Genomic DNA, 61138 nt, shown 5'->3' with positions numbered 1-61138 from the left:
TAAAGCATCATAACATAGGACTTTCATTTATCTATGGTCTCTCTGCTGCTCCTCTCTCATTTCTCTCTGCTTTCACAGAATCAAAGAATCAGACAGTGCAGAAGAGGCCCTTCGGCCCATCAAGTATGCACTGACATACGAAAAACACCTGACCTCCCACCTAATCCCATTTACCAGCACTTGGTCCATTACCTTGAATGTTATAGAATCATAGAAACCCTACAGTGCAGAAGGAGGCCATTCGGCCCATCGAGTCTGCACCGACCACAATCCCACCCAGGCCCTACCTATCCCCACATATTTACCCGCTAATCCCGCTAACCTACGCATCCCAGGACTCTAAGGGGCAATTTTTAACCTGGCCAATCAACCTAACCCGCACATCTTCGGACTGTGGGAGGAAACCGGAGCACCCGGAGGAAACCCACGCAGACACGAGGAGAATGTGCAAACTCCACACAGACAGTGACCCGAGCCGGGAATCAAACCCGGGACCCTTGAGCTGTGAAGCAGCAGTGCTAACCACTGTGCTACCGTGCCGCCCTTATGATTATGATGTGCCAGGTGCTTATCCAGGTACTTTTTAAAGGATGTGAGGCAACTCGCCTCTACCACCCTCCCAGGCAGCACATTCCAGACCGTTACCACCCTCAGCATAAAAAGGTTTTTCCTCATATCCCCATAAACCTTCTGCCTCTCACCTTGAACCGATGTCCTCTGGTGACTGACTGATCAACTAAGGGAATAGCTGCTCCTTATCCATTCTGTCCATGTCCCTCATGATCTTGTACAGCTCGATCAGGTCGCCCCTCAGTCTTCTCTGCTTCAATAAAAACAACCCAAGCCTGCCCAACTTCTTCCTATAATGTGGCAACCAGAACCTGCACACAGTACTCAAGCTGTGGCCTTAACAAACTCCGACCATTCATTGAATACTTCCTTGTCAAATTACTCCTTCCAAAGTGTATCACCTCACACTTTTCAGGGTTAAATTCTACCTGCCACTTACCTGCCCGTTTGACATTCCATCTGTATCTTCTTGTAGTCCATGATACTCAGCCTCAAGGTTAATCACCCATCCAATCTTTGTGTCATCCGCAAACTTACTAATCCTACTGCTCATATAGTCATCTATGATGAATAATAGGGGACCCAACTCAGATCCCTGCGGTACACCACTGGACACTGGCTTCCAATCACCTGGTGTTGTTAAACTTCTTACTGTGTTTTCCAATCACTAAAGCAGCCTGCTGTCAATACCATCTCACCCCTACAACTGAGCCAATTTTGAATCCACCTTATCAAATTACCCTGTATCCCATGTGCATTTACCTTCTTGACAAATCTCCCATGTGGGACCTTGTCAAAGGCTTTGCTGAAGTCCATGTAAGCTACATTGACTGCACTACCCTCGTCTCACACCTGGTCACCTCAAAAGATTTAATTAAATTTGTTAGGCATGACCTCCCTCTGACAAAGCCATGCTGACTATCCCTGATCAAGACTTGCTCCTCCAAGTGGAGATAGACGCTCTCCTTCAGAAGTTTCTCCAACAGTTTCCCTACCACTGACATGAGACTCACTGCTCTGTAGTTCCCTACAACCTTTCTTAAATAGCAGAACCACATTAGCTGTTCTCCAGTCACTTGGATCCTCCTCTGTGAGAAGTCTCACAACACCAGGTTAAAGTCCAACAGGTTTATTTGGTAGCACAAGCTTTCGGAGTGTCGATCCTTCTTCAGGTGAGTGAGGAGTTGTGTTCACAAACAGGGCACATATAGACACAAGCTCAATTTACAAGATAATGGTTGGAATGCGAGTCTTTACAGGTAATCAAGCCTTAAAGATACAGACAATGTGAGTGGAGAGAGGGTTAAGCACAGGTTAAAGAGGTGTGTATTGTCTCCAGCCAGGACAGTTAGTGAGATTTTGCAAGCCCAGGCAAGTCGTGGGGGTTAGAGATAGTGTGACATGAACCCAAGATCCCGATTGAGGCTGTCCTCATATTTCCGGAACTTGGCTATCAGTTTCTGCTCAGCAATTCTGCGTTGTCAAGTCACCTGGATCCTCCTCCATTCTATGCAACTCCAACAGTCCAGCTATGCTAAATTGCCCCTTAGAGTTAGGGGGACTAGCTAGTGTAAATGCATGGGGTATGGGGATAGGGCCTGGGTGGGATTGTGGTCGGTGCAGACTTGATGGGCCGAATGGCCTCCTTCTGCACTGTAGGATTCTATGATTCTATGGGATTAGGGCTTGGGTGGGATTGTGGTTGGAGCAGACTCGATGTGCTGAATAGACTCCTTCTGCATTGTAGGATTCTATGACTTCCCTGCTTTTGTAATCTTTGCCTCAGTTGATGAAGTCCCATTTGCCTTTCTCACCACCCCACTAACATACCCTTCTGCCTTCAGAGAGCAACAGACAAACACACCAAGATCCCCTTGTTCTACAAAACTCCCTAGTGCCATGCCATTCATTGAATACTTTCTTGTCAATTACTCCCTCCAAAGTGTATCACCTCACACTTTCCAGGATTAAATTTCATCTGCCAGTTATCTGCCCATTTGACCATTCCGTCCATATCTTCTTGTAGCCCAAGGGTACTCAGCCTCACTGTTAACCACCAGTCCAATCTTTGTGTCATCCGCAAACCTACCCTCCACATAGTCATCAATGTCATTTATATAAATGATGAATAATGGGGGGCCCAACACAGATCCCTGTGGTACGCCACTGGACACTGGCTTCCAGTCACTAAAGCAGCCTTCTGTCATCACGCTCTGTCTCCTACAACTGAGACAATTTTCATAGGAATCATGGAATATCGACAGTGCAGAAGGAAGCCATTCAGCCCATCAAGCCTGCGCCGACAACAATCCCAGCTAGGCCCTACCCCATAACCCCACCCTACTAATTCTCCTGACACTAAGGTCAATTTAGCATGGCCAATCAACATAATCTGTACATCTTTAGAGTGTATAGGGAGGAAACTGGAGCACCCAGAGGAAACCCATGCAGACCTGGGGAGGGGATTTTTTCAGTAACTTCATTGTAGTGTTAATGTAAGTCTACTTGTGACTAATAAATAAACTTTTTTTAAAAATTCCACACAGACAGTGACCCGAGGCCAGAATTGAACCTGGGTCCCTGGAGCTGTGAGGCAGCAGTGCTAACCACTGTGCCACCATGCCACCCTCTGACCCACCAAGCCTGCACCAGCACCATGACGCCTTTCTAAACTAAAGACCTTTTGCCTCTACGTGGTCCGTATCCTTCTATTCCCTGCCTATTCTTGTATCTGTCACAATGCCTCTTAAATGTTGCTATTGTATCTGCTTCTACAACCTCCTCTGACAGTGCATTCCAAGTCCTTATCGTTCTCTGTGTAAAAAACATTTACCTCCCACATCTCCATTTAACTTCTTTAGATTCTCTGCTATTCCTCGCCAGACTCTTTTTTACTTTGTTCTGGCTATCCTTCCCTTTCTCTGCCAGCTATTTCTACCTGGCTCTCCCCATCTCTCCCTCCTTCTCCCTGATATCCATCCCTCTTTCTTTCTCCCTCTAGGCTAGCTCTCTCTCACCCTCTACTGTCTTTCTCCCCTTCTGCTCCCTCCCTCTCTTCTCTCTCTCTCTTCTCTCTCTCTCTCTCTCCCTCTTTGCTATCTTTCCTCTCTGTACCCTCTACATCTCTGATTTCAAACCATTTCTTCTCTCTGTCCTCCTCTCTCTCTCGCCCTCTTTCTCCTTCTCCCTCTTTCCATCTTTGCTGTCTCTTCCCCTTCATTGCTTCTGTCTCTGCTGTTTCTGGCTGGTTATCTCTCTTTCTTGCTCACTTTCTCCTCCTTCCTGTTTTTTCTTTGAGGTCTTTCCAGCTTCAACATTGCTCCTCCCTTTCTGTGCATCCTCCTCCTCCTCCCTGAGCTCACACCTCCACTGTAAAGAGGCTGTGAAAGAGGGGGGTTGTTCCAATTGCTTGGCTGATTGGTCGCATATTGAACATGCCTGTGCTACTCAATCAGAACCTTAGACTTGCACACAGACCCTGCCAGGATCTGAATTCCATAACAGTGCGGTCAGCACTGTTCTGCTTTCTGTTAAGCATAATGAATGTCTCTTGAGATTGCGTTGTGAGCTAAGTTCAGATCGCTTGGAATCTAAAGTTAGCACAGGGCAGCTAAATATAGCTCTGATAGCCAGAAATTACAACCAAATGAGATTTGCTTTCTCACTGCCCCGAGGAAGAAGACAATTTTGTTTTGCTGGGAACAGGCCTCAGTTCGGTGTGTAATTGGTGAAATAAACAGGAAGTTTTAGTCAGTATGTGAGCCTTGACGTCAGATGTTAAAGCATCAAACTTATTGACCACAGGCTGCTTGAGCAGGAGCGCGCAGTGAGATCCGACACACACACACAGCGAGAAGCAGACAGAGAGACAGGGAGAGCTGTCAACTTCCCTCCCACAGCCACTACTCAATGACACCACCTATGTGGTCCGAGCTGACCAGCTGAGTAGTGAGAGGGCAGAGCAAACAGCAAGCTTTGAAAAGTATCGTCAGGCTGTCTCCAAAGCTGAACGAGTGAGGTGAGTCGCTGTTAAGCAGCAAAAAGTTTGTGCTGAGTATTACAACATGTTGAGACTGTGGCCTGCTCAGGTGGGTGCAGCCTGTTCAGTAAGGGTGTGGTGACAGAACAGCGATCAGGATCACTATCTCTGAAAGTTAACTCAATACCTGACACATTTATCATAAAGGCGCACACAACCTATGTGCTTGACATTTCACCACTTATTTCTCACTCTGCGTATTGGATGAAATGATGCACCCCACTGCTACTATACAATTCCTGGATACGCTCAGTGTCAACCCCTGTACAGATACTGAACACAGTGGATAAAAGGGAATGATTCACACTCACCTGGTACTAGAGTTTGTGAGAAGGTGAGGTTGAGGAATAAGAAAATTAGGAACAGAAGGAGGCCTTAAGCCCTTTGAACCTGTTCTGCCATTCAATGGCTGACTTGCATCTTAACACCATCCGGCCGTCATATTTCCATTAACAATCTATCGATATACAGTTAGTGATTGATGGCACCTACTGCTTTTTATGGGAGATGTTTCACATTTCTGCTACCCTTCTCTGTGATGAACTGTTTTCTAGTTTCCCTCCTCAATGATCTACATCTGATTTTCAATTTGTCCTCTCCTATCAGCTCCAAAGTTCTCTATCAAGTTCATAGAATCATAGAATCCCTACAGTGCAGAAGGAGGCCATTTGGCCCATCGAGTCTGCACCGACCACAATCCCACCCAGGCCCTACCCCCACATATTTTACCCGCTAATCCCTCTAACCTACGCATCTCAGGACTCTAAGGGGCAATTTTTAACCTGGCCAATCAACCTAACCCGCACATCTTTGGACTGTGGGAGGAAACCGGAGCACCCGGAGGAAACCCACACAAACACGAGGAGAATGTGCAAACTCCACACAGACAGTGACCCGAGTCGGGAATCGAACCTGGGACCCTGGAGCTGTGAAGCAGCAATGCTAACCACTGTGCTACCGTGCCGCGAAATCCTTAAAAAGCTCAATCAAATCACCTAAATAATCCTGAGAACAAAAGCCTTGTTTATGTAAACTTCATTCATAATCTAATTGTCTGAGTCCAGGTACAATGCAGTGATCCACAGATTATACATTATATTTCTCATTCTGAAGGTGTAGTGTACAGAATTTCTCGCAGTAATCCAGATGCGCTCTGATTCGGGTTTACTACAGCTCCTCTCGCAGTATCCAGATGTGCTCTGATTCGGGTTTACTACAGCTCCTCTCGCAGTATCCAGATGTGCTCTGATTAAGGTTTATTACAGACCCTCTCGCAGTAATCCAGATGTGCTCTGAGGGGGGGGGTTTGTATAGACCCTCTCACAGTACTCCAGATGTGGTCTGAGTGGAGTTTTTGTACAGAACCTCTCGAGATACTCCAGATTTGATTTGATTTATTATTGTCACATGCATTAGTATACAGTGAAAAGTAGTTTCTTGCGCGCTATACAGACAAAGCATACACTACATAGAGAAGGAAAGGAGAAGGTGCAGAATGTAGTGTTTCAGTCATAGCTAGGATGTAGAGAAATAATACAAGCTAGATCCATGCAAAAGTCTGATGACAGCAGGAAAGAAGCTGTTCTTGAGTAGGTTGGGACATGACCTCAGACTTCGAAGGGCCTGTTTTGTGCTGTAGTTTTTCTATGTTTCTTTCTATGTTTCTGTATCTTTTTCTTGACAGAAGAAGGTGGAAGAGAATATGTCTGGGGTGTGTGAGGTCCTTGAATATGCTGGCTGCTTTTGCGAGGCAATGGGAGCCTGGTTTGCGTGATGGACTGGGCTTCGTTCATGACCCTTTGTAGCCTTTTGTGGTCTTAGGCAGAGCAGGAGCCATACCAAGTTGTGATACAACCAGAAAGAATGCTTTCTATGATGCATCTGTAAAAGTTGGTGAGAGTCAGAATGGATATGCCAAATTTCCTTAGCCTCCTGAGAAAGTAGAGGCATTGGTGGGCTTTCTTAACTGTAGCATTGGCATGGAGGGACCAGGACAGGTTGTTGGTGATCTGGACACCTAAAAACTTGAAGCTCTCGACCATTTCCATTTCGTCCCCATAGATGTAGACAGGGGCATGTCCTCCGTTATGCTTCCTGAAGTTGATGACTATCTCCTTCGTTTGGTTGACGTTAAGGGAGAGATTATTGTCATCACACCAATTCACCAGATTCTCTATCTCTTTTGTATTCCATCTCATCATTGTTTGAGCTCCAACCCACTACAGTGGTGTCATCAGCAAACCTGAAAATCGAGTTGGAGGAGAATTTGGCCACACAATCATAGGTGCATAAGGACAATAGTAAGGGGCTGAGGACACAGCCTTGTGGGGCACCAATATTGAGGATAGAATCATAGAAGCCCTACAATGCAGAAGGAAGCCATTTGGCCCATCGAGTCTGCACTGACAACAATCCCACCCAGGCCCTTTCCCCGTAACTCCCTATATTTACCCCGCTAATCCCTCCACCTATGCATCTCCGGACACTAAGGATCAATTTAGCATGGCCAATCAACCTAACTCGCACATCTTTGGACCATGGGAGGAAATCAGAGCAACCGGAGGAAACCCATGCAGACATGGGGAGAATTTGCAAACTCCACACAGACAGTGACCCAAGCAGGGAACCGAACCATGGTTCCTGGAGCTGTGAGGCAGCAGTGCTAACCAATGTGCCACCGTGGAGGAGGTGTTGTTGCCTATCCTTACTGATTGCGGTCTGTGGGTTAGGAAGTCTGGGATCCAGTTGCAGAGGGAAGAGCCAAGCCCCAGACCACAGAGTATGGAGATGAGTTTCGTAGGAATAATGGTGTTGCTCTGACTACAGTTTTGTATAGAACCTCTCATAGTACTCCAGATGTGCTCTGACTAGAGTTTGTATAGAAACCCTTGCAGTACTCTAGATGAGGTCTGAATGGGGTTTTTATACAGAACCCCTCACTGTACTCCAGATGTGCTTTGACCAGAGTTTGTATAGAAACTGTTGTAGTACTCCAGATGTGGTTTGAATGGGGTTTGTACAGAACCTGTCGCAGTACTCCTGATGTGTTCTGAATGGGGTTTTGTACAAAACTTCTCGCAGTACTCCAGGCGTGGTCCAAGTGGGATTTTTATACAGAACACCTCGCAGTACTCCAGATATGGTCTGAATGGGGTTTTTATACAGAAGACCCTCGCAGTACTCCAGATGTGGTCCAAATGGGGTTTTATACAAAACCTCTTGCAGTACTCCAGATGTGGTCTGAGTGGGGTTTCTGTTCAGCTGAAGCAAATGTTCTCTTTTATGTTCGAACCCAGCAATTCTAAAGGGGAAACTCACATTTGATTAATTTTTTTCTCAACAACTAAATTTTAATGGTCATTGTATATGAATCACTAACTCTCTTGGGCTTGCCTGGTTGCCCATTCATGATCACAGAATCAGGGAATTACTGAATTGTTATGGCACAGAAGGAGACCATTTGGCCCATTGTGTCTGTACTGGATCTCCAAAGCAGCAACATGACTTTGTGCCATTCTCCTGCCTTTTCCCTGTACATTGTTTCTATTCAGATAATCATCTAATGCCTTCTTGAATAGCACGATTGAAGCTCCTTCCACCTCACTTCCAGGCAGTGCCATTCCAACCAGCCATTGTGCAAAAAAGTTCTTTATAACATCACATTTGCTTCTTTTACAAATCACTTTAAATCTGTGCCCTCTTGTTTTTGATCCTTTTACAAGCAGGAACAGTTTCTCCCTATCTGAGAAAATAGATAGGGAGCCCCATCATGATTTTGAACATTTCTATCAAATCTCCTCTTAGCCTTCTTCTCTCCAAGGAAACAGTCCCAACCTGTCTAATCTATCCTCATAACTGCAGTTTCTCATTCCTGGAACCATTCTTGTAACACACTCTCTCCAATGTGTTCACACTCTTCCTATAGTGTGGCACCCAGAATGACATACATATACTCCAGCTGAGATCTAACTAGTCTTTTGTATAAATTCAGCATAACCTCCATGCTCTTCTACTCCGTTCCCCTACTAAAAAGCCCAGAATACTGTATACTTATTAATTGCTGTCTCCACCAAGGGTGGCACGGTGGCACCGTGGTTAGCACAGCTGCCTCACAGCGCCAGGGACCTGGGGTTCGATTCCCAGCTTGAGTCACTGTCTGTGTGGCATGTGCACATTCTCCCCATGTTTCCTTTGGGTTTCCTCCGGGTGCTCCAGTTTACTCCCACAATCCAAAAAAAGACGTGCTGGTTAGGTGCATTGGCCATGCTAAATTCTCCATCAGTGTATCCGAACAGGTGCCAGAGTGTGGCAACTGGGGGATTTTCACAATGACTTCATTGCAGTGTTAATGTAAGCCTACTTGTGACAAATAAATAAACTTTAACCTGCCCTGTCACCTTCAATGATCTATGTACAGATACACCCAGATCCTTCTGCTCCTGCACCCACTATAGAAATTTACTGCTTATTTTATGTTGTCTCTCCATGTTCTTCCAACCAAAATGCATCACCTCAATTTCACCACATTGAACTTCATCTGTCCCCAATCTGCCCACTCCACCAATTTGTCTATTGTTCTACACTGCCGTCCTCACTGTTTACAATACTTCCAAGTTTTGTATCAGTTTTGTATCATTCGCAAACTTTGAAATTGTCCCCTGCACACCAAGGTCTAGATCGTTAATATATATCAGGAAAGGCTAAAGTCTCAATATCGATCCCTGGGGAACTCGACCACAATCCTACCTCCAGCCTGAAAAATATCCATTCACTATTACTCTTCGCTTCTATTACTCAGCCTATTTTGTATCCATGTTGTGACTGTCTCTTTTATTCCATGAGATATAACTTTCCTTGCAAGACTGTTGTGTGGCACTGTATCAAATGTCTTCTGAAAGTCCATGTACACGACATCAACAGTATTACCATCATCGACCCTTTCTGTTACCTCCTCAAAAAATTCCAGCAAGTTAGTTAAACACAACTTGCCCTTTAGAAATCCATGCTGGCTCTTCCTAATTAACCCACATTTTTCCACATGACTACTAATTCTATCCTGAATAATTGTTTCCAGAAGCTTCCTCATCACTGAAGTTAAACTGACAGTAACTGTTCAGTAATTGTTGGGGCTATCCTTACAACCTTTTTTGAACAAGGGTGCAACATTTCCAATCTCCAGTCCCCTGGCACCTTCCCTGAGTCGAGATAAGACTAAAAGATTATGGCCAGTGTCTCTGCAATTTCCATTCTCACTTCCTTCAGTATCATTGGATGTATTTCATCCAGTCCCATTGCCTTGTCAACTTTCAGAAGTCTATTCAACACTTCTCCTAATCAATTTGATGATTGAATAATACAGTTTTATTTACAGCTCTCTACACTTATCTAATAGTCATTAATATATGTAGTGAAATATTGAGCTCCTCGCACAAATCCTTGTGGGACAACATTAATCATTTCCTTCTAGATTGAGTAAAATCCCATTATCCCTGTTCTCGCTTCACAGCCACCTAACGAAGCTCTGAACCTGTTAATTTGCAATTCTATTATCTCTCGTTTTAGTGAACAGTCTTCTGTATGGAACCTTACTAAATGCCTTTTGAAAGTACATATAATCTACATCTGTACATTGTTTTGTCTACTAGTCATCAACAGCCTGCAGCACAGAGCAGGCTATCAACCCTTCTAGTTCATGCTGGTTCCCTATGGAACAATCCAATCAGTCCCTTCCCCCCACCCAGCCCATCTCCATATCTCTAAGCTTATTTCCCTCCAGTTCGATCCAATTTCCTTTTGAAATCATTCATCGTCTCCACTTCCACCCCTTCATGGGCAGCAAGTTACAGCTCATCACCACTCGCTGTGTAAAAATATTCTTCCTCACATTACCCCTAACCTTTCCGAAACCTTCAATCTGCGTCTCCCAGTCATTGTACCATCAGTCAATGGGAAAGGTTTTTCCTTGTTGACCTTCTCTAAGCCTGTCATCATCTTCTACCCCTCAATCTCCTTTACTCCAAGTAGAACAACCCCAGCTTCTCCAACCCTAACTTTGGAGCTAAAATCTCTCTACCCTGGACCCATTCTAGTAAAACTCCGCACCCTCTCAAGGACCCTCACATCCTTCCAAACTGTGGCGATTCGAAAACTGGACACAATCCCTCTCTACTTGGGGTCTAACCAGAGTTTAACCTCCCTGCTTTTGTACTCAATATCTCTGTTTATGAAACCCAAGATATCATATACTTTGCTTTTCTCTCTCTGTCCTGTCAGCTTCAAAAACAACTACTTTTGTTGCTTTCCTGATTTGGGCTCATTACAATGAATCCTTCCAGCTGAAACTTCTCAAGTTCAGTTATTATGGGTGTGCTGTTTTTTTTCCAAGTGCTGGCTCCGGTGAGGAAAACTGTGTGCACAAAGAACACAGCAACAGGCCCTTCGGCCCTCCAAGCCTGCACCAACCATGCTGCCCGTGTGAACTAAAACCCCCTAACCTTCCGGGGACCATAACACTCTATTCTCATCCTATTCACGTATTTGTCCAGACACCCCTTAAAAGTCACTATCGTATCTGCCTCCACCATCTCCCCCGGCAACGGGTTCCAGGCACCCACCACCCTCTGTAAAAAAAACTTGCCTCGTACATCAAAGGTAGGGTTCTGAAGAATGTGGAGGAACAGAGAGATCTTGGGGTCCATATCCACAGATCTCTAAAGGTTGCCACTCAAGTGGATAGAGCTGTGAAGAAGGCATATAGTGTGTTAGCTTTTATTAACAGGGGGTTGGAGTTTAAGAGCCGTGGGGTTATGCTGCAACTGTACAGGACCTTGGTGAGACCGCATTTGGAATATTGTGTGCAGTTCTGGTCACCTCACTATAAGAAGGATGTGGAAGCGCTGGAAAGAGTGCAGAGGAGATTTACCAGGATGCTGCCTGGTTTGGAGTGTCGGTCTTATGAGGAAAGGTTGAGGGAGCTGGGGCTGTTCTCTCTGGAGCGGAGGAGATTGAGGGGAGACTTAATAGAGGTTTATAAAATGATGAAGGGGATAGATCAAGTGAACGTTCAAAGACTATTTCCTCGCGTGGATGGAGCTATTACAAGGGGGCATAACTATAGGGTTCATGGTGGGAGATATAGGAAGGATATCAGAGGTAGGTTCTTCACGCAGAGAGTGGTTGGGGTGTGGAATGGACTGCCTGCAGTGATAGTGGAGTCAGACACTTTAGGATCATTTAAGCGGTTATTGGATAGGCACATGGAGCACACCAGGATGGTAGAGAGTGGGATAGCTTGATCTTGGTTTCAGATGAAGGTCGGCACAACATCGTGGGCCGAAGGGCCTGTTCTGTGCTGTACTGTTCTATGTTCTATGTTCAACTGTACAGGACCTTGGTGAGACCACATTTGGAATAGTGTGCACAGTTCTGGTCACCTCACTATATGAAGGATGTGGAAGCATTGGAAAGAGTGCAAAGGAGATTTACCAGGATGCTGCCTGATTTGGAGGGTAGGTCTTATGAGGAAAGGTTGAGGGAACGAGGGCTTTTCTCTTTGGAGCGGAGGAGGTTAAGAGGAGACTTGATAGAGGTTTATAAGATGATGAGGGGGATAGATAGAGTGAACGTTCAAAGACTATTTCCTCGGGTGAATGGAGCGGTAACGGGGGGGCATAACTTTAGGGTTCATGGTGGGAGATATAGGAAGGATGTCCGAGGTAGGTTTTTTACTCAGAGAGTGGTTGGGGTGTGGAATGGACTGCCTGCAGTGATAGTGGAGTCAGAAACTTTAGGAACATTTAAGAAGCTATTGGATAGGCACATGGAGTACTTCGGGATGATAGGGAGGAAATAGCTTGATCTGGGTTTCAGACAAAGCTCGGCATAACAACGTGGGCCGAAGGGCCTGTTCTGTGCTGTACTGTTCTATGTTCTATGTTCTATCTCCTTTAAATCTTGCCCTTCGCACCTTAAACTTATACCCCTAGTAATTAACTCTCCCACCTTGGGAAAAAGCTTCTGACTATCCACTCTGTCCATGCCCTTCATAATCTTGTAGACTTCTATCAGGTTACCCCTCAACCTCCGTCATTGCAGTGAGAACAAACCAATTTTCTCCAATCTCTCCTCATAGCTAATGCCCTCCATACCAGGCAGCATCCTCGTAAATCTTTTCTGTACCCTCTCCAAAGCCTCCACATTCTTCTGGTAATGTGGTGACCAGAATTGAACACTATATTCCAAGTACGGCCTAACTAAGGTTCTATAAAGCTGCAACATGACAATTTTTAAACTCAATGCCCCGGCCGATGAAGGCAAGCATGTCGTTATGCCTCTTTGACTACCTTCTCCACCTGCGTTGTCACTTTCAGTGACCTGTATACCCAGATCCCTCTGCCTATCACTACTCTTAAGGGTTCTGCCATTTACTGTATATTTCCCATCAGTATTAGACGTTCCAAAATGCATTACCTCACATTTGTCTGGATTAAACGCCATAGAAACATAGAAAAACTACAGCACAAAACAGGCCCTTCGGCCCCACAAGTTGTGCCGAACATATCCCCACCTTTTAGGCCTACCTATAACCCTCCATCCTATTAAGTCTCTTAAAAGACCCTATTGAGTTTGCCTCCACCACCACTGACGGCAGCCGATTCCACTCGCCCACCACCCTCTGTGTGAAAAACTTCCCCCTAACTTCCCCCCTGTACCTACCCCCCAGCACCTTAAACCTGTGTCCTCTCGTAGCAGACATTTCCACCCTGGGAAAAAGCCTCTGAGAGTCCACCCGATCTATGCCTCTCAACATCTTATATACCTCTATTAGGTCTCCTCTCATCCTACGTCTCTCCAAGGAGAAAAGATCGAGCTCCCTCAGCCTATCCTCATAAGGCATGCCACTCAATCCAGGCAACATCCTTGTAAATCTCCTCTGCACCCTTGCAATCTTTTCCACATCCTTCCTGTAATGAGGCGACCAGAACTGAGCACAGTACTCCAAGTGGGGTCTGACGAGGGTCTTATATAGCTGCGTCATTATCCCCGGACTCCTAAACTCAATCCCTCGATTGATAAAGGCCAGCACACCATACGCCTTCTTAACCACCTCCTCCACCTGCGGGGCCTATGGACCCCAAGGTCCTTCTGATCCTCCTGCGGGGCCTATGGACCCCAAGGTCCTTCTGATCCTCCACAGTACTAAGAGTCTTTCCCTTAATATTGTACTCCTTCATCCCATTTGACCTGCCAAAATGGACCACTACGCATTTATCTGGGTTGAAGTCCATCTGCCACTTCTCCGCTCAGTCCTGCATCCTATCTATGTCTCTCTGTAACTTCTGACATCCCTCCAGACTATCCACAACCCCACCAACGTTCGTGTCGTCGGCAAACTTACCAACCCATCCCACCACTTCCTCATCCAGGTCATTTATGAAAATGACAAACAGCAAGGGTCCCAGAACAGATCCATGGGGAACTCCACTGGTGACTGACCTCCATTTAGAAAAAGTCCCATCTATACCCACTGTCTGCCTCCTTTGGGCAAGCCAGTTCTGGATCCATAGGGCAGCAGCCCCTTGGATCCCATGCCCTCTCACTTTTTCTAGAAGCCTTGCATGGGGGACCTTATCGAACGCCTTGCTAAAATCCATATAAACCACATCTACCGCTTTCCCTTCGTCAATGTGTTTAGTCACATTTTCGAAGAACTCCACCAGGCTCGTAAGGCACGATCTGCCTTTGACAAAGCCATGCTGAGTATTCTTGAGCATACTAAACCTCTCTAAATGCTCATATATCCTGTCCCTCAGGATCTTCTCCATCAGCTTACCAACCACTGAGGTTAGACTCACTGGTCGATAATTACCTGGGCTATCCCTATTCCTCTTCTTGAAAATAGGAGCCACATCCGCAATCCTCCAATCCTCCGGCACCTCCCCCATCTCCAGCGACGACACAAAGATCATCGCCATCTGCCATCTCTCCGCCCAAGTCTCCAACCGATCAATATCCTGCTGTATCCTTCGACGGTCCTCATCCTGTCCGTAATTCCACCAACCTTTGTGTCATCCGCAAACTTGCTAATCAAACCAGTTACATTTTCCTCCAAATCATTTACAGTCGACTTTCTCATCATATTTATCAGCACTTAGAAAAAATAATGCCGATGTAGAGGTTTATAAAATGATGAAGGGGATAGATAGAGTGAAAGTTCAAAGACTATGTCCTCGGGTGGATGGAGCTATTACAAGGGGGCATAACTATAGGGTTCATGGTGGGAGATATAGGAAGGATATCAGAAGTAGGTTCTTTACGCAGAGAGTGGTTGAGGAGTGGAATGGACTGCCTGCAGTGACAGTGGAGTCAGACACTTTAGGAACATTTAAGCGGTTATTGGATAGGCACATGGAGCACACCAGGATGATAGGGAGTGGGATAGCTTGATCTTGGTTTCAGATAAAGCTCGGCACAACATCGTGGGCCGAAGGGCCTGTTCTGTGCTGTACTGTTCTATGTTCTATGTTCTATCTCACGTCATCACGCTGGCGAAGCAGACTCTGACATCATCGGATTTCCAGAAAAATAGCGTCCCAATCTCCAGCACTGATAATTAAAACACAGAACCCCCACTCCGTCCCCTCTCCACAGACACGGGGAATTCTCCCACGGATACAGGGAAACCCCCCTCCCCCACAGACACAGGAAACCCCTTCCTAATGGACACAAGAAACCCCTTCCCCCATAGACATAGGGACCCCCTCCCCCATGAACACAGGGATCCCCTCTCCCCTGGAACTGTCCAGAGGAAGCCAGATGCACTGCCAGAGCACTGTCAAATTACAGTCCTCTCCCCCTGGGAGCTGTACATCCCCAGCATGTCCTCTTTACAGGTTCACATTGCTCCAGAGCTGTTGTAAACACGGGGCGGCATGGTGGCAGAGTGGTTAGCATTACTGCCTCACAACGCCAGGGACCTGGGTTCGATTCCTGGCTTGGGTCACTGTCTGTGCGGAGTCTGCACGTCCTCCCCGTACCTGTGTGGGTTTCCTTCAGGTGCTCTGGTTTCACCCACAGACGGAAAGAACATGCTGGTTTGGTGCATTGGCCGTGCTAAATTCTCCCTCAGTGTACCCGAACAGGCGCCGCCGCGTGGCAACTAGGGGATTTTCACAGTAACTTCATTGTTAATGCAAGCCTACTTGTGACACTAATAAATAAACTTTAAACTTTAAGCCTTGCCGACACATTGCCATGTCCGCGAGGGGGGGGAGGGAGATCCGAAGGTGAGTGTGGGGGGTTGATACAGCAGAGAAGCCCATTAATAAGACTTAAATGTATTAACATGAACTTCCTCAGTGGGAACCTCATTACGTCAATGGAGGTGAGATTTTTGTTCGTGGCCTCTGGCAGGATTTTGAACTGCCAAAACTCCCGGCCTATCTATTTTATTACAGATTCTAATAACCTCCCCACAGCAGATTTTCGACTATTCACTGGAGTTGCACTAGGAATTTTCCAATCTAAAGGGACCATTCCTGAATCAGGAATGCTTTGAAAGGTTACAGCTAAACTATCTGTAGTTTTCTCATTTACTTATTTAAAAAGCCTGGGGTAGAATCACTTAGCTCCTGGGGATTTTCCAGTCTTTCGAGCTGGTATGTTTCTAATACACTTTTCTTGTATGAATTTATTTAGAATGTCAGGCACATTATCCTCTTCCTTCACTGTGCCCACTGACACAATGTTTATTCCACAAATCTGCCATTCCCTTTTATTAATTTGTCGTGATACCAATCTTCTTTACAACTGTCCACATTATCCTCACCAGCCTCTGGTAGTTTTGTAAAACTATTTTGTGTTCATCATAAAACATTATTCAAGTGTCTATTGGAATTTCCCTTTCACAGCTCTGACTAACTTCCTTTATTGCTGTTTTCAATGTCACTCACGCATCCCTGGATCTACAATATTCTTCACATTTGATTTGCTCTTTATTTAACTTTACATTATATCTCACTGTTTGCCAACAATCGCTATTTTATTTATTTACACAAAGAACAAGGAACAGTACAGCACAGTAACAGGCCCTTTGGCCCACCAAGCCTGCGCCAATCACTTTGTCCTAGCTCGACCAAGCGCTTGTATCCCTCTATTCCCCGCCTGTTCGTGTGTCTATCCAGATATGTCTTAAATGTCGCTAACGTATCTGCCTCAACCACCTCATTTGGCATTCCAGGCCCCCACTACCCTCTGTATAAAAAAACTTCCCGCGCACATCTCTACTGAACCTTTCCCCCCGTCTATTCGGTCGACCCTCAGTCTCCGTCTTTCCAGGGAGAACAATCCCAGTTTATTCAATCTCTCCTCATAGCTAATACCCTCCATAGCAGCCAACATCCTGGTAAACCTTTTCTGTACTCCCTCCAAAGCCACCACATCCTTTTGGTAGTGTGGCGACCAGAATTGGACCCAGTATTCCAAATGTGGCCCAACCAATGTTTTATATAACTGTAACATAGGCCGCAATTCTCCGATCCTGACACGCAACTTTTCCGGTGGGTCGGGGTGGGAGATGCGCGTCGCCAGTTTTGTTCCAGGATTTGCACATGCGCCAGGAATGCATGCGCACCTCCCAGAGCCAGCGAACAGTCGTGGGTCAGACCACGCTGGAAACTGGCGGGAAGGCAGGTAAGTAATTTGAATTTGTTTTTAATATGTTTGAAATGTCTTTTAAATGTAATCATCGGGAACTTACCGGTCCAGATTGAATCTCCCACCCCGCCAGGAGTACTTCATTCCGGCAGGGTTTAGAGTAGCTCCCCACATTCTGGGAGCTAGCGGGAGACCCCTGCCGGAATGAAGGGGGGCATTCCCCCAGGGGGTCGGGCGGTGGGGGGGCTGGTGCCCCCTGGGCATGGGCACCCTGGCAGTGCCAGCCTGTGCCCCTGGCACTGCCCAAGGGGCAAAGTGCCCATGCCCAGGGGGCACCTTAGCACTGCCCATCGAGCATCGGGCAGTGCCAAGGGGGCGGGGTCTATTGTGAATGGGGCCGGGGCAGTCGGTGGGGGTGGGGGGGTCTCGTTGCCACTCTGCATGGGGATCAGTCTTGGATGGAGGGAGGGCAACGATTGGGTGGTCTGCTGGGGGAGTCTGACCCTGGGAGGGGGTCAGCGGAGGGGGGGAGGGGTCTTCCGCGGTGAGGGGATCGCCACTGCTGGGGGGGTGGGGGGGGTGGGCTGGACATCGGGGTGGGGGGTCAGGGCTGGCCCGGGAATTGTTGTGGGGCTGCGATCGGGCCATGGGAGGGTGGCTGGAGGGTCCTGGGCTGGCCAGCGATCGAGCTGGCCAGCGAACGGGGAGTCTGACAGATCGGGACCACTGCACATGCGCAGAGTTCCAGAACTGTCAGACTTCAGCGTGAATAGGTCCCACGCCCTGGGCTTTTAATGAGATTCACGATTGGGACCTCTGCAGTGCACAGAGTGGGGAGATTCGGGTGAGAGGTTGAACTGACTAAACAGTCGGGATCTAGAACAGTTTTCCCGCCAATCCAGTGCTTTTGGGAGTATCGCGGCCATAATTTGCCAACTTTTATACTTCATGCCCTGGCCGATGAAGGCAAGCATGCCATATGCTTTCTTCACCACCTTTGCCACGTGTGCTTAAGGATATAGTCTTGTATCAGGCTCGGAGGAGAGGTAGGATTGAACTATATATGAGATGGTGTGTGTGTGAGATTGGGGAATATGGGAGATGGTTTGTTGGGGATTGGGGACATGGGAGATGGTGTGTGTGGGATTGGGAGATATGGGAGATGGTGTGTGTGGGATTGGGAGATATGGGAGATGGTGTGTGTGGGATTAAAGGATATGGGAGCTGGTGTGTGGGATTGAGGGACATGGGAGATGGTATGTGTATGGAATTGAGGGATATGGGAGATGGTATGTGTGGGATTGAGGGATATGGGACTTGGTGTGTGTGGGATTGAGGGATATGGGACTTGGTGTGTGTGGGATTGAGGGATATGGGAGATGGTTTGTGCGAGGGATTGAGTGTTCTAGGAGGCTGCTCGGATTGTCTGCAATGAGTTAGGATTGTTCTGGAGTGATCACACCCTATCACACTGTGGCCAGTTCAGTATGGCCTCCAATGATTTTCTGCTTTCTTCCTGCAGAAGCCACATTGGACAAGTTTCAAGGTGACTCAGAGACATTGTACTCTTCCAGTTAAGGCTCCTGAAGATCTCTCTGCAGCCTTGGGGTCAATCAGATAACTCATTGATTGCACCTTGTGAGCTGAACGTGGGTGCTGCCTGAGTGAGAGAAGCATTCTCTCCACCTGTATCCTGTCTGAGTGAGAGTCCGAGCATTCTCTCCGCTGTATCCTGCCTGAGTGAGAGTCCAAGCACTCTTTCCACCCATATCCTGTCTGAGTGTCTAAGCATTCTCTTTGCCTATTTGTGCCTACCTGAGAGTCCGAGCATTCTCTTCGCCTGCATCCTGTCTGTGTGGGAGTGTGAGCATTCTCTCTGCTTATTTATGTACCTGTATATGTGAGTGTGTGATCATTCTCTTTGCCTGTACAGTTGCCAGAGCTAGTGCTGTGTAACAATGCTGGAATATGTGAGATCATTCATTACAGCAACATGGGACTTGATTGTACTGAAGCATAATGAAGGGGTGTATAACTCTGTCTGCCTGGCTGTTCTCTTGATTCTGCCCCTGTTGCTCCTGATTCTTGCTGTGTGCCTCTGCTGTCATGGGTGTTGCTGTGGTCGGGGCTCTTGCTGCAAGTGCTGTCATAAGCAACAGGAGACAAGCAAGAATAAAAAATTAGATGACCTTTGGATTCCAAGCCAGCCACAGCCGATCATGATGGAGACTCTCTCAGTGCCAGTGTAAATCTACGTGCAGGATCTGGGTGTTACCGAACAGTTCGTTCATGGCCCCCTCCTTCCCTATTGGAAAACCGGACTTCAGACCAACGTGGAGTTTGACAACACCGTGACGACTGGAGGGACCACCCCACAGCTTGGTTGCTGACCCCTTGGAGACATTTATAAGTTTCCCACTTCTGTTTTACTGATTGTTGTGCGATTTACTCATTGGGTTTCAGGTGTCGCTACGTCACTCCTCATCATTCAGTCACAGCAGCAGCCGAGTGAGACACTTTCCAAAAGAATCCACATTCTGCACTATACTCACAACTGCTCTGGATCCCACATCAATCACATTGTTAAACTCTCTGCTGTCCTTGTCTCAACACAGCCCCTCATGTCAAATATAGCCGCTGTGACTCAGTCCTCCCTCCTTTATGACTTAAAATGTAAGGTTTTGCATCAATGTAAACTGTTTACAGCTGCACTGGGATGTCAGTTATACTGTGACTGTTGTTTCTGCATCTATATATGTATATACATTGTTTTGTGTACAATGTGACGAGTGCTTCTTGTGTGTGTCTGCAATATGACTAGTGCACAGTGCGACTGTAGTGTAAACTGTGACAGCAGTCTACACTGTGACTAGAGTACTGTAGGACTGGTTTACTGTGCAACAAGTGTGTACAAAGCATCTGTATTATACAATGTGACTCGTCTGCAGCGTGATCAGTGTGACTAGCATGTACAATGTTCTGTATTGTACAGTGTGACTCATATACAGCGTGACCAGTGTATAATGTGTCTAGTATGTACAATGAAAGTGTACATATACAATGTGACTGTATTGTACAATGTAACCAGTATGATGGAATTGTTGTGAAGTATGGAATTTAAAATTATGTAGTATTTCATGGTGCCAGTGCTGAAGGCAGTGAAGGGCCATTCAAACTTACCACAATTTCCCTGATGTTTTTAGAGGAAGTGCCTTAGATCATTTGCTAACTCGTAGAAATAATCAATGTTCTTCCAGAATTCGCCAGCTCCTTAATTCAATCCTTGGCTGAGTTTGTAAATGTTCATCTGGATATTGCACTGAATTAGAGCAAAGTGACTGACAAGCTAACAACAGAGAACCAGCACTTTGACCTGCTGCTTTAGAGCTTTAGCCCGATAATATATTTTTTTCTTCAAAGGTTCTCTATTTGAATGGTTAGATTCATGGAAGGATTAATGGTTCTACTTGAAGTTCATCATCGAATGCCTACATGAAAATTTATGGGGAGATGGTGGTGTAATTCCAAAGCTGAACTGGACTAGCCATATAAATACTGTGCGACCAGAGCTACCAGTCAACGGCTGGGGATCCTGTGGCGAGTAACTCACCTCCTGGCGCCCCAAAGCCTGACCACCATCTACAAGGCACAAGTCAGGAGTGTGATGGAATACTCTCCGCCTGCCTGGATGGGTGCAGCTTCAACAACACTCAAGAAGCTTGATACCATCCAGGACAAAGCAGCCCCGCTTGATTAGCGCCACTTCCACAACCATTCAATCCCTCCACCATTGCCACACAGTGGCATGTGTGCCATCTACAAGATGCACTGCGGGAACTCACCAAGGTTCCTTAGGCAGCACCTTCCAAACACACAACCACTGCCATCTAGAAGGACAAGGGCAGCAGACACATGGAGACACCACCACCTGGAAGTTTCCCTCCAAGCCACTCACCATCCTGACTTGGAAATATATCAGCGTTCTTTCACTGTTACTGGGTCAAAATCATGGAATTTCTTCCCTTACAGAAGTGTGGGTGTACCTACACCTCAAGGACTGCAGTGGTTCAAGAAAGCAGCTCACCACCACCTCCTCAAGGGGGAATTGGGGATGGGCAATAAATGCTGGCCTAGACCACGCTGCCCACATCCAATAAAATTAATAATTAAAAAAAGCAGGAATGTCACTGCACTTGTAATCCAGCAGCCCAGGCTCATGTTTTGGGGACAATGATTCAGATTTTTCTATGACAGCTGGTGGAATTTAAATTCCTTCAATAATCTGGAATATAGAGCTAGTCTCACTAATGGTGACCATGAAACTATCATTGATTGTTGTAAAAACCCATTTGGTTCACCACTCCCCTCTGGGGAGGAAATCTGCCCTCCTTATCTGGTCTGACCTATATGTGATTCCAGACCTACAGCAATGTGGTGGCTCTAACTGCCCCTCAGGTGCAATAAATGCCGGCCTTGCCAGCAATATCCACATCTCAGAATAAATGAGTAGACCATTTGAAATAGTCCTGATACCGGAAATGCTGGTGCAGCCACTGCACAATATCCATCAGGCACAAAGCCTTCATTAGCAGTCAGACTGTTCCAGATTACCCACCTCTTGTCTTTAACATGCAGTCGGTGCTAATACAGTGCAGGCCAGTGTGAGTGAGAACAAGCTATCAGAAACTTCCTGGGAGATGAATTTTAAGCTCAATCATAAATCACTCCCTCATCTACATAAGCTCCATGTGTCTGCAGCTAACATTAGGAGCTATTGCGAACAGGTATTGGCAGTTTTTTTCTGCATTTAGATTTTATATAGAGTATCTTCTATTTTCTTGAGATCAATACTGATATAAGTAAATATATTGAAGAAAAATATTAAAAGTTGCATCGATTAAGTTGTAGTTGAGCTTGTGAAAGGCCATTTCTATGAAATATATATTGAATAAATTACAAATGGACCAATCTTGTATCCAATGATGGATCTGTCACATCTCAGTCTGTCACACATCAAAATGAAGAATGGAATACAACAAGCTGTCACATGTGAATGTGTCTTAAATTGCAGTGGAGACAATGCTTAATACATTGTGGATTATAAAGAATCACATATAGCTACAGGATAAATTACATCAGCCAAGTTCTGAATATTTAGCATCCAAAGTCCTGGGCAAATAAGTTTCTGGGCACAGAGTCTCTCTCTATTCAGGGTCTGAGGTCTCTCTCTCTCGATTCAGAATCCGGGGTCTCTCTCTCTCTCGCTCTATCCAGGGTCCGGAGTCTCTCTGGATCTATCTATCTCTATTCAGGGTCCAGGGTCTCTCTCTCTCTCTATTCAAGGTCGGGGGGTTTTCTCTCTCTATTCGGATCTCTCTCTCTCAATTCCGGTTTATTTATTTATCTATTTGGTCTCTCGCTCTCTCCCTCTCATAAGAACTAGGAGCAGGAGTCGGCCATCTGGCCCCTCGAGCCTGCTCCACCATTCAATAAGGTCATGGCTGATCTTTTCGTGGACACAGCTCCACTTACCCGCCCGCTCACCAGATCTCTTAACTCCTTTACTGTTCAAAAATGTATCTATCCTTGTCTTAAAAACATTCAATGAGGTAGCCTCAACTGCTTCACTGGGCAGGGAATTCCACAGATTCACAACCCTGTGGGTGAAGACGTTCCTCCTCAACTCAGTCCTAAATCTGCTCCCCTTTATTTTGAGGCTATGCCCCCTAGTTCTGGTTTCACCCGCCACTGGAAACCTCTCTGCTTCTATCTTATCTATTCCCTTCATAATTTTGTACGTTTCGATAAGATTCCTCCCCCCCCCTCCCCCGCAATCTTCAAAAATCCAATGAGTATAGTCCCAATCTACTCAGTCTCTCCCTCTATTCAGGATCTGGCATCTCTCTCCCTCCCTTTTTAGGGTCTGGGGTCTCAATCTCCCTCTCTCTCTCTATATATATATGTATACAGGGTATGGGGTCTCTCTCTCCTATTTAGGTTCCAGGGTCTCTCTCTCTCTCTCTCTATATATATATATATATATATATTCAGGGTACGGTGCCCGTCTTATCACACACTTTCTCTCTCTCTCTATATATATATGTATATATTTATGTATTCAGGTTCTGGAGTCTCTCTCTATATTCAAGGTCCAGGGTTTCAGTCTCTCGCCCAATCCATCACACAAACCAGCCTCCCATTCCATTGACTCTGTCTACACTTCCCACTCCCTCGGCAAAGCAGCCAGAATAATTAAGGACCTCACACACCCCGGACATTCTCTCTTCCACCTTCTTCCATTGGGAAAAAGATACAAAAGTCTGTGGTCACGTACCAACCGACTCTAGAACAGCTTCTGCCCTGCTGCTGTCAGACCTTGCATTATCTTTCTCTACACTCCAGCTATGACTGTAACACTAAATTCTGCACTCTCTCGTTTCCTTCTCTATGAATGGTATGCTTGTCTGTCGAGCATGCAAGAAACAAAACTTTTCACTGTATGCTGATACATGTGAAAATAATAAATCAAATCCCTCAAATCCCTCTCCCTCTATTCAGGGTCTGGGTCTCTCTACATATATATGTATATACACACACACACATATATATATTTATTCAGATTGCGGAGTCTCGGCCTCTCTCTATTCAGGGTCCTGGGTCTCAGTCTCGCTCTCTATACATATATATTCAGGGTCCGAGATCTCGCTCTCTCTCTATTTAGGTTCCGGGGTCTCTCTCTCTCTCTCTATATATATATACACACATATATATACATATATATGTGTGTGTGTGTGTGTTTGTACCCCCCATATTCAGGGTCTGGGGTCTCTGTATATACACACACATGATGTGGAGATGCCGGCGTTGGACTGGGGTGAACACAGTAAGAAATCTCACAACACCAGGTTAAAGTCCAACAGGTTTATTTGGTAGCAAATACCATAAGCTTTCGGAGCGCTGCTCCTTCGTCAGATGGAGTGGAAGTGTGCTCTCAAACAATGCACAGCAACACAACATCAAGTTACAGAATACTGGTTGGAATGCGAATCCCTAAAACCAGCCAGGTCTTAAAGGTACAGACAATGTGGGTGGAGGGAGCATTAAACACAGGTTAAAGAGAAGTGTATTGTCTCCAGACAGAACAGCTATTCTGTCTGGAGACATGTGGTGAACCATCGTTGGTTCACCACTGGGGTTGTTATTGTATTACTGTTGGGCTAGGGTGTTGTTGTTATGGGGGTTGTACTATGTTGTTGGGATAGGGTGTTTACCTGTCCTGGGTGTTATCATGGCACACTCCAGTGGGGTCCCGCCTCCGGTGGCAGGGTATAAGACCCCCTGCTCCGGCAGGACCCCTTCAGTCTGAACGGGTGAATTTGTGTTAGTAGTTTCATTGTTAATGTATTAAAGCCTTCAGTTCTAAAGCCTTGTTTCCGGGTGCTCATTGAGGTGCATCAATTTAATACATTAACTGAGAATATGGAACAGATCCTAAAACCGGATCGTCTGACACTGGACCCACGTGCGGTCGGTGCAGCTAACACGTTCGAACATTGGTGGAAGTGCTTCGAGGACTACCTGGCAGCCTCGGTAGCTATCACTACAGACAGTGATAGACTCCAGGTCCTCCACGCAAGGGTAAGCGACACGATTTACCTAGCCATTCGTGCAGCTTCCACTTACCAGGGTGCCGTCGAGCTCCTAAAGAATAGGTACATTACGCCACCCAACGAGATTCACGCTCGTTATCTCCTCGCTACACGACGTCGGCAGTCGGGCGAGACCATAGAAGACTACGCCAATGAACTCCTGCAGCTTGCCAGGGGTTGTGACTGTAAGGATGTCTCCGTCGAGCAGTACATGCAAGACCTCGCCCGAGACGCGTTCGTAGCAGGGGTAGGGTCCTCGTACATCAGACTTAAATTATTAGAAAAGGGGAAACTCAACTTGACCCAGGCAATGGGGATGGCCGTGAGGTTGGAGGCGGCGTCAAAGAGCTTGGCGCTGTACCCCGAGGACCACGTGCAGTCAACGTGGTTGGAGCAAGCTCTGCTCCCTCCTCGCCCCGCGAACCCGCGCTCCCAGATCGATTCGACGACGGCGGCAGCTCCAGGTGGCCAGCGATGCTATTTTTGCGGTGGGGCCAAGCATCCACGGCAACAGTGTCCGGCAAGAACGGCAATCTGCAGCCAGTGCGGTAAAAAAGGCCACTACGGCAAAGTCTGCAGGTCCAAACCTAAAAACGGCAGTGCAGCTTGTAACCCTCCAGAACGGAGACCATCTCTTTCGGCGCTGCAGTACCCACGAGGTCCGACCACGTGCGATCTCAGGACGGCGCCATCGTGGCAGACAGAGGAGGAGGAAGACCACCAGGAGTCGCTGCGCTTGGAGCCCTCGGCCACATGCGATTCATGGGGGCGGCCATCATGGTCCACGACGACTAGGAGCGACCAGCAGGGGTCCTCAGCATCCACATCGGCAGCATGCAGCAGCGACCAGCAGGGGTCCTCAGCATCCACATCGGCAGCATGCAGTGACACCCAGGGGCCAACGGTGGCGTCGATCTCTCTGGATCAGACCAGGCATTACAGACTGGAACATTCCATGATGGAGGTAAAGGTTAGTGGCAGAACTGTAAATTGTCTGTTTGACAGTGGGAGCACCGAAAGTTTCATACACCCTGAAACTGCTAAAAGGTGTGGACTCCGGGTTCTCCCTGCCAAACAGACAATTTCCATGGCATCACAGTCCCGGTCTGTACCGATCCAAGGACAATGTATGGTAACTCTTGAGGTACAGGGCACAGTTTACGAGCAATACAGGCTCCTTGTGCTACCTCACCTTTGCGCGCCAATTCTCCTCGGACTAAACTTTATGGCCCACATGAGGAGTGTGATCCTACAGTACGGTGGGCCACTCCCTTCACTGGCAGTAGGGAACCAGCCGCAGCCTCCAAATTGCCCAAAGCGCCCCGCGTGCAATCTATCCACCCTGAAGATCACGACACCATCCCTTTTTAAAAATCTGGTACCTGGCTGCAAGCCCATCGCTACTAAAAGTAGGCGTTACAGCGCTGAGGACCGGATCTTTATTAGATCTGAGGTTCAGCGGCTCCTCAAGGAAGGGATCATACAGGCCAGTGCTAGTCCGTGGAGAGCGCAGGTCGTGGTAGTCAAAAGCGGGAACAAACCTCGGATGGTCATCGACTATAGTCAGACCATTAATAGATACACGCAGCTGGATGCGTATCCTCTCCCGCGCATTTCTGATATGGTCAATCAGATTGCGCAGTATCGAGTGTTTTCTACCATAGACCTTAAGTCCGCCTACCATCAACTCCCCATCCGCCCAGAGGACCGACAATATACGGCTTTTGAGGCGGATGGTCGTCTATACCAATTCCTCAGGGTTCCATTTGGTGTCACCAATGGGGTCTCGGTCTTCCAGCGTGCTATGGACCGAATGGTGGACCAGAACGGGTTGCGGGCTACCTTCCCGTACCTGGATAACGTCACCATCTGCAGCCATGACCAGCAGGACCACGACACGAATCTCCAACACTTTCTACGCACTGCATCTCGCCTGAATCTGACCTATAACAGGGAGAAGTGCGTATTCCGTACGCGTAGGTTAGCCATCCTCGGATACGTGGTGGAAAACGGGGTCATTGGCCCTGATCCAGACCGTATGCGCCCACTCACTGAACTTCCCTTGCCCGCTAGCACGAAAGCACTGAGGAGATGCCTCGGGTTCTTTTCGTATTATGCACAGTGGGTCCCCAACTACGCGGACAAAGCTCGTCCGCTCATTAAGTCCACGACCTTCCCACTTACGCCGGAGGCCCAATTGGCCTTCAAGGTTTTGAAAAGCGACATCTCGAAAGCCACGATGCACGCGGTGGATGAATCCATCCCTTTCCAGGTGGAGAGTGATGCATCGGACTTCGCCCTAGCCGCCACACTAAACCAGGCAGGCAGGCCCGTCGCGTTTTTTTCCCGCACCCTTCAAGGCCCAGAGATTCGGCACTCAGCGGTGGAAAAGGAGGCTCAGGCCATTGTGGAGGCAGTCAGACACTGGCGCCATTACCTGGCAGGTAAGCGGTTCACCCTGATCACGGATCAACGATCCGTGGCGTTTATGTTCAGTAACACGCAGAGGGGCAAGATCAAGAACGATAAGATCTTGCGGTGGAGAATTGAGCTCTCCACCTATAATTACGATATTATGTATCGTCCAGGGAAGCTCAATGAGCCCTCGGATGCCCTCTCGCGCGGAACATGCGCCATCATGCAGGAGGACCGCTTGAAGGCTCTCCACAATGATCTGTGTCATCCTGGAGTCACCAGACTCTACCACTTCATAAAAGCCCGCAACCTACCCTACTCGGTGGAGGAGGTCAGGTCAGTTACTAGAAGTTGTCGGATTTGCGCAGAATGCAAACCACACTTTTATCGACCAGACCGGGCACATTTGGTCAAGGCCACTCGCCCTTTTGAGAGGCTGAGTGTAGATTTTAAGGGCCCCCTTCCCTCAACGGATCGGAATGTCTATTTTCTTAACATAATAGACGAATTTTCCCGGTTTCCGTTTGTTTTCCCCTGTGCGGACACGTCGACTGCCACCGTCATCAAGGCATTCAGTGAGCTTTTTACCCTGTTCGGGTACCCCTGCTATATTCATAGCGACAGGGGCTCGTCGTTCATGAGCAACGACTTGAGGCAATTCCTGCTCTCATTCGGGATTGCCTCTAGTAGAACCACGAGCTACAACCCTAGGGGTAACGGACAGGTGGAAAGGGAGAATGCTACAGTCTGGAAGGCTGTCCTACTGGCACTGAAATCCAAGGGCCTTCCAGTCTCCCGGTGGCAGGAGGTCCTTCCAACTGCGCTCCATTCTATCCGCTCCCTCCTGTGTACGGCAACCAATGCTACTCCCCACGAGAGGATGTTCTCATTCCCTCGGAAGTCGTCCTCGGGGACCTCATTGCCAGCCTGGTTGACGTACCCAGGACCCGTCCTTCTGCGGCGCCATGTGAGGGCTCGCAAGTCCGACCCCTTGGTCGAACCGGTCCAACTCCTCCACGCCAACCCTCAGTATGCCTATGTGGCATATCCTGACGGGCGAGAGGACACTGTCTCCATTAGAGACCTGGCGCCCGCAGGGGACGTAGCAACTCCTGTCGCTCCTATTCCCCCAGTCACAGATCCACTACTCCTCATTACTTCCCCAGACGTGGCGCGGTCAGCACCGGGACCAGTGCATAACACTTTTACTCCCATGTACAGCTTGCCTGAGACTCGGAGATCGGCGCCACCATCATCACCACCACCACCACCACCAAACGTTCCAGGATCCCCTACACCATCGCCTCATCAGGGCCGGCCGGCCCGGGAGTCTTTGAGGGGACAGCCAGATGTTGTTTTGAGAGAGCCACCGCAAGCACCTGCTCCGGTTTCGCAACCGGCGTTGAGAAGATCGCAGCGTCGGTGTGGTCCTCCAGACCGTCTGGACTTGTGAATCCTGTTATTTTTTTTGTCATTGTCTGTTTTCATCCACCCCGCCACCTTTGGTTCCTAAAGGAGGGGTGAATGTGGTGAACCATCGTTGGTTCACCACTGGGGTTGTTATTGTATTACTGTTGGGCTAGGGTGTTGTTGTTATGGGGGTTGTACTATGTTGTTGGGATAGGGTGTTTACCTGTCCTGGGTGTTATCATGGCACACTCCAGTGGGGTCCCGCCTCCGGTGGCAGGGTATAAGACCCCCTGCTCCGGCAGGACCCCTTCAGTCTGAACGGGTGAATTTGTGTTAGTAGTTTCATTGTTAATGTATTAAAGCCTTCAGTTCTAAAGCCTTGTTTCCGGGTGCTCATTGAGGTGCATCAAGACAATAGCTGTTATATTATAGCACATTATAGCTGTCCTGTCTGGAGACAAGACACATCTCTTTAACCTGTGATTAATGCTCCCTCCACCCACATTGTCTGTACCTTTAAGACCTGGCTGGCTTTAGGGATTCGCATTCTAATCAGTATTCTGTAACTTGATTTTGTGTCTCTGTGCACTGTTTGAGAGCAGATTTCCATTCCATCTGACGAAGGGGCAGCGCTCCGAAAGCTTATGGTATTTGCTACCAAATAAACCTGTTGGACTTTCACCTGGTGTTGTGAGACTTCTTACTGTATACACACACACACATATATATATTCAGATCGCAGGGGCTTGGTCCCTCCCACTCTCTCTATTCAGGGTCCGGGGTTCCTTTCCCTCTGTATATACGTACATATATATATTCAGATTGCGGGGTCTCGGTCTCTCTCTGTCATGGCGGCTGGAAGTAGTTTCTGTGCCGGTGATTGCGAGGCCCCAGTCGCCGGGCTGGACTCGGCCTCTTCCCGGGGGGATGAGGCCCCAGTCGCCGGGCTGGACTCGGCCTCTTCCCGGGGGGATGAGGCCCCAGTCGCCGGGCTGGACTCTTCCCGGGGGGATGAGGCCCGGGTCGCCGGGCTGGACTCGGCCTCTCCGCGAGCCCGGGCTCCTGTCCCCGGGGTTCTGTATCTCGGTTTCATTCCCCCGGGGCTGAGGCCCAAACACCTACGGAATATGATGAGTGTTTTCGGGGAGGTGGGCAGAGTTTTCCTCCAGGAGGCTGACCAGCAGCACGGTGAGAGCGGGAACGAGAGACAGGCAATGCGGCCCTTCAGGCCCCTGCTAGCCCCTCTGTAGTCTGCGGTTTCCAGCACTGACTTTCATCTCCCCCCACATTATAGTCTCTCCACCCGGACACCTGCCCAAACCCCCTTCAGCCTGCTCTCTCTCTCCGTCGAGACATCTGTTCCAAACCACCCCCCTCCCGTCTCCCCCCCCCCCTCGCGTCTCCCCCCCCCCCCTCACGTCTCCCCCCCCCTGCGTCTCCCCCCCCCCTGCGTCTCCCCCCCCCCCCGCGTCTCCCCCCCCGCGTCTCCCCCCCCCGCGTCCCCCCCTCCCCCCCGCGTCCCCCCCTCCCCCCCGCGTCCCCCCCTCCCCCCCGCGTCCCCCCCTCCCCCCCGCGTCCCCCCCCCCCCCCCGCGTCCCCCCCCCCCCCCGCGTCCCCCCCTCCCCCCCGCGTCCCCCCCTCCCCCCCGCGTCCCCCCCTCCCCCCCGCGTCCCCCCCTCCCCCCCGCGTCCCCCCCTCCCCCCCGCGTCCCCCCCTCCCCCCCGCGTCCCCCCCTCCCCCCCGCGTCCCCCCCTCCCCCCCGCGTCCCCCCCTCCCCCCCGCGTCCCCCCCTCCCCCCCGCGTCTCCCCCCCCGCCGCGTCCCCCCCACCCCTGTCTCCCCCTGCCCCCTCCAACCCCCGTCTCCCCCCCTGACCCCTGTCTCCGCCCACCTGCGTCTCCCACCCCCGTCTCTCCCCCCGCCCCCCCTCCCGTCTCTCCCCCCGCCCCCCCCTCCCGTCTCTCCCCCCGCCCCCCCCTCCCGTCTCTCCCCCCGCCCCCCCCTCCCGTCTCTCCCCCCGCCCCCCCCGTCTCTCCCCCCGCCCCCCCCGTCTCTCCCCCCGTGCCTCCCGCGCTCCCCCGTCTCCCCCCACCCTCCCTTCCCTATCCCTTCTCCCCACCCCCCTTCCCCCGCCTCCTCTTCCTTCTCTTTTTGAACCACTGTTTATCGGGGGGATAGGCACAAGCTGAATACCCAGGACAGGGCTATGTGCGGGTGCAGTATGCGGTGACAGACTCGTTCCCTTGTATATTTCAGGTAGACGAGGATCCCGGGGCAAGAAAAAGACCAGGCGACGGGGGAAGAGCTTCATCGAGGGTTGGGTAGAGTTCCAGGACAAAGCCATAGCCAAAAGGGTGGCCACAAGTCTCCACAACACTCCAATTGGAACCCGCAAGCGTAGCCGCTTCCACGACGACTTGTGGAACATTAAGGTGAGCAAGAGGACTCTCAAAGTGGCAATAAGATAAAGAGTGGTTACTTTACTGGATTTTAATGCAGGTGTCCAGTGAAATGACTGTGGAATTTACAAACAGTTAATGAAACAAATCAACCATAAGCCAGTCTCAATTTTGGTGACCCACCAAAAGACTGAATTGTTGTAAAATCCCATCTTGGTTCACTAATAACTGAGTGACAAGAAACATTGCATCCTTACCTGGCCTGACCTCCATGCGACTCCAGACACACACCAATTTGTTTGACTCTTCCTTTTGAAATGGTCCAGCAAGTCAATGAGATCCAAGGCGGCTCACTGAACTAACTCCCACGAGGCCGGTGTCCCTTCACCAAATCCAGACTTATTTACAATAGTTAGTAATACTTGACAGCTACTTCCCAGTACAGAGTATACATAGAGTGCCTGTAACCTGGACACTCACGACGCAGCTACGTCCACAGTGTCCATTTGAGACTCTGAGATTCCAGTGACTGGAGTCGGAAAGCGGGAGCCATCAGGTTGTGGAATTTCTTCCGAGGCTTTTGATGTGCTGTGTATAGATCGTTCCAGCTTTTAAGTGGTCTATGTGTTTTTGTAGAATGGTATCTCCTCTGCAGATTTTGTACAAAACTGATCCTGCCCTCGAGTTGACTGTGCCTTGTAATCACACAGTTCCATTCTAATTTAATAACACTTTATCGCCCGCCTCTAGGTGTCTCTACTGGTTGGTGGTGGTGTGGGGGGATCCTGTGGGTAGCAAAACAGGCGCAAAGTTTCTCTACTGTCGTTCTTGTGTTTGATGAATTCACCCTGTGTACGTCCATCCAGTTTGAATGGGCATCTACCATTGAACACATGGATGGTCCGGCATAGTCGACGTGTAGCTGAGTCCATGGTCTTCCTGGCAATTCCCAAGGCTTTTTGCTACCAAATAAACCTGTTGGACTTTAACCTGGTGTTGCTAGACTTCTTACTGTGTTTACCCCAGTCCAACGCCGGCATCTCCACATCAATTCCCAAGGGTGCAGGGGAACTGCTGGTGACAGCTTCTGTCCTTGTTGGCATTGCCGACAGTGACCCATGAGCGCGGCTATGTCCGTATCCATGCCTGGCCACCATTTTTGTCATTCCTGGGTGGCTATGATGGGATGGCCGCCCTGACTCCTCAGGATAACAACTCTGGAGCCCCATAGGAGTATGCCATCTTCCACAATCAGCTGCTCTCACCGGCTCCAGTACGGAGGGAGTATGGGCTGTAATAGCCTTTTTGTTTCCCCAGTCAGTACGAGGCCTGGGTCTTTTAGAGTCCACAGCCAACTATTATTTGCTGCCATTGGTAGAGTTACCAAAAAGTTCATTGTCATCATCGGTCTCTTCCATTGGGGGTACCACCAATGGGGTGTTTGCTAACAGTAGCCGACTCGAGGCATCTGCGTTGCCTACTCGGCTCCTGGATGGTGTTCTAATCGTTAATTGTAAGTGGCCAGTAATAAAGCCCGCTGCTGGATTTGGGCCATAGCTATGGGTGGCACTGCCTTGTCCTCCCGAAGCAGTCCCAGGCTTGTGGTCCGTGATAAATGAATTTTCGCCCATGCAGGTACTAGTGGAATTTTTAAATTCCAAATATTACCACCCACCCTTTTTTATTGTGGGCGTATTTGCGTTCCACAATAGGCAAGGTCCTGGAAGCGTACGCAATTGGGCATTCCTCTCAGTTGAGCCACCTATATACCAATATCAGATGCCATGTGGGGAGACGCCGCAGGTCAGTAATAATTCTTTCCTGGGATCATAACGTGCCAGAATGTTAGCCGGGACAAGTTGTTTTACTTTACTGATCCTTTTTTAGTAGTTGGTGTAATGGGGCCAGGATGGAGGCAAGGTTGGGTATAAATTTCCCATAATAAGTTACCAACTCCAGAAAAGATTTTGGCTCCTGGATGGACGTGGGAGCCTTTGATCACTTGCATCTTGTCTTCGGAAGGTTTAGATCAGACTTGTCTACTCTGCAGCTGAGGGAGGTCTCTTGGGGGACCTGAAGTATACATTTCTTAGAATCATAGAATCACTATAGTACAGAAGGAGGCCATCCAGCCCATTAAGTCTGTACTGACCACAATCCCACCCAGGCCCTATTCCCGTAACCCCACACATTTACCCTGCTAATTTCCTGACACTAGGGTCAATTTAGCATGGCCAATCAACCTAACCCGCACATCTTTGGACTGTGGGAGGAAACTGGAGCACCCGGAGGAAACCCGTGCAAACATGGGGAGAAAGTGCAAACTCCACACAGACAGTGACCTAAATTGGGAATCGAACCCAGGTCCCTGGAGCTGTGAAGCAGCAGAGCCAACCACTGCCACCGTGCTGTCCACAGGTGCATGCCTGCCTTGGAAAAATCAGTTTAGAACTTCAAGGTTCCCTAGGTTCCTATTCATTTTTCTTGTTACGAGGACACCATCCAGATAAATAACTACCTGAGGTAGACCTTGTAAGATGTTCTCCATCATTCGTTAGAAAATTGCGCAGGATGACGATATCCCAAATGGCAATCTAGTGTTTTGGTAAAGGCCTTTTATGAGTGAATTGTTGAATATCCCTAATTGTAAGTACACGAGACTCATATCAAGTTTTGAAAACAAAAGTGCTCCTGCCAACTTCGCATAGAAAGTTAAAGTTTATTTATTCGTGTCACATGTAGGCTTACATTGACACTGCAATGAAGTTACTGTGAAAATCCCCTAATCGCCACACTCTGGCACCTGTTCAGGTACATTGAGGGAAAATTTAGCATGGTCAATGCACCTAACCTGCATGTCTTTCAGACTGAGAGAGGAAACTGGAGCACCCAGATGACACCCATGCAGACATGGGGAAAATGTGCAGACTCTGCACAGAGCGACTCAAACCGGGAAATGAACCCGGGTCCCTGGTGATGTGAGGCAGCAGTGCTCAGCACCGTGCCACCGAGCCGCCTACAAGCCCTTGATCCAAGGGATTGGTATTTAAACAGCTGCGAAGGAACGGTTTATGTTTGTTTAAAATCCCCGGACTGATCCATACAACTTCAAAATTGGTACGACCTGTGCAGCCCATTCCGCAAATTGGACTGGTTTGATGATCCCTTCATGTTCCAGTCTCTGGATTTCAGTTTCAACTTTTTCCCATAAAGTAAATGGTACTGAACGGGCCTTGCAAAACTGGAATTGCTTCCTATTCAACATGTCAGGTCACCTTGGCTCCTTTGATAGTCCCTAGACCTTCCTAGAAAACCTCAGGATATTTTAACAGGACTTCACTAAGATGGCCAATCTCTAGCTAAAAGATTTAGAGCCAATCTAGGTGGATCTGTTGCAACCAATTTCGCCCCATTAGGCTTGGCCCCGACCCCTCCGCTACAATCATTGGTAACTGAACCAGTTGCATTTCATAGGAGACAGTGACAGAGGTTGTACCCACAATTTGCAAAGGTTTCCCTGTATTGGATCTCCGTCTTGATTGAAGTTGAGGGTTGGAATCCAGAGCGAATTTCTGGAACACTGATTCTCTGACCAACCGATACAGCCACACCCGTATTGATCTCAATTAATACCGAATGCCCATTTAACCACAAATTTATCTTGATTGCTTCCGATTTGGACATCTAAATGCAATTTAATTGTTCTAAGTCAAATGTAAGTGGACCTTCCAGGGTGTGAACTCTCCTGGAGGCGATTCTATGGTTTTTCTGAACCTAGATCTTGTAGGGCTCCTTTGCTGTTTTGACTCTGCATACCGGCAACAATTACAATCCACTACCAAATGGAATTCTGAAGGGACTTGGGTTGCAGTTTGGCTTTGCTTTGGGGCTGTGCTGTGGGCAGAATGTGTAGTTACGTGTATCTGGATGCTTCCTGAGTGTGGCTATGTAATCGACTGCACTCAAGTGGTGGTCCCTGAACTCAGTCGAACAGGTGTGGGTGTCCACTTCCATTGGGATGCCTGTAGCATTATCCAATGATAAGGTCAGCTGTGGCGCCTGTTTAAAATCCATTTGAGTTTCAGCTAATAGGTGTTTTTGAAAAGTTACATTCTTAATCCCACATACCAGATGGTCTCTAAGCAACTTGTTACGGGTTAAACTGAATTCACATACTTCAAATAGTCATCTTAACATAGTTAGGAAACCCATAACCAATTGCCCTGGCTCTTGGGTTGCCAATAACACTGATAACATCTCAGAATCAGAGGTGGCTTGGGGTCATGGTATTCTCTTAACTTGTTTAGTCAATTCTTGAAAGGTTTTAGTATCTGGTGCCTCAGGGCAAGTTTAACTGAATGATAGCAAATGTTGAAGCCCCGCAGGCAGTCAGGAGAACTGCTTGTTGTTTCTCATCTGCCATAATATTGTTTGCCCGGAAAAAAAAAAGTAACTCATGCGTTCCACATGTTGGGCCCAGTCCTTGACGGCAGGGTTGAAACGGGTCTCGTCTTCCAAATAAAGGCATGATGCACAGGAATGGCTTACCCCAACTTACACCAACTGTTGCAAATGAGTTCCTTCAAGAATCATGCTTTACCTCGCCCCCACAAGGCCGGTGTCCCTTCACCAAATCCAGATTTATTTACAACAGTTATTAATACTCAGACTAGAATGGGGTGGCATGGTGGCACAGTGGTTAGCACTGCTGCCTCTCAGCCCCAGGGACCCGGGTTCAATTCCAGCCTCAGGTCACTGCCTGTGTGAAGTTTGCACTTTCTCTCCGTGTCTGCGTGAGTTTCCTCTGGGTGCTCCAGTTTCCCCTCTCAGTCCAAAGATGTGCGGGTTAGGTTGATTGGCCATGTTAAATTGACTCTAGTGTCGGGGGATTAGCAGGGTAAATGAGGATTATGGAAATAGGGCCTGGTTGGGATTGTGGTTGGTATGGACTCAATGGGCTGAATGGTCTCCTTCTATACTGTAGGGATTCTATGATACTTCTGAGTGCAGAGTTTACACCCTGAACAAACAACAAAAAGCTATGGTTTCGAGAGTGATTTCGGGATCCAATCAGAGACAACATTACAACCAGCGAGCAATTACAAAAAATAATTTAAAAGACCTAATGGACTGTTTTATCTAAGTATAGAAATTATGTTACCACTGTAGAGAGCACTGGACAGATCCATCTCAGCCCTTGGAAAGGATATATGGGCTGTTGTGGGAAATTTACCACCGGACTCAGACTTGGAGGTTTCAACAATACAGTTTTATTTTGGACACGAAGCTTCGGGGGAAAGCACTGGTACTCCGCAGTACTTGGCAGCTACCTTCTCAACTACACAATAGCAGTTGATCATTTTTATACCTTTTACACAATAGGTAGTACGGATATTAGCCATTTAACACATTGCTATAAGTTGAGTAGGCAGATTACAGACATCGGTAGTTAACACATCGTTACAAGCAGACAGGGACAGACATGGGCAGTTAACATAGCATTGTTCATAGAATGGATACATTTCCTCCATCAATGACTGGTTTCAATCTATACATTCAGTGATTGGTGTTGTTGCATTTATGTATTTATGTTCCCATCTATGGCTGATCTTATTATCAGTCTTATTGTTCTGGGTCTGCCCTTATCTTAAAGTGCCTCAAGCTCTGACTAGCTTCCTGCAGCATTTCGGTTCCTGCATGTTTTAACTTTAAGTAACTTGTAATCATAGAAATCATAGAAACCCTACAGTGCAGAAGGAGGCCATTCGGCCCATCGAGTCTGCACCGACCACAATCCCACCCAGGCCCTACCCCCATATCCCTACATATTTTACCCACTAATCCCTCCAACCTACGCATCTCAGGACACTAAGGGGCAATTTTAGCATGGCCAATCAACCTAACCCGCACATCTTTGGACTGTGGGAGGAAACCGGAGCACCCGGAGGAAACCCACGCAGACACGAGGAGAATGTGCAAACTCCACACAGACAGTGACCCGAGCCGGGAATCGAACCCGGGACCCTGGAGCTGTGAAGCAGCAGTGCTAACCACTGCTATCGTGCCGCCCTTTGTCTGTGCTAAAAGCCAGTGCCTGTTTAATATCCCTTCCCAGGTAACCATTTTGTGTGCCAGGCAACCATTTCTTTAATTCCCCCACAACAGGGCCTTGGAGGAGTGCAGTGCAGGTTCACCAGATGAATAATAGGTCTAAAGTGAAATTATGAGAGCAGGCTGCATAGAGTAGGCTTATTTTTCATTGCGTATAGAAGATTAAGATCTGACTGAGAAGTTTATGAAATGAATTGGTAGGTCGTTAGAGAGAAATGATTTACGTGTGGACAAATCCAGATCAAAATTAGAGCTAGGCCAATGAAGGATGACGTCAGGAAGTGCATCTTCTCACAGCACAGTAAAAATTTGGAAACAAAATGCTGGCGCACAATGAAATTTTAAATCAAAATTGAAAACCAGATGGGGAAATGGTGGCATAATGGTGCTGCCACTGGACTAGTACAAAATTATGAGGGACATAGATAGGGTAGGTAGGAAGAAACATTTCCCTTTGGTGGAGGGGTTAATAACCAGGAGGCACTGATTTAAGGTAAGGAATGAGAGACTTGGAGGGGATTTTTCACCCAGAGGGTGGTGGGAATCTGGAACTCAGTACCTGAAAGGGTGGTAAAGGTGGGAACCCTCACAATATTTAAGAAACATTTAGATGAGCACTTGAAACGCCACAGCATATAAGGCTATGGACCAAGCACTGGAAAGTGAGATTAAAATAGATTGGCTTGATGGCCAGCACAAGTAAAGGGTCTCTTTCTGTGCTGTAAAACTCTATGACTTTATTTCTAATCAGAGGCCCAGATTAATGCTCTGGGGACAAAGCCCACCACAGCAGCTGATGGAATTTAAATGAATCTGGAACATAAAGCTAGCCTCAATAATGGTGACCATGAAACGATCATCAATTGTTGAAAATACCCACCTGGTTCACTTATGTCCTTTAGGGAAGGAAATCTGCTATCCTTATCTGATCTGACCTCCACATGACTCCAGACCCACAGCAATATGTGGTTGACTCTCAACTGCCTCTGAAATGGCTACTCAGTTCAGGGCAATTAGGGATGACAACAAATATTAGCCTTGCTAGCGACACCCACATCCTATGAAAGAATAAAGAAAACTGAATAGATTTTTGTCCAGGTAAGAATGGAAATAGAGCTAAGATCCAGACTATCTAATTGAATGGCAGACAAGAAGCTGAAAGAAACACTTTGGGATATTTTACTAAGTTAAAGGTATAATATGAATATTTGAAAATGTTCACTTTGTCCATGTGAAAGAGGAAAATAAGCACTAATGGTTACACAACAAGCAGGCTCGAAGGGCTGAATGGCCTCCTCCTGCTTCTATCTTCTATGTTTCTATTGCAGCTTTAGTTGGTGTTTTGAGGTGAAAATAATTTTGAAACTGTATTATACTTTGAAAGGTAAGAACATGCAGTGAATCAACGATTCTAATGTGAAGTAAACATGCTATTGTTTGTGATAAGTACACAGAAATCTTCAAATGACTGACAATTCTGCAAGAAACTGCAGTATAAACCCAGTACAAAAACCAAACACAAGACAGAATTTAATGTTTGTGCTCAGGCATTTTGGAAGAGTTCCGAGAGAGATAGCAGGGGCATTGCTCCACATAGAATCCTTGCAATGCCAAAGAGGGCCATTCGGTCCTTCAAGTCTGCGCTGACTCTCTGAAAAAGCATCTTATCCAGACCCGTGCTCCCGCCCCATCCCCGTAATCCCAAGCATTTACCATGGCTAATCCGCCTAACCTACACATTTTATAATATCAAAGGATAATTTAGCATGGCCAATCCACCTAACCTGCACTATTTGGACCGTGGGAGGAAACTGGAGTACCCAGAGGAAACCCACACAGACAAGGGGAGAACGTGCAAACTCTACACAGTCACCCAAGGCTCGTATCCCTGGCGCTGTGGAGCAGCAGTGCTAGCCACAGCACCACCCAACAATTTGCTCAAGAAAGGAGTCATCCCAGAAAGAACACTAGTAATCTAATGTACATCTATATTACATCTATGTAATTCTGATATTTTAGAGGGGCAGAACTTGTCCAGGGAATTATAGACCAGTCCGTTTAATGTTAGTGGTGGGAAATATAATGGCATCCTTACTGATGCAGAGAATAAATCATTTAGAAATGACATATAATAATGAGCAGTCAACATAGAACAGTACAGCACAGCACAGGCCCTTCGGCCCTCGATGTTGTGCCGAGCTTTGTCCGAAACCAAGATCAAGCTATCCCACTCCCTATCATTCTGCTGTGCTCCATGTGCCTATCCAATAACTGCTTGAAAGTTCCTAAAGTGTCCGACTCCACTATCACAGCAGGCAGTCCAGCGTGGATATCCAACATGGATATCAAAAGGGAAAATCTTACTTGGTCAATATTATTGAATATTTTGAGGAGGTAACAGAGAGTAGACACTAGTAATGTAGTAGATGGTAGCACAGTGGTTAGCACTGCTGCTTCACAGCTCCAGGGTCCCGGGTTCGATTCCCGGCTCGGGTCACTGTCTGTGTGGAGTTTGCACATTCTCCTCGTGTCTGCGTGGGTTTCCTCCGGGTGCTCCGGTTTCCTCCCACAGTCCAAAGATGTGCGGGTTAGGTAGTTTGGCCAGGTTAAAAAAATTGCCCCTTAGAGTCCTGGGATGCATAGGTTGGAGGGATTAGCGGGTAAAATATGTGGGGGTAGGGCCTGGGTGGGATTGTGGTCGGTGCAGACTCGATGGGCCGAATGGCCTCCTTCTGCACTGTAGGGTTTCTATGATTTCTATGTCTGGATTTTCAAAAGGCCCTTGATAAAGTGCCCAGAACAGACTGATGAATAAGGGCAGAGAATGTGAAGTCAGGGGACAAGTGACAGAATGGATTGCTAACAGAGTGGGAGTAAAGGGTGATTATTCAGAGTGGCAGAAGGTGAGAAGTGGAGTACCACAAGAATTAGTGCTGGGATCACTGCTGTCCACAATTTACATTCACCTTTTGGACTTTGGAATCATAAACACAATTTCTTAATTTGCGGATGTTGTCAAATTGGAGAATAGTCAATAGTGAGGAGGAACGCAACACAATACAGAAGGACATTGGAGGCGATGGTGAATTTCATTGTTTATGTCTGCCTTTGCCCAAAGGAGGCTTACAAGTTCTGGTAAATGGTCCACATTTTCCAGGATCTCGGCTTTGATCTTAATGGAGGGTGAGGTGTTTTGCTTTGCGAGTTGGAAGAGGACCTTGGTTTTCCAGGTGTATGATGAAAAGTCCGAGTGTCTCACTTGGCCATTTCAGAGAGTAGTTAAGATTCATAGAACATAGAATAGTACAGCACAGGAACAGGCCTTTCAACCCAGTGTTGTGCCGAACAAAACTGCTGTGGGTCTGGAGTCACGTGTAGGCCGGACCAGGTAATGACAGCAGATTTCCTTCACAGCTGGGTTTTTACAAAGATCAACTATAGTTTTTTGGTGATCATTACTGAGACTAACTTTATATTCAAAATATTATTAATTGAATTTGTGTTCTGCCCAACTACATGCATTATCCTGGGCCTTTGGATTATTAGTCCGCTATGCCTCCCCATTGGTGTGTCATAAATCCTGCATAATCCTCATTTCACACACATTTGTTACCTCTGGATTTGACTATTCCTGTCTTTCCTGACCATCCTCCCACCTGGCACCCACCATCAACTTGAACCCATCCAAAATTCTTCTGCCAAATCCAAACTTCAGGCAAGTCCTGTTCACTCATCAGCCTATACACTCTGACTTATCTTTCTGCTGGTCTGGCAGTGTCTCCATAGAATGATTACTGTGCAGAAGGAGGCCATTCAACCATCATATCTGCACCAGCTCTCCAATTGAGCAATTTTCTTCGTGCCATCCATCAGCCCCCCCCTCCACCCGCCCGCCTGCTAACGGTGTAATTCCAATCTCTTGATTTTCAAATCTGCGTCTTTGTCTTCAAATGTTTTCTTGACCTCACTGTTGCCTGTCTCTAATCTTTCCAATTGCCACATGGACAAATTCTCAATGCCTCTTCACATTTCAAATCCAACTCTTTGACAAAGATTTTGGTCAGCTGATGTGGCTCAGTGTCAGTTCCTTAGGATGAGCTAAAGATGATGTGTACTGAGGACTTGTTCTGTGGAGTGGTGAGCTGGCTAACTCCTGATCTGAGGACAAGACCCTCTATGTAAAGCAAACACCAGAGTGGCATAAATCAACCAGCATATTCTGGAGATTTGCAGCTGCCAGTACATCACTCCTTCCCCTGAACTCACTGATCCGCACTGTAATAACAGCCTGTTTCTATTAATGCTGTTATCTATCGAACCAAATTCATCTAATGTTTGTAACCTTCATAACAGTTCCAAGAGAGAGAGTTTCTCTGTGCTATTGAGCTTGTTTTTGGGTCTGAATGTCAGAGTCTAGCTCCCACTATTGCTGAATATGTGTGTGTCTCTGTTCCTGACAGTACCTGCACCGCTTCAAGTGGACTCACCTGAGTGAACGTCTGGCTTATGAGAAGCTGGTTCGTCGACAGAGGATGCGGGCAGAAGTTTCCCAGGCCAAGCGCGAGACCAACTTCTTCCTTCAGAATGTGGAGAAGAGTAAAGGCTTGGAGAAGCTGCAGGAAGCGAAGAGGAAGAAGGGGCAAGAGTGGCAAGAGAAGAGCTGGCACTTCCGTCAGCGGCCAACCGAGGCGGAGATCCAGGCCAGCAAGGCTGCTAGCCACAGCAAAGCCCGGGAACTTGAGAAGGCAGCTGAACTCCACAGGAAATCCCAGTCCAATGTCACACTTCTTGCCAAGATCTTCAACCCCACAAAGGCACAGAAGTAGGCCCTTTCCAGGGGTAATGGACTCCAGCTCAAGGTGGAGGCAAACCCTGCTCTCTCTCTGGGCTGTGGAGGAGGATCCGCAGTGTGGATATGAAGTGGGTGCCTTATTGGCAGTGAATGCTACCTATTGTATGTGATACCAAAGATTTGCCCACAAACACTGTGGACCAGACTGGGCACGATGGCAGGTCTGAGGGCATTGGGGTCTTGAGGAACTGTCACATTGGGGCATCTGGAACTGGGTTCCGTGATCTGTGTGTGAAAATGCACAGCACTCCAGTCATGGATTGGCGGACTGCAGCCCTGGGCTACGTCGGTAACAGAATCAGAACAGATTACTGCATTCACTGCAGGAAGGGGTTTATTCAACTGACTGTATTTTGCAGAAGTTTTATTTTGTATATTGATTGTTTTCAGTAATAAACTTGATGTTCCAACTGTGCTGCCCATTGCTGTTTGCAGTCAGCATTCCATTAGCACAGTGATCATTGTGTGAGACAGACTTTCCTCTGGTCTATATGGATTTCAGTAAGGCATTTGACAAAGTCCCACATGGCAGGTTGGTTAAGAAGGTTAAGGCTCATGGGATACAAGGAGAAGTGGCTAGATGGATGGAGAACTGGCTTGGCCATAGGAGACAGAGGGTAGCGGTCGAAGGGTCTTTTTCCGGCTGGAGGTCTGTGACCAGTGGTGTTCCGCAGGGCTCTGCACTGGGACCTCTGCTATTTGTGATATATATAAATGATTTGGAAGAAGGTGTAGCTGGTGTTATCAGCAAGTTTGCGGATGACACGAAGATGGCTGGACTTGCGGATAGCGAAGAGCATTGTCAGGCAATACAGCAGGATATAGATAGGCTGGAAAATTGGGCGGAGAGGTGGCAGATGGAATTTAATACAGATAAATGCGAAGTGATGCATTTTGGAAGAAATAATGGAGGGAGGAGTTATACAATAAATGGCAGAGCCATCAGGAGTATAGAAACACAGAGGGACCTAGGTGTGTAAGTCCACAAATCCTTGAAGGTGGCAACACAGGTGGTGAAGAAGGCATATGGTATGCTTGCCTTTATAGGACGGGGTATAGAGTATAAAAGCTGGAGTCTGATGTTGCAGCTGTATAAAACGCTGGTTCGGCCACATTTGGAGTACTGTGTCCAGTTCTGGTCGCCGCACTACCAGAAGGACATGGAGGCGTTAGAGAGAGTGCAGAGAAGGTTTACCAGGATGTTGCCTGGTATGGAGGGTCTTAGCTATGAGGAGAGATTGGGTAAACTGGGGTTGTTCTCCCTGGAAAGACGGAGAATGAGGGGAGATCTAATAGAGGTGTACAAGATTATGAAGGGGATAGATAGGGTGAACGGTGGGAAGCTTTTTCCCAGGTCGGAGGTGACGAGCACGAGGGGTCACGGGCTCAAGGTGAGAGGGGCGAAGTATAACTCAGATATTAGAGGGATGTTTTTTACACAGAGGGTGGTGGGGGCCTGGAATGCGCTGCCAAGTAGGGTGGTTGAGGCAGGCACGCTGACATCGTTTAAGACTTACCTGGTTAGTCACATGAGCAGCCTGGGAATGGAGGAATACAAACGATTGGTATCGTTGGACCAAGGAGCGGCACAGGCTTGGAGGGCCGAAGGGCCTGTTTCCTGTGCTGTTTTGTTCTTTGGTCACTGTATTCATCCCACTGTATATACCCATTCAGCACCAAGCTCGATCAATATTAAAGCAATCCCAACTGATCCCACTTCCCTGCTCTCTCCCCATAGCCCTGTATCAATCCCAAACTAATCTCACTGCTCCGCTCTCTCCACTTAGCCCTGCATCAATCCCAAACTAATCCCACTTCTCTGCTCTCTCCCCATAGCCCTGTGTCAATCCCAAACTAATCCCACTTCCTTTCTCTCTCCTGTAGATCAGAAGTGTGGGGCTGAAGTACCAACAAAACAATAACAAGACTTTTTAAATAACTGAATTTCTCTCATTTCAGGCATAAACCTTGCTGGGGTGGCTGGTGTCCTTGGGCAGCAGCATTGCCTGGATGTTGAGCAGGACGCCACCCTGGGCGATGGTGACTCTTCCCAGTAGGTCGTTGTGAATGGCGAGCTGCAGGTGGAAGGGGATGGTGTGGGTCTTGCCCAGGGCCATGTTGCCGGCCGGTTTGAGCATCTCGGCGGTCAGGTGCTCAAGCATGGTGGCCAAGTAGACCGGCACCCACCCGCTTGGCATAGTGGCTCTCGTAATGCATTTTGGAAGGTCTATTAAAGATTGGAAATATACAGTAAATGGCAGAACCCTTAAGAGTAGTGATAGGCAGAGGGATCTGGGTGTACAGGTACACAGGTCACTGAAAGTGACAACGCAGGTGGAGAAGGTAGTCAAAGAGGCATAACGACATGCTTGCCTTCATCGGCCGGGGCATTGAGTTTAAAAATTGGCATGTCATGTTGCAGCTTTATAGAACCTTCGTTAGGCCGTACTTGGAATATGGTGTTCAATTCTGGTCACCACATTACCAGAAGGATGTGGAGGCTTTGAGAAGGTACAGAAAAGATTTACCAGGATGTTGCCTGGCATGGAGGGCATTAACTATGAGGAAAGGTTGGAGAAACTTGGTTTGTTCTCACTGGGACGACAGGTTGAGGGTCAACCTGATAGAAGTCTACAGGATTATGAGGGGCGAGGACGGAGTGGATAGTCAGAAGCTTTTTCCCAGGGTGGAAGAGTCAATTACTAGGGGGCATACTACGCGGCGGCACGGTGGTTAGCACTGCTGCTTCACAGCTCCAGGGACCTGGGTTCAAATCCCAGCTCGGGTCACTGTGTGGAGTTTGCAAATTCTCCCTGTGTCTCCATGGGTTTCCTCCGGGTGCTCCGGTTTCCTCCCACAGTCCAAATATGTGCGGGCTAGGTTGATTGGCCATTCTAAATTGCCCCTTTGTGTCCCGGGATGCATAGGTTAGAGGGATTAGTGGGTAAATATGTAGTGATATGGGGATAGGGCCTGGGTGGGATTGTGGTTGGTGCAGACTCGATGGGCCGAATGGCCGCTTTCTGCACTGTAGGGTTTCTATGATAAGTTTAAAGTGCGAGGGGCAAGGTTTAAAGGAGATGTGCGAGGCCAGTTTTTACACAGAGGTTGATAGGTGCCTGGAACCCGCTGCCAGGGGAGGTAGTGGAAGCAGTTACGATAGTGACTTTTAAGGGGTGTCTTGACAAATACATGAATAGGATGGGAATGAAGAGATACAGTTCACAGAAGGGTAGGGGATTTTAGTTCAGTTGGGCAGCACGGTCAGTGCAGCCTTGGAGGGCTGAAGGGTCTGTTCCTGTGCTGTAAAAATATTCTTTGTTCGTACAGCAGCCAGTGGATGCAGCCAACGGGGACCTGGAGACCGGCTCTGGAGGAGCGGGTCTTGGCCTTGGCATGCCCCTTGCTGCTGGTTTTACTGCGACCCAACATCACCTCCCTCCTGCACTGTGAGACCAACTGATTATCTTAAATTTGGTTTGCAGTGTAATTGTCAGCAGACCCAATTTTGTCCAATTGCGGAATCACTAATATTGGACATTATGTTTTCAGTTTGCAAGCACAAACTGGTTGGGTACGGTCTGTACTTACCTTTTGTACACAGTCAAAGGGATGTGTTGTTTGATACAAACAATATAATTATTGGTGTTCTTGTGAATTGTGTTGATGAATGCAAGTTGGCAGGAGGTGAATAGTGGAGTGCCACAGATGTCAGTGCTGGAGAACCAGCTATTTACAATCTCTTAGTGATTTAGATGAAGACACAGAGAGCGATGTAGCAAAGTTTGCTGATGATACAAAACTAGATGGGAAGATAAGCTCCAAGGGGTAGGGAGTGTTGCCTGTGAAAGATCCTATACAGACACTTCGACCAGTTTATCACTCCAAACACATTTACCCAGGTGCTCTTCCATTATGAGACAAAGGACTGTGGTTCATATAACATAGAACAGTACAGGCGCTTCGGCCCTCGATGTTGTACCGAGCTTTGGCCGAAACCAAGATCAAGCTATCCCACTCCCTATCATTCTGGTGTGCTCCATGTGCCTATCGAATAACCGCTTGAAAGTTCCTAAAGTGTCCGACTCCACTATCACAGCAGGCAGTCCATTCCACACCCCAACCACTCTCTGAGTAAAGAACCTACCTCGGACATCCCTCCTGTATCTCCCACCATGAACCTTATAGTTATGCCCCCTAGTAACAGCTACATCCACCCGAGGAAATAGTCTCTGAACTATCTATCTATTCCCCTCATCATCTTATAAACCTCTATTAGGTCGCCTCTCATCCTCCTCCGCTCTAAAGAGAAAAGTCCTAGTTCCCTCAACCTTTCCTCATAAGACCGACCCTCCAAACCAGGCAGCATCCTGGTAAATCTCCTTTGCACTCTTTCCAAATGCTTCCACATCCTTCTTATAGTGAGGTGACCAGAACTGCACACAATATTCCAAATGTGGTCTCACCAAGGTCCTGTACAGTTGCAGCATAACCCCACGGCTCTTCAACTCAAACCCCCTGTTAATAAATGCTAACACACTATAGGCCTTCTTCACAGCTCTATCCACTTGAGTGGCAACATTCAGAGATCTGTGGATATGAACCCCAAGATCTCTCTCCTCCTCCACGTTCCTCAGAACCCTGCCATTGACCCTGTAATCCGCATTCAAATTTGTCCTACCAAAATGAATCACCTCGCACTTATCAGGGTTAAACTCCATCTGCCATTTTTCGGCCCAGCTCTGCATCCTATCAATGTCTCTTTGCAGCCTACAACAGCTCTCCACCTCATCCACTACTCCACCAATCTTGGTGTCATCAGCAAATTTACTGACCCACCCTTCAGTCCCCTCCTCCAAGTCATTGATAAAAATCACAAATAGCAGAGGACCCAGCACTGATCCCTGTGGTACACCGCTGGTAACTGGTCTCCAGTCTGAAAATTTTCCATCCACCACCATCTTCTGTCTTCTATGAAATACAGTAAGAAGTCTCACAACACCAGGTTAAAGTCCAACAGGTTTATTTGGTAGCAAATACCATAACCTTTCGGAGCAATGCTCCTTCGTCAGATGACTCCATCTGACGAAGGAGCATTGCTCCGAAAGCTTATGGTATTTGCTACCAAATAAACCTGTTGGACTTTAACCTGGTGTTGTGAGACTTCTTACTGTGTTTACCCCAGTCCAACGCCGGCATCTCCACATCATGACTACCATCGACACCACAAACTGCCGGCTCCAAGTGGAGAGGATCTCCAAGAAGATCGCGCATATCGACACAGACATCAAGTTTCTACAAACATGCAAGAAAGCAGACAAGATACCGAAAGGACTACGGATCACGAACCCACTCAGGTCAACCTTTAACACGGAAAGACTCCATCTGACGAAGGAGTATTGCTCCGAAAGCTTATGGTATTTGCTACCAAATAAACCTGTTGGACTTTAACCTGGTGTTGTGAGACTTCTTACTGTGCTTACCCCAGTCCAATGCCAGCATCTCCACATCATGACTACCTTCTATGAAATAGCCAGTTACTTATCCAATCGGCAAAATTTCCCTCTATCCCACACCTCCTTACTTTCTTCATGAGCCGACCATGCGGAACCTTATCAAACGCCTTACTAAAATCCATGTATACAACATCAACTGCTCTACCTTCATCTACACACTTAGTTACCTCCTCAAAGAATTCAATCAAATTTGTGAGGCAAGACTTACCCTTCACGAATCCGTGTTGACTATCCCGGATTAAGCTGCATCTTTCCAAATGGTCATAAATCCTATCCCTCAGGACCTTTTCCATTAACTTACTGACCACCGAAGTAAGACTAACCGGCCTATGAACAAAGAACAATACAGCACAGGAACAGGCCCTTCGGCCCTCCAAGCCCGTGCCGCTCCCTGGTCCAAACTAGACCATTCTTTTGTATCCCTCCATTCCCACTCCGTTCATATGGCTATCTAGATAAGTCTTAAACGTTCCCAGTGTGTCCGCCTCCACCGCCTTGCCTGGCAGCGCGTTCCAAACCCCCACCACCCTCTGTGTAAAATATGTCCTTCTGATATCTGTGTTAAACCTCCCCCCCTTCACCTTGAACCTATGACCCCTCGTGAACATCACCACCGACCTGGGAAAAAGCTTCCCACCATTCACCCTATCTATGCCTTTCATAATTTTATACACCTCTATTAAGTCTCCCCTCATCCTCCGTCTTTCCAGGGAGAACAACCCCAGTTTACCCAATCTCTCCTCATAACTAAGCTCCTCCATACCAGGCAACATCCTGGTAAACCTCCTCTGTACTCTCTCCAAAGCCTCCACGTCTTTCTGGTAGTGTGGTGACCAGAACTGGACGCAGTAGCGGCCGAACCAACGTTCTATACATCTGTAACATCAGACCCCAACTTTTATACTCGATACCCCGTCCTATAAAGGCAAGCATGCCATATGCCTTCTTCACCACCTTCTCCACCTGTGACGTCACCTTCAAGGATCTGTGGACTTGCACGCCCAGGTCCCTCTGCGTCTCTACACCCTTTATGGTTCTGCCATTTATCGTTTAGCTCCTCCCCTACGTTAGTTCTACAAAAATGCATCACTTCGCATTTATCAGGATTGAACTCCATCTGCCATTTCTTTGCCCAAATTTCCAGCCTATCTATATCCTTCTGTAGCCTCTGACAATGCTCCTCACTATCTGCAAGTCCTGCCAATTTTGTGTTGTCCGCAAACTTACTGATCACCTCAGTTACACCTTCTTCCAGATTGTTTATATAAATCACAAACAGCAGAGGTCCCAATACAGAGCCCTGCGGAACACCACTAGTCACAGGCCTCCAGCCGGAAAAAGACCCTTTCACTACCATCCTCTCTCTTCTGTGACCAAGCCAGTTCTCCACCCATCTAGCCACCTCCCCCTTTATCCCATGAGATCCAACCTTTTTCACCAGCCTACCATGAGGGACTTTGTCAAATGCTTTACTAAAGTCCATACAGACGACATCCACGGCCCTTCCCTCGTCAACCATTCTAGTCACTTCTTCAAAAAACTCCACCAGGTTAGTGAGGCATGACCTCCCTCTCACAAAACCATGCTGACTATCGTTAATGAGTTTATTCCTTTCTAAATGCGCATACATCCTATCTCTAAGAATCTTCTCCAACAACTTCCCCACCACGGACGTCAAGCTCACCGGCCTATAATTTCCCGGGTTATCCTTCCTCCCCTTCTTAAATAATGGGACCACATTAGCTATCCTCCAATCCTCTGGGACCTCACCTGTGTCCAGTGACGAGACAAAGATTTGCATCAGAGGCCCAGCGATTTCATCTCTCGTCTCCCTGGGCAGCCTTGGATAGATTCCATCAGGCCCTGGGGATTTGTCAGTCTTTATATTCTCTAACAAACCTAACACTTCCTCCCTTGTAATGGAGATTTTCTCCAACGGTTCAACACTCCCCTCCGAGACACTCCCAGTCAACACATCCCTCTCCTTTGTGAATACCGATGCAAAGTATTCATTTAGGATCTCCCCTACTTCTTTGGGCTCCAAGCATAATTCCCCACTTTTGTCCCTGAGAGGTCCGATCTTTTTCCCTGACAACATAGAACATAGAAACATAGAAACCCTACAGTGCAGAAGGAGGCCATTCGGCCCATCGAGTCTGCACCGACCACAATCCCACCCAGGCCCTACCCCCACATATTTTACCCGCTAATCCCTCTAACCTACGCATCCCAGGACTCTAAGGGACAATTTTTAACCTGGCCAATCAACCTAACCCGCACATCTTTGGACTGTGGGAGGAAACCGGAGCACCCGGAGGAAACCCACGCAGACACGAGGAGAATGTGCAAACTCCACACAGACAGTGACCCGAGCCGGGAATCGAACCCAGGACCCTGGAGCTGTGAAGCAGCAGTGCTAACCACTGTGCTACCGTGCCGCCCCTTTTGTTCCTAACGTATGAATAAAATGCCTTGGGATTCTCCTTAATCCTGTCTGCCAAGAACATCTCGTGACCTCTTTTTGCTCTTCTAATTCCCCGTTTGAGTTCTTTCCTACTTTCTTTGTACTCCTCCAGAGTTCCCTCCGTTTTTGGTATCAAAAATAGAAAAGCAGATTTTTTAAAAAGGTGTGGCGATGTTCAAAGAGACTTTGGTGTGTTCGTACAAGGAATGCAGGAAGTGAGCAGCATGCAGGTAGAGCAATTGAGGCAAATTACATGTTAACCTTTATTGTAAGGGAGTACTCAGCTAAGAGACCACATCTGGAATACTCGGTGCAGTTTTGGCCTCCATATTTAAGAAAGGATATACTTCCAGTGGAGGCAGTACAGCCAAGGTTCACTAGATCAGTCTGTGCGATGAAGGCGTTGTCCTTTGCTGAGTAAATTGAGTTTATATTCTCTGGATAAAAGCAAAATACTGCTGCAACCTGAAACAAAAACAGAAAATGCTGGAAAATCTCAGTAGGTCTGACAGCATCTGTGGGAGAGAATACAGCCAACATTTTGAGTCTAGGGTAGTGAATGTCTGGAACATGCTGCCCGGGGAGGTGGCAGGAGCCGGTGCGATAATGGCATCTACACAAATACATGAAGAGGATGGGAATGGAAGGATACAGACTCCACAAATGCATACAGTTTTGGTTTAGGCAGACATCATGGTTGGCGCAGGCTTAGAGAGCCTAAGGGCTGTTCCTGTGCTGGATAGTTCTTTGTTCTTTGTTCTAGATGGCCTGAGCTCTGACGAAGGGTCATCTAGACTCGAAATGTTGGCCCCTTATATTCTCTGGAGTTTAGAAGAATGAGAGGCAATCTCATTGAAACCAACAAAATTCTGAAGGGGTTTGATAGGGTGGACACTGTTTAGTTTATTATTAGTGTCACATATAGGCTTACATTATCACTGCAATGAAGTTACTGTGAAAATCCCTGAGTCATCACACTGCGGCACCTGTTCGGATACACTGAGGGAAAATTTAACATGGCCAATGTACTCAACCAGCACGTCTTTCGGACTGTGGGAGGAAACTGGAGCACCCAGAGTAAACCCACGCAGATACTGGGAGAACGTGCAGACTCTGCACAGATAGTGACCCAAGCTGAGAATCAAACCCAGGTCCCTGGCGCTGTGAGGCAGCAATGCCACCCACTGAGAGATTATTTCCGCTGGTCATAGAATCTTCAACATGGGAGCACAGTCCCAGGATTAGGGGCCGATCATTTAGGTCAAAGATGAGAAATTTCTTCACTCAGAGGGTTCTGAATCTTTGGAATTTTCTACTGTAGAGGGTCTTTTTTATTCATTCATGGGGTGTGGGCCTCTCTGGCTGGCCAGCATTTATTGCTGATCCCTAGTTGCCCTTGAGAAGGTGGTGGTGAGCTGCCTTCTTGAATCGCTGCAGTCCACGGGCTGTGGGTTGACCAACAATTCCGTTAGGGAGAGAATTCCAGGATTTTGACCAAGTGACTGCAAAGGAATGGTGATATATTTCCAAGTCAGGATGGTAAGTGGCTTGGAGGGGAACTTGTGGAGGCAGTGGCCTAGTGGTATTATCACTAGACTATTAATCCAGAAACTCAGCTAATGTCCTGGGGACCCTGCTACGGCAGATGGTGGAATTGAAATTTAATTTATAAAAATCTGGAATTAAGAATCTACTTATAACCATGAAACTATTGTCGATTGTCAGAAAACCCCATCTGGTTCACTAATGTCCTTTAGGGAAGGAAATCTGCCATCTTTATCTGGTCTAGCCTACATGTGACTCCAGAGCCACAGCAATGTGGTTGACTCTCAACTGCCCTCTGAAATGGCCTAGCAAGCCACTCAGTTGTATCAATTGTTACAGAGGGTTGTGGATGCTCCATTGTTGACTATAGGCTGGGATAGACAGATTTCTGATTTCTTGGGGAATTCAGGGGAATGGGCGTGTAGGAGCGTTTTCAGAGACTATAGACCTGATTTTACCATTTTCATTCGAAGTGCTGAATCTGGGCACAATTCAGATCCAACTTGGAAATCTGCTTTCAGGCGCCCCCATACGCACTTGGCCTGAAAAAAAATCGCGAGTCTGAATTGCGCTGTGGGTGGGGCTTAGCGCGTCCGAAACGATCGGAGAAAGAAAAATTTGAAAATTGCGCTCCTGCCACATCGCTCCTGGGCCGGATATTGCCTCCCCCAGCCCCCACAGACATTGGCCCACCCCCACAACATTACAGACCCACCTATCCCCCCACTCTCCGCCACCCAGAACAATCACGGCCCCCTCCCTCTTTCCCCTCCACCGATCTCAGGCAGAGTGGCAGCGGACGCCCCCCCCCTTCCCCCCACTGATCTCAGGCAGAGAGATCCATCTCCCCTCTCCACCCTACAGATATCAGGCAGAGTGATCCCCCTCACCCCACCCCGGACCCTCCCGCCCAAGGCCCCATCTCCTCTGCACTCCGATGGCTGTGTGACACCTCCCTCTCTCTCCCCTGTCGCTAATCATTGAGGCACTCATCCACCCCCCGCCCCCCGCCCACCCACCCATCCCCGGCAGCACACCTGCAAGTGCTCACTTGCTTTCCCCTCAATGCTAACAAGCAAACTGCATGGAACTTGCTGGAATGCTCTGCCAAACTGCCTGCTGCTGATCTGCCCTAACGAGGGGCAGCTCCATAAAAACTCAAGAATGGACAGGCAGGCAGGCAGTGCAGGGAGAAAATGAGCTCACAACCAGCTCCCTGATTTTCTGAGGATGACTTGGGGAGGCTGCTGGATGCAGCAGAGGTGAGGCGGGACACCCTCTTCCTCCCAGGAGGACGCAGACCCAGGGAGGCTGATGGCCACGCGGCCTGGGAGGAAGTTGCCACCTTGGTCAGTGCCAGGGCAGTGGCCCCCCAAACCGCGAGGCAGTGCTGGAAAAAATGCAATGACCTCATCCGTGCAGCAAGGGTGGGTGCTGAACCCCATTTAGCATGTTCCCCCATATCTCCCCCAGATCCTCCCATTCCCAGCACCCTGCATGCTTCCAGCTCCTGACCCCCAAGCACCTTCCTTTCCCGCCAATGAGCCCCACTGTGTTTGCCCTCGAAGGGTCACCACCCGATTCTCTGCAGGAGTCACGCCACCATTTATTTCATGGCTCCTTCTGACTCCATAGAAGAAGACCGAGCACAACACCCGTGAGAGAGCGAAGACAGCGGGTGGTGAGCCAGACCTCTGGGTCCTCACCCCCTTCGAGGAGCGGGCGCTCGAGCTCCCCAGAGAAGGGGAGACGCTGGCTGTCAGCGACAGCATAGTCGGGCTGCCGTCCAGACGTGAGCACCTGTCATTCCTACACTCACTTTGAGGCAATTTCTTGGGGGCACGAGTTTCAGGTGCAAGGGGCAAGGTGTAAAGGAGATGTACGAGGCATGTCTATTTGCATAGAGAGGATAGTGGGTGCCTGGAACTCACTGCCGGTGGAGGTCGTGGATGCGGAAACGATAGGGACATTTATGGGGCATCTCTACAGTTATCTGAATGGGATTGGAATAGAGGCATATGGCCCCCGGAAGGGTAGGGGCAAATAAATCAGATGGGCAGTGAAGGGGGCGACCTTTATGCTTAAGACGACTTTTATGCTTAGCAGGGGAGATTGTCTCTCAAACCGTTACCGACGCGAGTTGAATGTAAATACGTACTTGTATATGTCGCGTGTATATGCTGAGAAATGGAATGCATCTAAATGTTGGATATGTACCCACATTCCAATACGTTCCAAAGGTGGAATCCCACTCAGGCCAATCCCTTTGACAGCCCAAGAGACCATAGAGAGGGTTATACAGGAAGCAGGCAGGAGCCTCACGCACCACCTTAAATCTGTACAGGAGAAACTACAGTCTGCTGGGTGCAAGGCAGGGACACTCGGTAAATGGCGACTGCCGGGTTACGACCGCACACACCAACCACCCTCCCTGACCCTGACAAACACCACTGGGATAGGGCGCCCAATCGGGCCAGTCTGTATATCCAAAACAGGGACAGACAGGGCCCTCAGAGTAGGGAAGAGCGACTGTAACCAGGCCTTCGACATTACGCCAGCAGCACCTGATAGTTCCCTTAGAGTCCAGTGTGCACCAAACAGCACGGTGCAGATCCTTCTGCAGCCAGGAATTTTAAACAGCCCTGCTGCTTATAATGGAACTTACTTTGTCTGTGGTCACAGGGCTTACCCTTGGTTACCCCATGACTGGACAGGGACATGCTATCTAGGCTATGCTATTCCCTACATACACCACATCCCCACCCTAAAGGGCCATCCCCGATGGAAGGGGGGTAGGCAGAGAAGGGGGGTCTTTCCGTACCTGGGATTCCTTTTCCCTTCCCTGGGAGGGCTAGGATTACAGATGGGCAAACTCACAGCACGAGTACAAAATTCTGGAAGAAGTTGCTAATGCTACTGCGGAGGCTGTGGCAGAGGTAAACAGCGAGCTGATAGCCCTTAGGACAGTAGCCCTACAGAACCGCCTAGCCTTAGATTATCTCATTGCGAGTAAGGGAGGTATCTGCGCCTCAATAGGAACAGAATGCTGTACATACATCCCTGACGCCTCAGAGAACCTCACCAATCTAGTGGAACACATTCACAATGAAGTGACAAAACTATATGAGATCCCCAACAACAGCTGGATGGATTGGCTGATGGGGGCTCGTGGGGGACATTTTTAATGCAGGGAGCCATGGTTCTAATTGGCATAATCATTGCTTGCTGTGTGCTGTCAGTCTGTATAAGTGCAATTTGTAAAGGTTTTGTGCCCAGGCTAACTGCTGTCGCCGCGTATCGCACCGAGACCCCTTCTCCACTGCAGCTCCACGACCACACTGCCCAGGCACCGACAATATTTATTTAAAGGCCGCTATGGCGACACCCCCAGCTGACACCCATCATTGGAGCTCGGAGGAGCACGGATCACGCCAGGTTTGTCAACTGAGAAAAAGCAAAGACTCTTTGATGAACTACTGAACATCTTTTAAACACTCCGGAGGGGTTGAAGGGGGCGACCTTTATGCTTAAGACGACTTTTGTGCTTAATATCATGGACATTTTTACGCGTGTATATCAATTTTATTTAAAATATTGTCAGCAGCTCACAGCAATGCGATGACTCATGGGCACCCCTTAATCACTTCAGACAACCTAATCACTTTAGACTCCAGGCAGGGAAAACATAGACAATAGCTCAACTGATTAGATTATGCAAGAAGCTCAAAACACAAAGGGAACCCTCCAGAAAGAGATCAGCCCAGGGAAATGGGTTCACATCATCATCAGCCACAGATCAATTCCACCTATCTATAATGGCTTTTTAATATCTTGCTATTGTGCCACTGCTTTGTGTTATTAGCAGGCACTGATCATGTAACTGGTAGTGAATGATGAGCCTATTACCATATGTTTGGCGCGAAGTTCAAAACCCTATAAATTGTAAAGTGCACAATGGCCAGGCAGAGCAGCTGACGAGCAGCTGTCTCTCCCCAGGCCTGCGGTTTTTGTTATTTTAAACAGAGAATAAAGTTTGTGTTGCCTTTTTGTACTGTACTCATGTCTGCTTGTCTTTTATGCTGGTAGGAAGCAAGAAACTTCCCCTTACAGGCAGCCTGGTCGCTACAGAGTTGGAGGGCCGAAGGGCCTGTTCCTGTGATGTCATCTTCTGGGTTCTTTGTTTTATGTTCAATGGAGACATGTGATTCATGAGTTTGGCATCCCAGATTCCTCTCCCTTCCTTGCACTTAACCTTGTGTCCTGTGTTTCAGGGACAGATCCTGATGCCCTGGGGCCTTCTGGACTGCAGGACCCGGCTACAGCTCCCAGCCATCCTGAGAACGATAGCTCAGTCGAGTCCTCGGAGGATATGGGTGAAGGGACCTCCGAGGGTGGCATCATTTATCCGTCAGCTTGTACCTCACAACTCACCATCGCAGAAACAGACATGTCGGTGGGTCCAATTAGTGTTGAGGCTTCTGGGTCACAATCTGGTGACCACGACACATCTGCTGATGTACATCGGGTGGAGGAGGAAACGACCGAGGCCTCTGACATGCGGGGCCCTGCCGGAGGCGAAGACTCAGCTGGCCCCAGGCTACATGCTGAGCCTCTGAGATCACTTCTCCCTCAGCTGCTGGAGATGCAGCAACAGAGCCAGGGAACGCAGGAGGGGCTGACAGCCATATTGGACCAACTGCGAGGCTGCTGGGAGGAGTTAAGTGGGAGGGGGGGTTGGGAGGGAGGGGGAATGGAACCCACAATCACCATCCCCTAGCGACTGAACCGCCTGGATATCAGAGCCTCCCTTGCTGCCCTTGCATGCCTCAGCTGAGATGTCAGCCCTCCACCGCCTGGCTGGTGTTCCAAGGTGTTCTCATCCTCCTCCTCTGCTTCCTCCTCCTCCTGCTGGTCATCCTCCCCAGTAACGGCCGGCTGGTCATCCTCCACATCCTCTTCCTCCTCCAAGAGGTCACCTCGCTGCAGAGCCAGATTGTGCAGGGCACAGCACACCATCACTACGCAGGAGGAGATCGGGGGCTATACTGGAGGGCCCCTCCGGATCGGTCCAGGCACCGGAATCGCATCTTGAGGAGCCCAATGCACCTCTCTACTGTCGTGCGGATGGCTACATAGGCCTCATTATAGCGGGTCTCCGCCTGAGTCACAGGCCTCTGCACAGGCATCATCAGCCATGTTCGAAGCGGGTAACCCATATCACCCAGGAGCCATCCCCGCAGCCTGGACTCCTCCTCAAATGCTTCCAGGATGTCCAAGCTCCTGACAATGCAGCTGTCATGCATGCTGCCTGGATGTCTGGCACAGACGTGCATGATGGTCATATTCAGGGAGTGGAACCCCTTCCTATTAACAAATCATTGTGGATTGTTCCACAGGAGCAGGCTGAGGGTAAGAGAGATTGTGTCTGCATTTTATTTATTTATTTATTTTTCAGTTAAATTTGGCTTAAAAATCGGAGGGTTTTTTTTTCAAAACAGGAAGTAGGCCCAGGAGCACCCTGGGGAGGTTTTTTGGAGGGTTTAAAAGCAGGCCGCACATTTGAGCAGGCAGCGGAGTGAGCAAGGAGCAGAGTGTGAGCTGTAAGGGCTTTGGCTCACAGGGCTTCGGCGAAGGCGAGGAAGGTTGTTTGTTTTTCTTCTGTTACACCCCCTTTTTTGTTTTATCTCCCACAAACTAAAAAGGACATGGCTGGTATGAGTGGGAGGCCAGTATGCTGCATTCGGTGTGGGATGTGGGAGATCCTGGAGACAACTTGCCTCCCGGAAGTCCATATCTGTGCCAGATGCGTGGAACTGCAACTCCTGAAGGATCGTGTAAGGGAGCTGGAGCTGAGGCTCGATGAACTCAGTTTAGTTAGGGAAAATGAGAGAGTAATAGATAAAAGTTATAGTCAGGTAGTGACACCAGGGTCTCGGAAGGAAGACACGTGGGTCACAGTTAGGAGGGGTAATAGTCAGAAGGGCGATGTGCCAGAAAGTACCCCAGTGGCAGTCTCCCATAAAAGAAAGGGATGGGCAACAGATGGGAGAAGGGAAGGGAGTGAGCAGTCTGTGGAGGGATCCCCTGTGGTTGTCCCCCTCCAAAATAGGTATATTGTTTTGGATTCTGTGGAGGGGGATGACCCTCCAGGGGTAAGCCACGATGACCAGATCGCCTCCACAGAGACAGGCTCAGGGGTCCGGAAGGGAAAGAAGGGGTTTAGGAGAGTGATAGTTGTGGGGGACGCAATGGTTAGAGGCACAGACAGGCGGTTCTGTGGGAGTGAACGAGAATCCAGGATGGTAGTCTGCCTCCCTGGTGCCGGGGTACTGGATGTCTCCGAGAGGGTAGGAAGCATATTTAAAAAGGAAGGTAGTCAAACGGATGTGATTATACACATTGGTGAAAATGATGTAGGTAGGAAGAGCAGGGGGCTCATACGAGAGAAATTCAGGGAGTTGGGTGCTAGGCTAAAAAGTAAGGCCTCCAGGGTGGCAATCTCTGGACTGCTCCCGGTGTCTAGTGCAAGTGAGGCTCGGAACAGGGAGATTCTACAGTTGAACGCGTGGCTAAAGGACTGGTGCAAGAGGGAGGGTTTTAAATTCATAGATAACTGGGAAATCTTCAAGTCAGGATGGCAACTGTACAGAAAGGATGGGTTACACCTTAACTGGAAGGGAGCAAATATCCTGGCTGGGAGTTTTGCTAGAGTGTTTCGGCAGGATTAAAACTAGTGTGGCAGGGGGGTGGGGAACAAAACAGTAGGTCAGTAAATACTGAGGCTGGGGTTGAGCTGGAGGCCAGGGCAAGGCTAGCTAAGAAGAGGAGCACTCTGGAGGAGGATGACCTGAGTGGGCCTGGAGGTCTGGAGTGCACCTGCTTCAATGCGAGGAGCGTAACGGGTAAGACAGACAAACTTAGGGCCTTAATGCTTATGCGGAATTTGGATGTGGTTGCGGTGACGGAAACTTGGTTAAAAGAAGGACAGGACTGGCAGCTGAATATTCCGGGGTATAAGTGTTTTAGGCGAGACAGAGGAGGGGCTAAAAAAGGTGGGGGAGTAGCGATATTAGTTAGGGAGCATATTGCCGCGGTGCAGAGGGTAGACAACTTAGAGGGGTCATGTACTGAGTCGCTGTGGGTGGAACTCAGAAACAGGAAGGGTGCAGTCACTATGCTGGGGGTGTACTACAGACCACCCAACAGCCCACGGGAAGTGGAGGAAAGGATATGTCAGGAGATTCTGGATAGGTGCAGAAAAAATAGGGTTGTTGTAGTGGGGGACTTTAATTTCCCTTGCACAGACTGGAAAGTGCTTAGAGCTGGGGGTCCGGACGGGGAGGAATTTGTAAAATGCGTACTGGAAGGTTCTTTGGAACAGTATGTAGATAGCCCGACTAGAGAGGGGGCTATACTGGACCTAGTTCTGGGAAATGAGCCCGGTCAGGTCGTCAAAGTTTCGGTCGGGGAACAAGTGGAAAATAGTGACCACAACTCTGTTAATTTTAGGATAGTAATGGACAAGGATGAGTGCTGTCCTACGGACAGGGTGCTAAATTGGGGGAAGGCTGACTATAGCCGGATTAGGCAGGAATTGGTGGATGTTGATTGGGAGAGGATGTTCGAGGGTAAGTCCGCGTCTGGCATGTGGGAGTCTTTTAAGGAACTATTGATAAGGTTGCAGGATAGGCATGTGCCTGTAAAAAGGAAAGATAGGAAAGGTAGGATTCGAGAGCCGTGGATAACCAGGGAAATTGAGGATCTAATTAAAATGAAAAGGGAGACGTACGTTAAGTCCAGGCAACAGAAAACAGATGGAGCTCTGGAGGAATACAGAGGGAGTAGGAAAGAACTCAAACGGGGAGTTAGAAGGGCAAAAAGAGGTCACGAGATGTTCTTGGCAGGCAGGATTAAGGAGAATCCTAAGGCATTCTATTCATACGTTAGGAACAAAAGAGTTATCAGGGAGAAAATCGGACCTCTCAGGGACAAAGGAGGGGAATTATGCTTAGAACCCAAGGGAATAGGGAAGATCCTAAATGAATACTTTGCATCGGTATTCACGAAGGAGAGGGACGTGTTAACCGGGAGTGTCTCGGAGGGAGGTGTTGACCCGTGAGAGAAAATCTCCATTACAAGAGAGGAAGTGTTAGGTTTTTTAGGGAACATTAAAACTGACAAAGCCCCAGGGCCTGATGGCATCTATCCTCGACTGCTCAGGGAGACAAGAGATGAAATTGCTGACCTCTGACGGAAATCTTTGTCGCTTCTTTGGACACAGGTGAGGTCCCTGAGGATTGGAGGATAGCGAATGTGGTCCCGTTGTTTAAGAAGGGTAGCAGGGATAACCCAGGAAATTATAGGCCGGTGAGCTTGACGTCCGTGGTAGGGAAGTTGTTGGAGAGGATTCTTAGAGACAGGATGTATGTGCATTTAGAACGGAACAATCTCATTAGTGACAGACAGCATGGTTTTGTAAGAGGGCGGTCGAGCCTTACAAATTTGGTGGAGTTTTTTGAGGAAGTGACAAAAACGGTTGATGAAGGAAGGGCCGTGGATGTCGTCTATATGGATTTCAGTAAGGCATTTGACAAAGTCCCACATGGCAGGTTGGTTAAGAAGGTTAAGGCTCATGGGATACAAGGAGAAGTGGCTAGATGGGTGGAGAACTGGCTTGGCCATAGGAGACAGAGGGTAGCGGTCGAAGGGTCTTTTTCCGGCTGGAGGTCTGTGACCAGTGGTGTTCCGCAGGGCTCTGTACTGGGACCTCTGCTATTTGTGATATATATAAATGATTTGGAAGAAGGTGTAACTGGGGTAATCAGCAAGTTTGCGGATGACACGAAGATGGCTGGACTTGCGGATAGCGAAGAGCATTGTCGGGCAATACAGCAGGATATAGATAGGCTGGAAAATTGGGCGGAGAGGTGGCAGATGGAGTTCAATCCGGATAAATGCGAAGTGATGCATTTTGGAAGAAATAATGTAGGGAGGAATTATACAATAAATGGCAGAGTCATCAGGAGTATAGAAACACAGAGGGACCTCGGTGTGCAAGTCCACAAATCCTTGAAGGTGGCAACACAGGTGGAGAAGGTGGTGAAGAAGGCATATGGTATGCTTGCCTTTATAGGACGGGGTATAGAGTATAAAAGCTGGAGTCTGATGATGCAGCTGTATAGAACGCTGGTTCGGCCACATTTGGAGTACTGCGTCCAGTTCTGGTCGCCGCACTACCAGAAGGACGTGGAGGTGTTAGAGAGAGTGCAGAGAAGGTTTACCAGGATGTTGTCTGGTATAGAGGGTCTTAGCTATGAGGAGAGATTGTGTAAACTGGGGTTGTTCTCCCTGGAAAGACGGAGAATGAGGGGAGATCTAATAGAGGTGTACAAGATTATGAAGGGGATAGATAGGGTGAACGGTGGGAAGCTTATTCCCAGATCAGAAGTGACGTTCACAAGGGGTCACGGGCTCAAGGTGAGAGGGGCAAAGTATAACTCAGATATTAGAGGGAT

General features: G+C 48.2%; 2 protein-coding genes across 3 annotated transcripts; both read left to right on the top strand.

Annotated features, from left to right (window-relative positions):
• Nucleotides 1-19085: 19085 nt before the first annotated feature.
• Nucleotides 19086-19656, top strand: kiaa0040 (KIAA0040 ortholog). The gene has a single exon (XM_078207367.1). The coding sequence runs from the start codon at nucleotides 19222-19224 to the stop codon at nucleotides 19510-19512; it is 291 nt and encodes a 96-aa protein (XP_078063493.1). The 5' UTR covers nucleotides 19086-19221; the 3' UTR covers nucleotides 19513-19656.
• A 9902-nt stretch (nucleotides 19657-29558) lies between these two features.
• On the top strand, nucleotides 29559-42509 carry abt1 (activator of basal transcription 1). 2 transcript variants are annotated; one of them, XM_078207366.1, is made up of 4 exons: nucleotides 29574-29714; nucleotides 29754-29925; nucleotides 30993-31168; nucleotides 41707-42509. In XM_078207366.1, the coding sequence occupies exons 1-4, from the start codon at nucleotides 29586-29588 to the stop codon at nucleotides 42070-42072; spliced, it is 843 nt and encodes a 280-aa protein (XP_078063492.1). In that variant the 5' UTR covers nucleotides 29574-29585; the 3' UTR covers nucleotides 42073-42509. The 2 variants fall into 2 exon arrangements, with proteins under 2 accessions (XP_078063491.1, XP_078063492.1); XM_078207365.1 differs by having other exon boundaries at nucleotides 29559-29925.
• The last annotated feature ends 18629 nt before the right edge of the window (nucleotides 42510-61138 follow it).

Source organism: Mustelus asterias, unplaced genomic scaffold (genome assembly GCF_964213995.1).
Source record: "Mustelus asterias unplaced genomic scaffold, sMusAst1.hap1.1 HAP1_SCAFFOLD_2246, whole genome shotgun sequence".
In the NCBI taxonomy this organism is placed as follows: Eukaryota; Metazoa; Chordata; class Chondrichthyes; order Carcharhiniformes; family Triakidae; genus Mustelus; species Mustelus asterias.
The sequence above is the reverse complement of the archived record's forward strand: the minus strand, read 5'-3'. Positions and strand labels throughout refer to the sequence as shown.

Excerpts from the sequence above, each read along its gene's own strand:
- kiaa0040 (XM_078207367.1), top strand. The coding sequence starts at position 19,222 with ATGCTGGAATATGTGAGATCATTCATTACAGCAACATGGGACTTGATT.
- abt1 (XM_078207365.1), top strand. The coding sequence starts at position 29,586 with ATGGCGGCTGGAAGTAGTTTCTGTGCCGGTGATTGCGAGGCCCCAGTC. Across the intron at positions 29,926-30,992 it reads GGAGGCTGACCAGCAGCACG|GTAGACGAGGATCCCGGGGC; the intron begins GTGAGAGCGGGA and ends TGTATATTTCAG. Across the intron at positions 31,169-41,706 it reads ACGACTTGTGGAACATTAAG|TACCTGCACCGCTTCAAGTG; the intron begins GTGAGCAAGAGG and ends TGTTCCTGACAG.